This window comes from Coloeus monedula (genome assembly GCF_965178545.1).
Source record: "Coloeus monedula genome assembly, chromosome: 8".
Lineage (NCBI taxonomy): Eukaryota > Metazoa > Chordata > Aves > Passeriformes > Corvidae > Coloeus > Coloeus monedula.
The window spans coordinates 33,881,365-33,953,453 of NC_138788.1; positions in this window are offsets into that span (position 1 = coordinate 33,881,365).

Genomic DNA, 72,089 nt, shown 5'->3' on the forward strand with positions numbered 1-72,089 from the left:
GTGCAGTGCTGCTTTGAAGACCAGTGGTACAAACAGCAGGAGCTTTAGCAGGGTCTGGCAGTGGGGGGACAGCAAGCTTGGTTTAATTCCCTTGGCTGACACTTGGTTATATTTCAATACTTTAAGGGGTGCTGGCTGGGTGTTTCTCACCACTGTTACACATCTGCAGCCTCCAGCTTCAGGGCTGCAATTCCCTAGTTTGTATTTCTGCTTGTCAGGCATGAGCCCGTGTAAGTGTCCCAGAATTGTATGTTAGAGAGGGAGAGGCATAAATACAGAGATGGATATTTCCCAAATGCATTTGTCATAAAGTCAGATAAGTGGAGAGAAGCTTGATCCAGTTAATAATTAATAGCAGACTTTTAAAGTAGGAAAACTCATCTAGTTTGTTATAATTCCTTGTTATAAAATGTGATTATGTTCTGCAGGATTTATGAGGGAAATGCTCAAACTTCTGTTTATTTTTTAGTGCCAGATGAGTCAGTTTTGTTATCCTCAGCAATAATTTGTGATATAGTGAAAAATTTGGTATGATTAATTTATGTTATTAAACAAAAGAGTTTATGTCTTCATTGTAAATAGACACGGTTCATTTTGTGCCATTAAGCTGAATCAAGAAATATGTGGTTTAAGATGCAGTTTACAAGCTAGTGAATATCAAAAATAATAAGTAGCATGACAATCTTTTTGGAAAGGATGTAAGTCTTCATGCTTCCAGGACATAAGATAACCTCTAATTAATGGGGGCTAGTAAGAATTCTTTCCTGTCAGCAAGTTATTCCATAATTGCCTTCTGTAAGGCTTCCTGTCCTTTCCTCTGAAGCAGCTGGTGTGCTTCTGCAGGAACAGGATGATAAAATCAATAAATCCCTGACCCACTCCCATACCTCTGTGAATGTCTTTTTTTATGGGAACTTTTCATCCACTCAAGACCTGGGTTCAGTTTGCTTTGTGTGCAAGGCAAAAACTGCTGGATGCCAAGGCAGAAGAAATGTCTTGCTTCCTTTAGTGATGTCTTCACTTGTGACAGGAAAAACAAAGCCTAATCCTTCAACTCATGTGTTGGCATGTAGGAAGGAAGGTAAAGTAATTTTTTTCAATAACTTCACCTGGAGAAGCAGTTGGTTGTGTTGTTAATATGGACCCACAGTACAAGTATCCTTCCATAGAGGGAGAGAAAAGCTTAGTTCTTTGGAAGGTGTCTGGGTAAAAGAAATCTCACCCCAAACATTCTCTGAGCTTTGGAGCTGTGTTTAGGAAGCCTTTGCCCTCACCCTCAACTCTGTTGCTTACAATTTCCCCCTAATATTTCCACTTGTCTTCATCAAAACTACTTTTGGACTAAAATCTAAGTTTTGCTGTGTAATAGGTAGGTTTCCAAAATGACCTGATGGTTGCAGTCACTGGGTTCTAAAATAAATCAAGGAAATGTCTCCCTGGAAGTGCCTTTGCCCTTTTGTCTGTCATACAAAGCAGCTGAGGGATTGGCATAGTCTTAGACTGGCTTACCTTAACAATAAGCTAATTGAAAGTTGGTGCAATGAATCACATCTAGTTTGTCATTGGAAAGGAGGTTTCATGATTTTTAGCTAATAATGCAGTCTAAGATAATATATATCCACTTTTTAAAATGCAGGTAGTAGGCTGGGAAAGGGAATGTTTCTGATGAGTGATAAAACTGCAGATGCACACACCTGCTTTGGGAAGATGGTCTTCCTGCAGGTCAGGGTCTGAGCCAATTAAAGGAAGCCCTAACTGGGCATGAATGAGCCTTTTTTGGTCCTCTAGGCAATCCAACAACAGGACACTTTCCTGAGGTATATTTGCCATTCCCTCCCTCCCCTCCTTCTCCAATCAGTGTCAAAGCATGAATTATATTGTATTTTTGTTGTTGTTCTTGTTTGGACATGAACCAGGAAAATGAATCTATTCATGCTTCAGATCCCCATGACTTCTAGAGGTTGTACTGATCATCAGCTACTAGCTGTGAATAAAGTCTTCAAACTGTATTTAAACATCACAGCTCTAATTATGGTTTCCTTAAGTAAAATGCTCCTAAACTGTAATTACCCATAAGATTATACACTGGCAGTTACACAAGAAATTGTATTACAGGATTCTACCAGGGGGCTGAGCTCACCCTACTGCCTCAGTCAATCAAATCTGGTGAGAAGGACAAATGTAGCAGTCAGAGTTAGCAGTGGAAAACCATCCCTGTGTTCTGCCCAGCCCCAATACATGCAGAAAATTCATTTAATATTCAGCGTGCACTATTCAGTTTATAGAGCTGCTCCCAGTTCTCAGCTGATACAAACAAATGTTGATCAGTTCATGTTTTGGCTCACAGTGCAGAGATCTCACCCCTTTTTGTTTAATGTGAAGTGCACTGCTAGCTACCATTGAAAAGGGAAACAACTCGAATGCGTGTTTTGGGTTTTTTTTAAAAGGAAACAGGGAATTTTGGAGGTTAGTTCTGGTAAAACAGACACTATGAGTGTTCACTGCTCACCTCATCCATTTGTAGCATGAACACACAGATTAAACAGGACTGGAAATTTGGAACAAGTTCAGACTTTAGAACAGATGGAGGGTTGGGGCTAAAACAGACATTTTCCTGTCATCCTCTGTAAACCCACACTCCCTTCCACTGCACAATCAGGTAGTTTCTTTTAATGAAAAATACAGGAGCAGCATCAAACTTCTTATTCCTGCTTGTTTGAATTGAATTTTGTTATTTGCCCCTACAGTCTGTTGGTTTGGCTGCATGACATTGATTTCCAGCTAAAACAATTTACTCACCAATTACTTTCACGGACAACAATTTCAAGCAATTAAGAGGATTAAGAAAGCATTTTTGTCCTGTTAAAAAATACATCTACAAAGAGCTTTTAAAAAACGCAGCATGAGATTCTAAAATTCACTTTGCTTTTCCTTGGATATTAGCTGGGGAAATTATCAGAAAGTCCAGTAAATGTTTTATGCTCCCCCACCTACATATGCAAGACAGCTACCAGAATTGCAAATGCATTTAAATTGGAGACTACCTGCTTTATTCCAAAAAACTGCTTTGTGGGGGGTTTTTTCTGTTAAATAACCCACTTTTGCTCCACTGTGTGGATGCAAAACATACATATCTATTCCATGCAAATTCCTGCTGGATTCCATGTGCCTGGTGATGCTGCAGTAGCACTGCAGGGTTTGTCTGTAGCCCTGCCTGCACACAGCTCTGCAGAGCACATCCCCTCTTTCCTTTGGGCAGAGTTCAGAACTAAAATGGCACTTCCTGAGGGGTTAATTGGAATTAAAGAAGATTTTGCATATGCATAGAACAGGGGTGAAAAAGCTGTGGCTGTGTGGAAGGAGATGAAATTATGTGGGAATGAGGAGCACGAAGGCACCAGAGCTGTAAGGATCAGTAATTAGCAGACACTACACAATGCTTGTGCAAGGAGTGCCTCAATTAAAGTGCAAATCAGTAAGTTTGAGGAGAGGGCCTTAAAAATTACTAAAGCATTTAATGATTATGAGGAGGACTTTAATTTAGGAGACAATTACTGGTATTCCCACACTCCCACCTGAAGGCATTACCATTTTCTGTCTACCTGTGCCCATCTTGTCCTTTTTAATAAGACTAAGTCCTGGATTCCAAACATCACTGTTGGCTCTTGTTTTACAAAGCCCTTTTCCCTGTTTGTGGCTAAAAGAGTTCTTGTTACCTCCTGATTTTCATGGATCATTTAAGAGAAATTAAAAAGAGCAATGAAAAACTCAGGCCTAGGATCTCACAGACATTGCCATGACCTCTCTTGCATCTATTTAAAGCAAATATTTCGCTTCCTTGGGATTCTGAAAATGTGTACATTTGACTTCTAAACACACAATAGGTGAAATGTTGGAACCAGTTTTACACAGGTGTGACTTCTTTGGTTTTGATGGAGTTTCTACATATTCATTGGCAGAGGAAGTGAATAAATACTCCAGAGCTTTGAAGACAGAGCTACAACAGGAATTAACAGAGAGCAAGTCTTCTTTTTGACAGTGAAGCACAGGAATGAATTTAAAATGTGTTTTAATATGTGTACATACAGATCTGGGGGGGGAAAAAAATCACAGAAAGGAAGAGAGAATCTTTTGTTGTGAAGTCAAAATTCCCTTTACAACCATGGCAGATAACCCTGGACTGACAATAGCCATCACTTTTGTAAATACTGTAAAAACTTTGGAAAATCTTGTCACCTGAGTGCATAAAATCTCTCAGAGATCAGTGAGGTGCATTCATTCTCCTCCCTGTGTTTCACATGAATCCCTCTTTTCCAGAGATTTTCACAAACATTGAAAAGATTAATGTCCAAATATGAAAAAAAATGAGAACAAACTCATCGTTGAACAGGACTAAAGAAAAGGAAATAGCTGATTTAATTAGGTTTTAGGTGATGAATCATACCAACATAAATCTTAATGAAAGGACAAAAATAATTACCGGTAATTAATGCCAAAGTATCTAAAGCTAAGGAATTTAGTTGCCTTGAGCACAGTACATAACACACCCAGTTCTTCCTTCTGTAGATAACATAGAGCATCCACTAATTTAGGTCATGGAGTTTCTTTTACACTTGTAATTATTTTTAATGTTGACATTTCTTTGGCCATAAGGGAAACAGTGCTGATAGCATAACGAAGCCGACCTCTCTAAAACATAGAAGCTTTTCTGTTTTGCTATTACTGGGGCTAAAATGGCATGAGTCAAAAACAAATTACATCCATCATTCTGCCACTGGATAGATCAGTATAAAATCAGTGAAATGCTAACAGAGATAGATGCCATGTTTTTATTGTCTCTGTTTGAGGTTCAGTAGTGTTTCTCAGCCTTGGTTTTATTTTTAATGTGTCAAAAAAGCAGCTCTTCAGTGGCTATTTCTTGTATCAGTGTTGCTGTCAAATTGAAGCTCTGATGTCAAAGATTCAATTCTTTATGAAGATCTGTTCATGCCCATACCTTCCAGAGTAGTTTGAAAGGCATTTCTTTCTTTCTTTCCATTGATTCCACTGAACAAGCTAATACAAATATTGGACAGATAAATAGAATATTTTGCCATTGATAAGAGCAGCAGGAGCACCATCTGGATGGACTAGACCGAGAGCATGGATTTAAAAGATGCATTTTGGTAGTTCAGAAAGAAAAGCACTGTTTCTTGGGTCAGATCCCACTCCATGTATTTCCCTTTCTTTGGATTGTTGGAGATGGAAGCTAATGTCCATAGATAGGACATTATCATGTCCTACAACTTGGGAGCTTTCATAAACCTTACTTTACAGCAAAAAAATAGTGGGATTACGGGAATATGAATTATATCTTCAGTTTCCATATCGGATAACCTAAATTTATGCAGGTAGGAAGCAATTTTCAGAATTTTAAACCACAACTGGGAAAAGTGAGTGCAAAATTTGGGGCTGTTCGTTATGGGAATAAATTCATGACCAGAGCTGGTGCTTTCTTATAATTTTCTTCATCCCCTTCTGTGGTATTTCTCTTCTCATCTATGAAAGCAGAATCCTTGATCTAACTCCTCTTAATTCAGCTGCATTTATCCAGATATGTATCCTTAGCTATCTGTCTAGTGAAGTTATGTATTTTAGTGAAATCACATCTGATCTAGAGAAATTATACTAGGGAAACATCTCTGTCTTACCATGAAATTAAAGCAGCAGCAATGAGCCTGTCAGTCTGTGGGGATATTCAACCACAGAGGAGCAAAATGAGCCCAGTTAGTGATGAAGGGTAGATCCCACTTGGTTGTGAATTAACTCTAAAGGGAAGTTGAGTGGGAAAGGAACAAAAAAGCCCGTCAAAGCTTTTAAGGAGTGCTGATTGTGGAATTGCTTGCTTCTGTGCTCCACAAAACGCATGGACAAGCTTCTGCTCCCTGAAGCAGTGGGGCTGGGTGTCAGAAGAATGTGCCCTTGTCCGAATGACAGGTGGCACAGACAGCAAATTGCCTGAAACAACAGAACAGGGATATGGTTTTACAGTGAGAAACAAGCCCAGGTTTAGTTCGTGTGGCTGGCAGGTCCCGTGGCAATCAGGCAAGTCCCAGCCTGACTCCCAGCCAGGTGTGCTCCTCTGCTCCCCTTATCACACAGCCCCCTCCCAGTCCCCAGGGATGTGGAGCCAGGGCTCCACTGGATGGTGAGGGACTTTTGGCAGGACTTTCATGGGGCGGGAGCTCTGGAGGAGCCAGTGACCTCCAGAACTGCTTCTTGCCATGGGGTGCAGTTGTGAATGGGACACTGCAGCCCCAGGGCTCCTGCAGCACCTTCTGCAGCTCTTCTCCTCCTTGCATACAGGCTATGGCTCTTCAAAAAATCTCTTTTTCTCACTTCTGCTTGGGAGTGAGACCCAAAAGTCCTGGAAGAGCTCACTCCTGTTCCCCACTGACAGCAAGAGTAGTGGGTGCAGAGCTCTCAGCCCCCAGCCCCACTTGATGGGACCAATTCCCCCGGACTGCTGTAACTCTGAACTGTGACAACATCGGGGTTCCTGAGAGGAAAACAAAACAAAAATCTCTGGGCTGCCACCCAAGAGTGTGTGATTTTGATATTATTCCACAGGATGAGCAGGAGATAAAAGGCAAGTGATCCCTGTGCTTGGATAGCTCTGAGGAAATATTTTCCATGCTGAAAATCTCCAAGGGGACTCACGAACACGAGTGCCATTGGCAACCTACAGATCGAGCCCTGGCAGGGCACAACTGAAAGGCCACCTAAACCAGAATATTCATTGCACTGGGGCACAACAGGAAATGCCTCTGTGGCCAGGCATTCAGCAACCTCCCAGCTCTGCAATATGGCCAATACTCACCGTGCTTCTGGGAGACGAGGTGGAGGTTTGTTCCCAAATCCCAGCAAAGGGAAACCATCTGTGAACATCCTAATACGTCATTCTTTCAGACCAGAAGCTGCATAATTAAGCATATCCATTAAGGGGGCCACAAAATGTGAAGTAATGAACTCCATCTCTCTGAAGACCAGTACTGCACACAGTAAAATTAATGGGATTGTGAAAGCAGCCATTGCCTGAGAGGAGCAGCCATTTTATGGATCTGCGTTGGGCAATTAGGAAAGCAGTTCCAAATCTTTCCCTTCAACTTGTGGAAGTCAAGAGCGGGACTTCTATTTTGACCATCTAAAAGTCAATGCCTACTTTTAAAATTTAGTCTTCACGTTAGAAAATGGCAGTTAGATAAAGACATTCCTCTCGCTTTGTTATGAATATGATTTTTAAAGCCTTCCTGCATCAGAATTTAGGCACAAACTGAGCAAAATACAAAACCTCAGAACATGTAAATAAATCAATCATTCCTGTGTTATATATCTTCAGAATATGATCCAAAAATATCTCTGGGTGTAGTTTTCAAACTTGAGCATTGCATAAACTAAATACCCTGCAGCACAATTGGACTGACATGAATTACAAAGTAAAATAAATACACACTGGGATGTGTCTTTTGTTCCTGTAATTTTACTTTTCCTTTTGCCTTTCAAAAGCTGTATTAGAGCCCGATAAGTGAAAATTAGAAATGTCATTTAGAAGAGGGAAGTAATTTAATTTTTTACTGTAGATTTCTAACATACGTCTATGGAAATGCTCTTGCCTATCCCAGTGATTTCCCTCCTCTCAAATATTTAAGCAAGGATAGGGCATGCCTGAAAGATGCATGTAAGAGCTTTTTTAGTAAAAGAATTTAACCTCTGACTTTTACAAGCAGAGATTTGATTTCTAGATATGAGTTCTTTGCCTGCTTTTCAGTAAATTTTTCTTTATAGTTATTTGGAAAACTGTACCCAAGTCTTTATTGTGCACTACACTTGGAGTTCTTTTTTACTGACTTAGGCCGCTTCTTGCCAAAGTCAAAAGGTTGGAAGCAAGGCCACTGGCATGGGAAGGAGTGTGTAAAGAATAAAACTACTTTGGTTGGAAAAAAAAGAATTGAAATGAAATAAAAGAATTGAAACGAAATAAAAGAATTGAAGCTGGATGGAATGAACTTCTCCCTTTTAATGGTTGTGTTTACTTCACAGGCAGTAATGACAGACCCAAACTAAGCTCACTGCCATGGGAAGATGCAGGAATTTCTGTGCATCCAGCACTTTTGTTGGCTATCAGGTCTTGGGATTCAGCCACATATCCTGGATGTGGACAATTGGGAGATCTTTATCTCAGCACCCCTTATTTCTCAAACTTTTTCTCTGCCTTTAATTCCTCAGAGTTGTTTCCTTTCCCTTCAAGACCTTCCACCTCAGTTTCCCTCTTTTTATTCTCCCCTTTCCCTCATTTCTGAAGTGATGTTGTCTGTCTGAAGGTATGAATTTTTTGAGGACTGGACTTACTGTAGGTTTATTTTTGTATAACAGTACTTTTAAATGACTGCTTGAACTTATATACATGAAAATACAAGTTCATATCCCCTCAGCTCTGTCCAAGCAGGAAAACACAAAACAACTTTTCAGAGATTTTCTTTTACCAGCTCTCATTCTTTCCTCATGTAGGAGATGAGACGAGGGATCTGATAACTTCCTAGCCAAAAATCTCAGCTTGTGTTTGCTTAATTTTTCTTAGCGTAGCCTCAGGTTTGCAAAATGCACCAAACCACAAACCCACAGTTCAGTTTGCAAAGGCCAGAGAACAAGATTTAATATTGACACACAGAAACAAATATTTTATGCATTTCTATTGTATCATTACTTGGCTTAGGAAAAAACCCCACCATCAGTTTTCGAGGCAAAATTGAAACAAAGTTTACAAGTCTCACCTGTGTTCATATTGAAATCAACCAGACTAGGAGTTTCACATTGTTCTAAAACAAAACCAAAAGAACTTGTAGCTGACTCATTTTAAGACATTGAATTGACCCAAAGTCCTGCTGTTACAGAACTCACCCATAATATTCATCACCTTAGAATATGCTCAGGCTGGCAAACCTGAAAAGAGACAACAGAAGCAGAGCTACACAGTTTTTATTCTCCTGTTATTGCTATCTATGTCTTGGAAATTTTCCCTATTTATAAAAATAAGTTTATTTGTACATTCTTACAAAGAAATGTATCTGGGCCAATTCCTCAAGGCAAAGCTGCATGGATGAGTTATTTTTGGTGTACAGGTAGGTAAGAAAGTAGCTCCCTCAAGTACCCCTGCACTAAACTATCCATTCTAGCCACATTCTGACAGAACAAGTTTTAAGAGTATAAAATAAATATCTTTTTTGACACTGACCTCCTGTCTCCCTCAGAATGGCATTTCTTTGGGCCAGCAATTCAGGAGCAGTTTCTGTACCCCCTCCCTCATACACACATTTCTTGGGGGGAGCAGGAAAAGCAGAAACAGTTGCTGTGAAGGTTGAGAGAATATTGATGGCACTCATAAATTTAAAATTACATTATTCTCTTCACAGGCTGTGCAAGGTGCTGTTCAACCTGGTGAATACTTGAAGGCAAGGCCAAATCATCTTTCCATGCTGCATAAGGTAAGAAAAATAATAAGGCAATGAGGACAAAAAAACCCCCCCAAATCAGTGAGAAAAGACAAAATCCAGTGGGAGAAAATCTAATGAGTCTTGGGTCCAACAGAAGCCTTTTTCATGCTATTGTGGGGGAATTTATTCTTCAGCAATGTGGATCTGTCTGCACTGGCTTCTGCTGTGCTGTTTTGTGGGGTGATTGTGAGTGCTCATCCAGGAGTAAATCCTTGGCTAGAGAGGTTTAAAAAGCAATACAAAAGTTTATGCAATGATAAGTAAGACTGCAAGGTCTAAACTTAAAGGGTTTATAGACCCCAGAAATCAGAACTCTCCTCTATCTGTCATTTTGGAGTGGTAAAACTAAAAATAACACCTCACAAAGAGCTGCTCTGTTTTACTTCCCCCCCCCCCCCCCCCTTAGAATGAAAACATTCCATTTAAAATTAACTTGTTTTGACAGAGCAACACAAAGGTAAAACATGAAAACAAAATAGTCAGTGTTTGGCACTCGTGTTTCCAGCTGAAACTCCTATAAATATTGCCCGAGCTTATGTGCTCACTCTTCCTGGATTTGGGAAGCAGGCTTGGAGAGGTTTGCCTCCTCCATGTCAGCTCCCACAGCAGTGGTGGCTGCTGGAAAAACAAGCTGGATGTACTGTACACAGGCACCCAGCCAACTGCACCTGGAAAAGGAAAATAATGTTTTAAAGGGGAAATACATGCCATCCATGAGCACAGGACTCTGCAGGCACCACCACTAGAAATCAGATGGTAAAATGAGTGTAGAAGGGAGTGGGGAAAATAGAGTTAGCAGTAATATCATTATTTATGGGCAGTGAGGAGCTTCATCCCACAAGGTCCAGAGTGCCATAAAATATGATTAACATTAATAGAATTTAGGACAATTTGTGTCTTTCAAGACTAGAATTCATGCTCTTACAAGTGTAGCCTTAGGATTTTGATAGGAAAATGAAAGGCTGGAAGTAGAATGACTTATGTGAAGATTCCTTTGTTCGAGTCAGTGACATCTAATAGCCCAAGGAAGAATGAAAACTACATTTTAATGAGAAATCACTTATCATGTAAGACAGAGGGAAAGAGAAAATAAACCTTCTTTTTAAAAAAAAGAACCATGGAAATTAAAATATGTAAATTGAAAGTATGTGATTTCCTGGGAGAAAAACAACCTATTTTTGTTTTGTTGTTTGCTTGGATGTTACAATTTTTTAAATGAGGAGTATTTGTATCATTTTACCTTTTAAAACTGATTAGTTCTCCACGTCTCAAGCAAATGGTTGGAATCCTGCACAGTTAACAAAACTGAAATGGAAGGGTTCACTCTTACAGAGAGATGTGTGTAGGGTATTTTTTGCTCAAAGAGTGATAAAAAGCAAACTGAATATGCAAGGAATAAATGAAAGTGAAGAAAGGTCTTTTGTACTCTTGATTTATCTGTACATTAAATCTCTTTTTTCCAAGAAGCGGATGTAGCATCAGTTACAGCTCTATCTGAATATTCTCACATTTTTGTAGAGGAGCCAAAGAATATACAGTTTATAGAAAGCTCGAGAACTGCTTCAGGTGAGATGACAGATACAGCTACAACTTCCTACCCCAAGTTCCCCCTCTGCCTGACAGCCAAACCAAGCAATGCAAAATGGGAAACAAATCAAAACAAAACAAAGCAACAGATGGATTCACAGCTGCACTTTGTACTCAGGAAGGTAGAATGTCAAGAAATGCTGGTCAGTCCTTGCTGAAACTCCCACTGCATTAAACAGAAACTCAATTTCACTGCGTCAAGTGCAATTGAGGCTTTCATACTGAAACAACAGAAATGCTTAATATAATTTTAAAAAAAAACCACTAAAATAAAAAGATTTCTTTAGAATGGCTTCACACTAACAGAGGGCAGGTTTAAATCAGATGTTGGGAAGAAATTCTCCCCTGTGAGGGTGGGGAGGCCCTGGCACAGGGTGCCCAGAGAAGCTGTGGCTGCCCCTGGCAGTGTCCAAGGCCGGGTTGGACAGGGCTTGGAGCAGCCTGGGACAGTGGAAGGTGTCCCTGCCCATGGCAGGGGGTTGGAAGTAGGTGATCTTTAATCCCTTCCAACTCAGGCCATTCTATGACACTGGACCATGAAACATGTTTTTAGGGAACTGGGTTAAATTTTCTTAAACAAATACTTATCCAGAGATGGAATCCAAAGCTCCTCTCTCCCTGCTGAGTAGTTCTTTGCCTATAGCAATTTTTTTTTTTCAGGCATGAATCTGGAATCTACGAACATCAGAGTTTATGTTGTATTCATGACAGGGTTACTCAATTCAGGACACTTCAATACATAAAAAGAAATACTACCTCCTAATTTTAGCATGGAATTCTGGTGAAGGTTTGAACCCCACCTGAAAACTCCCAAAATTTCTTGCAAGAAGCCAAGACATGGAGCTACAGAACAGCTCTACAGTGAACAGTGAATTCAATGGGAATTTTAATTTCTCTCATTTCCAAATAAACCTGCTTTTTCTGGCACAACAGCTGCACAGAAGTGAAAGTGTGTGGTTAAACCAGAGCACACGAGCAGCCCAGCTCAGTTTTTACCTGCCTCCAATGAGGAGTGAGCTCCAGAAACTGGAACTTTCAAATTTAATAATATGAATTCTTTCTCACGGGAAAAATACGGCTTTGTGTCTAAACGTGATGGTGTAAGGGATTGGCAATAATGATTTGTTTCATAGAATGACAAAGAGACTCAGAAACATGGAATTTCAGCTTGTTCCCAGGTATTTAATGCATCCAGGAGGCACCATTTCTCTTGTCACACGAAGCCTCTTTCACATGTAACAAATTTTCCTCCAGATAACTTTAATTAGGTTGTAGTTGGGATTTGGCCACTGGGGCACTGGGCAAGGCTCAAAATTCAGCAGCAAGATATGGAATTCCCTTGTTTTCTTGACTTAGCTTCCTCCTGCACGGGTGTCAGTCTCATGTAAGTAAACAGCAGATGGCACTTCCAGGGTGTTTCAGGTCTGTCTTCTTTGATTTTGGATCAGGTTTTTCTGATATAAAATTTGTTAGGTGCACAGTAGCAAGGAGTGCACAGAAAAGTCACTTTTCACCTGAAGTTTGCAAACTCTGTTGGGTGAATATTTCAGTAGTGGGAGCAGCCTGCCAATGTGATGACCCAGTTGTTGAAAATGCTTCAAATGCTTCCATCCAGCCAAGGTGCCTGCCCAGGAGATGTATTTAATCCCAGCTTAAGTGAGCTGTGGAGGGGTAAGTGGAAGGTCTGCTTCACAGAATGGGTTAAACAAGGCAATCCAGGCACCAAGAGCATCTCCTCTGCAGCTGGGGCATAAAACACCTCTTGTCTCTGTCACTCCATGTGCTGCTGGATTAATTTTTCCCTGGCTGGTGTAAAAGGCCACCCACCCTGTGGCACATGGCCACTATTTTTGTGGAAACTGTGATAATATTGATGTATGGTGGCTCTGTCACTGGCTGAGCAGCAGGAGTGAACTGTCTGGTGCTCCTAAAGCTGCATCCAAAGCCTGCTGGACATGGTGGGAATAGCTTGGTTGAGTTCACCAGGTCTTGGAACAAGCTGTTGAGAAAAGTATGGGATGGCAGTGAGGAATAAACCTGCAGAATCCTTGACCTGCCGCACACATAGGTTGAAGGGTTTTGCTAAACCAAATAACCATTTTAATTTAATATCCACTAGAAAAATAGGAAAAATTAAATGGTTGCCGTATGGGGAAAGTATGTCAAGCTTCAAAGAAGTAGGAATCATTAAATACAACTATGAAGAGGGGTTTTTAGGTTTGAATGGTATGCCAGTTTCAATATAATAAAACATACATATATAATCCTATTAAAGCCTCATTTGAAAAAAAATAAAAGCATTCCTTTGAAAAATGCAAAATCTTAGGTCACATTTTTTTGCCTGTATATTTATTTTCATTTTAAGCTAGGCTGCTGTAGTGAGAAAACTTGGTAAGGTTTTCAGTGCCCATCTGCTATTTCAATTTTTTCTACAGGTAACATCAACATGAACCAGGCTTTGAAGATAATGAAATGAAAACTGAAAACCAGGTAAATATACTCACAAATAGTGGGTCACCCCATAGCCAAAAGGAATATTAAAACCAAAGCTACACCAAGGACTCACCTATCTTTTCCATGACTGCACTGTGTAGAAATAAAGACAATAAAAAGAGAAAACCAGAGCCTCTCACTGCCTTTCCAGTTCTGCTTGTCTCACAGAGAAAACTGAGAATCCAGATCAAGGAGCTCCATGAATAATTCTGGTATAAATACTGTAAAGGGCTTGCCAAAATACAGTCACACACACTAAATACCCACATTCCAACACTTACAGTCCCCTCCCTAAAATCTCCCTGTAATAAAGAGTAGTCAGGCACATGAATGCTCATGGAAAACCTAACCTAAAGGGTGAGGAAAATGGCTGAGAGAAGGGTCACAGCTGATGGCAGAGAGCAGTTGTAGCCCTGTGCAACACTTGGAGGGGTTTCTTACAAGGTCCCTTTGAGGGCAGGGCCTTTTTAGAATTGTTTGGGGTTTTTTCCCCCCAACAGTAAATATCACAAACAAAGCACTTACTGTTCTTGATTATTCCTGTTGTTTTTTCTCATGGGGTGATGCAGGGAGACCTCAAACAGAACCCATTACCCTAATACAGCTGTCCAACATACAAACACATCAGTTCTGTCCCAAGTGTGTTACAGGCTAATTCCTCATTTTCATTGGAAGATCCACCTTTACATTAACCTTCAGGACTGAAGAGCATGGCAAGTTCCCAAACTGCTGGAAATGCTACTGAACTGCAGAGCCTTCCTCCTCCTTCTGGGTCTTTATCCTGTAATAAATGAGAGAAATAAGATAAAGCTGTGTCTCCTTTTTATTTTTATCAGCTCTGTCAGTAATTCCATCACTAAGGCCACATTTCTGACACTGCTTTTCCTCGAGTTTGGGTCTGTGATGATTTAAGAGGTTTGCAGAGCAGCACATCCTCTCTGCTGAGGGCAGAGGACTTAGTCCTGCCTGTCCTGGCTGGGGAAAACCTGTCCCTTGCAGTTGTACCCACAGGTTCTAGAAGCTTCTCTTTGAGCACATTTGGTGCTCTTCAGATTCAAGTGACTGCAGAAGTGCAAAATGTTGTCATTTATTATTGCTGTTAAATAACAATGTTGACAGGTAGAAAATCCTCCAGGAAGGAGCATCTGTGCATCTCTCCCTCAGCAGGCACCAAACAAAGAGCTGCACTGTTTGTCCTAGCAGCACAAAAAGTCAAGTTCCTAAAAGTTCAGTCAAAATTTTGGCTTTAAAAAAGGAATCTTTCAAAAGTGTCTTTCGAATATTCATTGGGGTGGTTTACTTCCCACAGGATGTGCAGTTTATTTATAAGAGTAAGTGCTTGTGTATGTGCTGTTGTTTTGGGGGTGGCTTTTGCTTGTTTTTTTTTGACGGGGGAGAATAAACTCTAGCTGAAAATCTCTTCTTTTGTGAAAACAGATCAATTAATTATTCAAAAAAAAAAGGTGTAATTCCAAAGTACTCAGTATATTTCCACCAGTAAAGTTTACTTTATTGTTCTATAGGATATGGGCAATGGCTTTCAACTGAAAGAGGGCAGGTGTAGATTAGACATTAGGGAGAAATTGTTCCCTGGGAGGGTGGGCAGGCCCTGGCACAGGGTGCCCAGAGAAGCTGTGGCTGCCCCTGGATCCCTGGAAGTGTCCAAGGCCAGGTTGGACAGGGCTTGGATCAGCCTGGGACAGTGGAAGGTGTCCCTGCCCATGGCAGGGGGTGAGACTGGGTGATCTTCAAGGTCCCTTCCATTCATTCTGTGATTCTGTGGATACCAGATACACACATTTACATGATAAACTACACCAATATCAGTAGCAGAAATTCAAACTAATGTGGAAGAGGGCATAAGCTTGTAAGACTGAATTACACATGGTCTTTTGCTAGTGCTGCTTACAATTAAATACCAACAGCCAAACATTACATCAATGAGTGAGACTTAAATGTAGAAAACGGGAGCCTGAGAGGATTTGGAGTTTCTCTCATTACTGACAGCAAAGTAGAGGGCATTTTACACTTGCTTCCACACGAGCAGCCTGGATGGCTATAAAGATTACAAACCAGCCCACATGCATTATCTTTTTTCTTTTAAACTTGCATTCTTTCATAATCTTACATCAGTATCACTGGTAAAACTTTTTGCTGACACCTGCTTTCATGCACAACAATTTTCTTTGATCCATTTGGAGCTGAGTGTTTTGCACAGGGAAAAATGTTTTTGGCTGTGTTCGGTATTCTGCATGTCATTTTAAACAGAGAGGGAAAAGACTGAATATCCATGGGTGATGGAGGTAACTAAAAGATAATCAGGAGCTATCAGATAAACTGAAATATTAGCTGGGTGTTGCAACCAAGCTCCCACGTGATTCATAGCATTTGGTTTTCTTGTTCAAAAAGTCCTTACAAATTCTCCATAGACGGTGTGCAGGTTCATGGTTTACAGAGTGGTGAAAAAAGCTACCTTTTTAATACTGTCCTTTGTGATTAATAGCATTAAACTGAATTCATCCAGGAATACTTAACCTCCAATAACCATAATTGAAAAATCCCTGGAAAAAATGTCACCATTGTCCTGAATACAGAAATGTCAGCCAGCAGCCACAACTGCCTTGAACAACAGCTTCCCACAAGGGTTAAAGAAGCTATAAAAAGCACTGCTTAGACCTCATGACACCCTATTAATTAGCTCCTTATGTGGATGGTATTATGACATTTGTAAGGTCATACAATAAGTAAGAATAAAAACTCAAGAGCTGCAATTTGCCAGCTCACTCTGATTTACCCACTAGCAAAGCAGAATATCAGTGGAGCCTGTTTTTTGGAAAAGTGCCTGCTCCAGTTCCCGTTTTGCTTCACTTTTCAGGACAAGCAAAGAACACCATGAGTTTCTAGATAAAGTATGTAAACTACCAATCGAACTACATAAAACAATCTCTTAGGGAATTAGCAGATTAGAGGGGAAAAACCAGCAAAAATTACCATTAGCAGCCAAAAATGAATGGCAATTAGTGGTAAAGGCTAAATAAAGCTAAGGAGAAGGAAATGTGCTGACACTCTGGACTACTGCTGACATTTCCCACACACTCCACTCCTGGTGGGAAACTCCTGCATTTGCTTATAAATGCACTCTCTATAACCTAAATAACACAGACACTAAACACTGAAATCCATTGTTTCTATGAGGATCACAGCATCTAAGGAAAGGCCCCAGATATGGCTCATTTTTAAATTCCTTTTACAAAGGCTGTGAATTATTACACTGAAATTTTTTTTTTGGGGGGGGGGTGGGTTGGGGGGAAGCTTTGAAAATTTTTTTCTAAAGTGAATGGGCAATTTCAGAGCTGGTCTCTAAACAAGAAGTCCTGATAACATCCCAAGTTTCACATGCTGTTAGGATGATAATCTCCACAGCTGGAAAGATGAGCTGCAGCTCCAACAAGTGACAAGACCTGTAACCCTCCTGCAGCTGTGCTGCACCAAGGAAACCAGAAACTGTAGGAAGATACCGATTTTATCTTACTTTTTAATGGAAAACAGGCACAGAAATAAACTGGAAGCCAAGATGGCCAACTTCAGCCCGGGAATTAGAGGCTGGGTTAGGACTGATTCTCTCTCTTAATGGAGGAAAGAAAAGTATTTTCATTCTCAACAGCAGCTCCAGTAAATGGTAAGGCACACTGGAAACTGGGATTGAAGCTGTTCAAGAATGAGGTTTGAGGATCAGAATGTAAGGTTCCATGAAAATATCTCAGTACTCAGCAGCTAATGAAAAAAGGAAACTGAATGTTGGGATGTTAGGAAAGAAATAGAGAACAAAACAAAGGAAGAATATCTTTATGTCAAGTTATTCATCTGTGGTATGTGTGAATCTTGAATGTTATCTCTAGTTTTAGCGTCTCTGTGTCAGAAAAGAAAGAAGAAAAAGGGAAGGGAAGGGGAAGGGAGGGGGAGGAGAGGAGAGGAGAGGAGAGGAGAGGAGAGGAGAGGAGAGGAGAGGAGAGGAGAGGAGAGGAGAGGAGAGGAGAGGAGAGGAGAGGAGAGGAGAGGAGAGGAGAGGAGAGGAGAGGAGAGGAGAGGAGAGGAGAGGAGAGGAGAGGAGAGGAGAGGAGAGGAGAGGAGAGGAGAGGAGAGGAGAGGAGAGGAGGTCTGTATACATGTAGGAAGGATAATCAAGATAATGCTGGATTCTGCATGGGCAGATCAGGATGGCTCAGCATGGAAAAGAGGTGGATGAAGGGCAATATGAGAGAGTACACCTGAGTTTCCTGGATACTCAGTCTCTGTTCATGAAAGTAGGCAAGCAGGCATTAGAAGGAGAAGCTTCTCCATGCAGCGCAGGTCTGCTGTGGAAGCCTTTACACCAGTGTCAAAAGTCTTTACGTGTTAGAAAAGTGGCTGTTTTAATTCAGAGAAGAAAAATTGGAGAGGAGTGCTTAGGAAGCCCAGAGGAACTAGATCTGATTTCTGTGAGGCCCCTGGGCACTAAATTGTTGGAAGTTAGGAAAGGACTTCTAAGAAGCACTACCACAATCTTTCTCTGCTCATTAAGTCTTTTCTTTCAGCCACAGTTGGAGACAAAGTAGTGGGTTAACTGGATCTCCCACCTGCTACAGGTGTACCTGTGTTATGTTAGATTCCCTTCAGCCCTGTAACAACCTCCATTGCCTGCATGAAGAGGTAACACAAAAATAATTTGACATAGCAGATAGTTTTAAACTGAAGTTCAGCATCTGTAAACATGGGGCAACACAAAAGGGTACCCCGGGATTGACTGTCTGGTGTTCTTCGTGCAGCAATGATCACAGAATTATCTGCAAAAATGTGTTGTGAGAGAAACCTCCAGACACAGGAACAGAGTTTGGAAAATGAGACACATAGGTCTTCAATTTCAGTCCCCTAATATCCTAAAGACTGTGTCATATAATCCCTTTTATAAACTGTTCAGGCTTCATTATGATTAAATTTATAGGCCTTCATTTTTCCTGGAAAGCTGTTCCAGAGCTTCACCACTCTGCTGATTAGAAACCTTTTAATTTCCAAGTGAAATTTAATAGGACAAGTTTATACTGTTCTGGAGAAGTGTTACAGTTGCTCTCCACACATACATCACAGAGCAAATACCAACAAGGGAAAAGAGCAATTCAAGTTAAAAACAATAAGAGTACCAAAGTGTTGTTGGCCGAGAAGTTTCCTCCAATTTTAGATGCAGATCCCACTGCAACCTTTAATTCTTTGGTAAAAAGCTACTACTAAGGGAACTCAATCTGTTCTGATCAGCTCTGGTTTATATCTACAAATGCATATTAACCTCTTTCCCACTAATGAATCACTGGGGCTGTCATAACTCTAAAGAACACGTTTCTTTCTGAGGGTGTTGATAATCTAAAAGCGCTCACTTGTTTTTCCTGCCTCGAATTATGTCGTAAGTGTAAGCACATCTCCAGAGAGTCTATCTGTGGGGGCTGAACCAGAGAGAGACCCCTGGCCCTGGAAAGGAGGAGTGTTTCTGTTCACAGCCCGTGGAGCAGCTGTGTCAGCTCACAGGGAAAGCACACTCACACGCTCCTGGGACGTGACCCTCGGAGAGGTTTGGTGGTGAGGGTTGTCCCAAGACAGGCTGGAACAGCTTCCCAGCAAAGTGGTGGAGTCACCATCCCTGGAGGGATTTAAGACACAAAGTTGTGGCTCTTAGAGACCTGGTTTAGTGCTTGGCAGTGCTGGGTTTAAGGTTGGGCGTGATGGTCTTAAAGGTCTTTTCCAACCAAACTGATTCTGTGGTTCTGAGGTTTGCCTGCCCAGCCACAGACCTGCAACTTCTATTTTGTCTCTGATTCAGGTCAGCCACATTTTGTGTGACAAGGACTGTTCCTTCCACACCAGTAGGGTGTTGGCCAAAACCTTTGATCACTACAAAAACATAAATGTAAGTGGTGCTAGCAGCTTGTTTGCTTGGATTTGAAGCCCATGCCTTTGTTGTAGGCACTTCTGGTGTTCCTCCAAACACAGTCAGGAGAGGTGGGTAACTCAGTGCTCCCCCCAGACAGGCTATGGTCAACCACTCTTCTGAAATAACCAGGAGTAAATGGCTTTTAATTGTAGTTCATGAAATTTAAAAAACATTTACCAGGCTTTTTCCCATGTGCTATTTCAAAAAACCCCCTATACTATACAACATTTTCAGAACACTGGAGCAAAAGAAAAAAGGCATCTTTTTCTCACCATGAGGTTCAAAAATTTGCTGTTTTCAATGTTATTTCTACTTATAACTGGAGGCAGATAATTTTGGAGGCAATTAACATCTAATTACCACTTTCTCACAGAATTACTGGCCAGGAGAACAGTGACTTGGAGAATCCAAGAAAACACAGTTGTTTTTTGAGTTCCATCTCACAGAAGTTGCATTTGTTCCCTCACTCAATTCAAATCTCACTTTCTACCATTTGTATTTCATTTTGTCCCACAGCTCTATCAGCCCTCCAGACCTGTTCCACTCTGGTTTATCTCTTGCCAGTGGTGTCCAGACTCAGTCCTACAGGACATTTGGTCAGGCAATGAGATACTCCCCTAAGAACAGGTTTTTGGATGGTGATGTATTGAATTTTGTTGCCTAAGTCATCCCTCTCCTGGTTGGGTACATGGGAAGAGCGTGGCCAGGGCTGATGATAAATCTCTCCCTCCTCAGCTGTCTTGAAAACAGTTCTGCCACCACTGAAGATGTGGTGTCACTTCTGTGGTGTCACAGGGAAGGTGGCCAGGTGTCCTGCACTTTTCATCAGTCTGACAGATCAAAATTCCCTCTTCCATCGGGAAATCGTTCCTTTTCTTGTTGTGTAAAAGCAGCACATCTCTTTTCAGCCTCACCCAAAAGAGGAGGCAGCAAGCATCCCTGTTTCCTATTTTGATTCAAAAAGAAATGGTACCCACAGCAATGGCAGTTGCAGGTGCCTCTCCAGCTCCTTCTAGCAGAGATTTTCCAGGCTCAAACCTTGATCCTAAGGGAAGTAAATTATGGCAGTGTCTTTCATTAGCTAAGATGAGGGAATAAGAATAGGCAAGTGCTACCAATTATATTTCAACACAAAGCAGTACCCACTTAAGTATAAGCTAAAGGCCACAACTCTGTTGTTAACAGGGGTGTTCTCACAAAAAAAAGCTTTGAACACACTGGGAGCATTAAGGAGAAGATGTCTCGCATGTGCAATTACTCAACACATCTTTAAAACTGCGAACACTTGTTCACATGTGGTGAAAATTAGAGCTGTGAGCACTTGGGGGAAAAAAAATCCCACCTGGCAGGCACACTCTTTTTCACTTTAGAGTTTTATAGGAGCTCTCAGAGCTTGTTGGTCCAGTGAGAGCTGAACCAAAGTCAGTGGAGGAAACTGTGAGGGAAGAAAAAGAAAATGCAGAGAAATGTGCTATTTTTGTCCTAAGCTCAACAAGTTTTTGACTGTTCCAGTCTGGTCCACCCTCAAAGAGAAAAAAAAAAATTAAAATATGCATCTCTAGGTCTAAATATAAATATTGACAGTGCCTTGGCTTCTTTCTCCACTGGATTGGAGTGCTGAGGAGTTTGCAAGAGTTTCCACCCTATCCCACAGGTGGGTTTGCTCAGCAGTGTTCAGCAGGTCTGAGCTGCTCTAGGAAAATTGGTGCAGGATCCAATAATTCCCTGAGGATTCCTTTCTTCTGTGTCACATAACATTGGTCATGGACTCCAATAATCACAAAGAGCTGACACCCTCCTTGGACAGGCACCACTGTCGGTGGGTACCAAGCAGTACCTGTAACTCACAGTTCAGAATATTATTTCCAGGGGATAAAAAATGTAACTCATTAACCAGGAAGCTTAATCAGGACCAGAGCTTTGTAATAGATCCTCCAGACTATCTAAACATACCAAGAACTGGGTTTATGTCATATCTTTTCTGAATTTCATTGCTGTGCTCCTCACTATACATCTTCTGCCATCATCTCAGGGAATACCTTTGAACTGGTTTGGTGTTGCATGTTAATATCCAATATTCTGATGTTCTTAATAATATCTTGTCTCTCCATGTCTTGATCTAAGTGCTGAGAGTAAGACAAGGACACCAAACCACATGAATATTTATTTGGCTGTTGCAATTTCCCATTTTCCAAGTCAGGTCTAGAAACTTGGTGTTAGATGTCCTAGCAGGCACCTAGGAGAAGAACACACTAAGGACAGAAAACCATCTTTATTCCATCTAAGGGAGAGATCTTTATTTCTATGACTCTTTGAACTGGAAAAAAATTTGGGACTGAAGGCAGAGTTATTTACGTAGCCATGAAAATTAAGAACTCCAATTTTCCCGAAGCAAAGTAAGAAGTAAAAATGTCCATGATGAAATCACAGATTTAATCCCTTTTTCCAGTTCAGTATCCATCACCTCAGACAAAGGCCTCCTTTCTAGTGTGAGCAGTCAGGTAGAGACACCAAGCTCTGGGTTATGGCAGATCCTCCCAGGTTAGAGATGCACAAACTACAGGGCGAACTTTCACCCTGCATCTCCTCCATGTAAATATTCTGACAAATTCATCAGTGCATCCAGTTCAACTGGATTTACTAACACATACAAAACGACACTTTAAGAAGCCTCTTAAGCTTTTTGAAAACTTTGCAAGGAAGTAAAAAGCTGTATGGAGATTAGCTGAGATGGAGACAGGCATTTTGAGCCAAAATGCACGGAAAGTGCTGACAGTTTAAAGAAAGAAGGAAGTTGGAGAACAGATGAGATTTGACTAATACTTTTCTGGTCCTTCCAGAGGCTTGTTACAATTACCCCTTAATTTTCCCTCAGGGACTCATTACAGCCCAGATAGTGATATCTGTCTACCACTGGTCTTCCTTTCTCTCTTCTAATGACAAAATGCTGATAGCCAGACATCATTCCAGACACATTTAGCTGTAATATAATAACTTTGGAATAGCATCTGTGGCAGAGAGAGGCAATTTGATGGGCTATGCTGCCCAGAGAAACTAAAAGTACTATCCCTGTTTGACATTTCCAGTCTGGAGTGGCCTGGGCAATAACCACAGTGATAGGAGAGCTCTAACAGCTACCACCAAAGTACAGAACTTTTATGTTGGGACTAATTAGGTGATAAAAAAGTTGAGTTCTGTACTGTTACTTCTCCACAGTCTGCCACTATTCAATTCATGGTAGAGCACATTCAGCTGCATGAAAGGCAGATAGGGAGGTGTTTTTGCAAGGCATGACACAAATGCTTGTCCCACATGAAAGGGCCCTTGTAGTAGTAAAACAAGGCTCTACCAAGTTCTTGGAAAATAGCAAGCCCCACTACAAGCTCCCTTATCTGAGTTGTCAGCACAGAAAGAAGAGCTTTGAGCACTGATTCTTTACTGTGGAAATTTCAAAAGTGATGACATACAGAGAGAATCGTGTTTCTTCCCCTGAGACTTGTTTGTAATGCCAATTTACCAGATGATGTGGCAATTACACCGAGTTTGGTCACATATAAACGTGTTCTTGGATGTGGGTATATTGCTAACATCTGTTGTTAGTATTAAGAAAAATTTGCATTGCTGAAAACTAAATCCGAGTTAAAATTGAACACTTGCAGTCATAAAAAGTTAAATAAGAAAATCAGGGCAACTCAGAAACTCTGCAAACAGACAAGGGCCCTCTGTGTTGGTTCATTCATTAATTTTACTGGTTTTAAATGTAAATAGATCACAAGACTTGATATTATGCTAGGCAAGAGGAAATCCCATGCCTAACCAGCAGTAAATTCTTTTTCCATGTGACATTTGAAGATTGTGGCTCAGAACCTAATATCAGACATGCTGAAAGATTTTGGAAATATATCACTGCAAAACAAATTGCACGAAAAAAAATAAAATAAAATTGTTCCTCTCTCTTTTTTAGAACTCTAGAAATGGATCTTTTGAAGTGAAAAATATGGGAATTTCTGCATCAGCAGTGGTCATGTTTCATTGCCTTTATTTCTCTTCTGTTTTTTTCCGATGTCCCACTCTTTTTCTGCATCACTCTAAGCAAACAGCATCTCTTCACTGGAGGCTTTTGTAATGGATCTAGATAAATTCTGGAATAATGAACTGCTCCTCACACCCCCTACAACAAGCAGGATGGGCTGAGGCTGGGCTAAGATTTGCCACATGATTTTATCCCTGATTTCATCCCTGCCTTGGTTATGGATATCAAGAATCATAGGATGGTTTGGGTTGGATGGGACCTTAGAGATTATCTCATCTCACCCCCTGCCATGGGCAGGGACACCTTCCACTATCCCAGGGTGCTCCAAGCCCCATCCAGCCTGGCCTTGGGCACTGCCAGGGATCCAGGGGCAGCCCCAGCTGCTCTGGGCACCCTGTGCCAGGGCCTCCCCACCTTTCTGATGTCTAATCCAAACTACTTTCGGTTTAAAGCTGTTCCTCTTGTTCTGTCACTCCAGGCTCTGGTAAATTCTCTTCATTTTCCTTGTTAGGTCCCTCCAGGTCCTGGAAGGATTCAATTAGGTCACCCTGAAGCCTTTTCTTTTCCAAGCTGAACAGTCCCAATACTCTCAGCCTTTCCTCACAGTAGACCTGCTCCATCCCTCTGACCATCCTGGTGCCTCCTCTGGCCTCTCTCCAGCAGCTCTGTGTCCTTCCTTTGCTGGGCCCAGGGCTGGGGCAGCTCTGCAGGTAAGGTCTCACCTGAGCAGGACACAGGGGCAGAATCCCCCCGTTCCTGCTACCCATGCTGGGGACTCAGCCCAGGACAGGGGGATTTCTGGGCTGTGAGAGCTCAGTGTCAGCTCATGTCCAGCCTCTCATCCACCAGCACCCCCAAGTCTTTCTCCCCAGGGCTGCTCTCCATCTGTTCAATCCCCAGCTTGGCTTTGCTCCAAACCAGGTGCAGCACCAGCTCTTGGTCTTGTTAAACCTCATGAGATTCCAAGGTTCCACTTCTCGAGTTTGGCCAGGTCCCTCTGGATGCTATCCCATCCCTCAGATGTCTCAACAGCACCACTTGGCTTGGAGTCATTGCAGATTCACTGAGGGTGCCCTCAGTCCCTTTGTCTGCACCATTAATGAAGATATTAAATATCACTGTACCTCTTGGCACACTATAAATTTTCTGCTTCTGAACACTACATGATTCCTGGCATTCATAATCCTAAATTAGAGGATTATCCATAATTTACTGCCAAAGAACAGAGTGTTTAGATACCTTTTTTTGGTTCAGGACAATTATACTGGAAAGTGATAGTTGTTTTCCTAACACTGATGGCAGCCTACCCAGTGGGCCTGGGAGTTCACATCACTGCTGCCATTGCACAAATATTTTTGTGCAAACCTATGGAACACCTTTGAGAAAATAATAAATAATTTAAAAATAAATGCTTCAGAAAGACATTTTGCAATTTTATTTTCACAAATTTTTTTTAGACTTCTTCTGTCCAATATTTAGTCAAACTCCACTGAAATAGGTCAGTGCTTGAGTTCAGAATTGCTGCCAGCATCCTGAGTGCTGGTGCTTTGCAATCAGGCTGTTCATCCTGGCAAAATGACTCCCTTAACCACATCCCTGCAAAGGGGCAGCTCCCAGTTTGAAATGCATTCTGCTCCACAGCTGTGAGGCAATCCCACAGGTTATTGGGGTAGAACACAGGGAATTCTGGAGCAGGGAGCAGGGAGAGACACACCAAGGGCAGGAAAGGTCCCACTGTGCAAATTTTGCTCATGAAGTGAAAGAGAAATGAATCATTCTCAAACAGTAGACATCTAAAGGCTGGATGGAACAATTTCTAAATATTAGTCAAACCAAAAACAACACACTGCTGAAATAATGAGGGTATATAAGAGACCAACAAAAGCCAGGAAATTCAAAGTTGAAGCTAAAATTCCACTCTTAATTTAGGACTGTTTTCTTTTTTAAAGAATAGTGTTCAACTTGGTTGGGGCCACGTAAGGTTGCTTCCTTAGGTTTTTACAAAACACACACAAGAAAAACTTTTTGCTCTGTTTTTTGGGTTTGTTTTTTTGTTGTTTGGTTTGGGGTTTCGGGTGGGTGGTTTTTTGTTTGTTTGGTTGGTTTTTGTTTGTTTGTTTGTTTTGGGTTGGGTTTTTCTGCTGTTGTTTTTTGTTTTTAATTCCTCTGCAAATGCAAAAAGAATAAACTATTAGGGCTTTGAATTTTAGATGTGTTACTTGCCTAGCTCTAATTTTCAGTCACAGACCTCATCAGCATTACACCTGGCTGCAAACCACAGATAAAAGCACCCTGTCCCTGAAGTTTATAATCAGAGGGAGAAAAGGCAGCAGATGAGAGCAGAACGGGGAGAGCCAGAGCTGACGGCGTCGCTGCACTGATGATGCACTGGGAGCACAGTTCCCTGCACAGGGGATTGAAATGCCAGCAGAGATCCCCTAGAGCAGCAGGAAGAAATGCAGGTGATAGCAGCAGGCATGTAATCTTTCTTTGAAGGAAGAGAAGGTCTTTCTTGTTAGCACAGACTCAGGGTTTAGTGGAAATAGGTACTAGTAACACCCTGCAAACTCCAGAGGGTTCTTCACCAGAGCAGGGAAAAAAACCTGTTCAACTCTTCTCCACTTCTCTTCTTCCTCCTGAGCTGGAGTAAAGGAATTTTGTTTGTATTTTCCTTACAGTCTCCAGGCTGATTTGTGTTTGCACAAGGCCAGACACGGGCGTGTTTACTCACGCTGAGTTGTGCATTAGCTGGCAAACAGTCCCACTGGATTCAGCAGGGCTGCTCCTGAACATCAGGAATTACACCAGCAAACTCCAGCAGGACGTCTCAGAGAGCTAACTAAGAAAAGGGCTTTCTGTTTCCTTTTTCTAGCCCTTTTTTTCTTTTCCTTTTTCTACCTCTTTTTCCTCTTTTTCTTCTTCCTCTTCCATTTTTTTTTCTGTTGGGGAGTTGCTCCCTATACTTCCATTCCAGCTCGAGATACTCAAAGATTTGACAATTCTACCACTTTCAGAAGCTGGATTCTTTTAAAAATGAGGATGCTTTTCACCTCAGCACCAGGATTAAATCCCTGAGTGCCAGAGATTGGTGGGGAACCCTTGACCACAGCAGCAGGCACAGAGCATCCCCTCACCAGCCCCCGAGCCCCACGGAGAGCATCTCATCTCTGTGCTTGGAAGGGCTACAGATCCCTGCCGGAGGGGATCCCCCTCCTGGGCACAGCCACGGCTTTGAGCCTGTTCTCTCCCTGCCCCTCAGACCTGTGTTCTGCTCCTGCCAGGCTGCTGCTGCTGCTGGAGGCTGTTGGCTTTCCCCGAGCACAGAGGGCGGTGCTGGAGAGCTGTCGGCCGCCTGCCTGGGAAAAGGTTTGGGAAAAGGTGAGCACTTCGTCATCCAGAGCTGTGTTTTTGCAGTGAGACAGCTGGAAAGCCATAATGAAAGCCACTGACACAGTAAGGCACATATGTCAGATATGGACATCTCTAATTCTACTTTCCTTTTTTTTCGTTTCCCAAGCAGAAGCATAAATTTGGTTGAGAAAACAAATCTTGCGTCACTGCTCCAGGACTGACTTTGTTACTGAATTGACATTGAAAAACATCAATTCTTTGACATTTTAGAGGATGAATGGGGAGTTTGTAATTAGGTTTCATTTCTAATCATAGAAAGCTTTCAGAAAAAAAGAATATACCATGTGTCCTGGGGCTACCTGCATATTCTGCCACTGAATAACCTCTAATTTAGCTATTGAAATGCAAGGAGAGAGCGCTTGCATATAACAACAGAAAATGTCTGTCTTAGTCTATTGTTCATTTGGCTCTGCTCCACAGAACAAGAAGTACTTTTCATTCAGGTGTGTTTATGATGAGTAAACTTGACCAGATGTTAAGTCTCCTTTGTATTTTAAAGTGTTTTATGGCGCACATTAGTCAGCTGGAAAAGGGCCGATCATTTACATTCCCCTGGACTTCTTTTCAGGTTCAAGCTTCCCCAGAGGAGCGTGGGACTATATGAAAATACATAGAAGGAAGAAATGAACTATTGCAAGTGTAACAATGTATAGCACAGAACTGAATAAATTCCTTTGATTTACAGGATGGTTTCTGTAAATATTGAATGCTATGAGACTACAGGTCCACTCCCCCACCCACAAGGGAGACCAGAACAATAATTGAAAGCATATTCTTTTCCTTGTAGGAACAGTCCTGATGATGCACACAGGTGAGAAAAGAGCTGTTGGCTTTTCACACACACTAACACACCAATGTTCCCATACTCAAAGGCTCACCCCTCTAGATGTCATTATTAAAGGATATTAAAACACGTATCTCGAAGGGGTTCAGTTCTTTTCCCCTACAGAATAAATGGCTGATGTTACAAAAGCACTTCTGGGACTTCTGTGCAATACAAAAAAATTGAGCTACAATTTTTAAAGGAATTTTGACATCCAGGTGCACTAAAAATGATTGGCAGCCCTGAAATTTCATTTTTGCTGCTGAGCTTGAAGATTTCCCTTCAGTGCTCAGCACAGCTGAGCTCAGAATGTACCCAAGCACAGGGAGGGGAAGTGCAAAGCCTTCACCTCAAACCAGTTTAACCTGGTGGGGGGTGGATGCCCCAATGCTGCACCTCAGACCATGAGCTCCATGCAGTTTCAGACATTTCTACAGTGCAAAGCACGTTTCCATCATGCAGAGGTCAGGAGCAAGGTGTTTTGCCATACTGCTGTGAAAACTATGCTAGAAATATAACATTTCAATTATTTTTCTCATTGAAGCTGCTGGGACCTGTGGTCAGTTCAGATCCCTTTGTACCTCAGTGCCTGAGAATCACACAATTTATGGGATTAATATTTAATTATTGCTTCTGGAATTTCTGCAGTACTGTGGCTGGAGAGGAACTTTCTACCCTCCAAATAATTTGCATTTTAGACATTTCATTTTACAAACAGAAACCAAGCATAAAAAGGCTCTGTTTGAAGTTAAAAGAAACAGCAATCTTAATTTTGCTTTATGTATGCAAACTAATGACAAAGTAGTCTTTAAAAGAACCTCCCTGGTAAGAGAAAAATCCTTCCTCTATGTCATTTAGAGTTCTGTGTTTACCCAGACTCTTTTGTAGAAATACAAATCAGTGTTCCTCTCACCTCAGCTGGGACCAGGAGCACCTCAAGAAAAGCAGATATTCACAATAATTTGCTGAAGAGAACTTTACCTCCATTCTGACCGCTTTGATCAATCAATAAAGGAAAATGTAACACAAATTAAGGCATAATGGTTTACAAATTAATTCACCCAGATTAAATAGCTGTGGAAAGAGAAATCAAATGAATGGAATGCTAATCTCTATCTTAGGCAATAATAGCAGGTGTTCAAGCTATTAGGGGAAAATCTTATTTAACTCAGGTAAATTGCAGAAACTCAGTTATTTACAAGTGTCTCTGGGTATCTACATGGGCAGCATGACTTTGTTCAGGTAAGACATGGATGCTCTGGTATGTATGATATGCTAAGTCCAACACCAAATACACTATTATTATTGTTGTTATTTACTATTATTATTATTATTATTGTTATTTAGCACCTAAAACACTAAACATCATAGGACAGATTTATCTCCAAGGCTACCATTTTCAGACTCACTCAAGTATTTTAGCTTTTTCTATTCCCAACATTATTTTATCCCTGGTAATGCAATAAAAATAGATAAACTTGTAGGGAAGAAGCCATCAGATTGCCGCAAATTGTATTCACCATGACAGATGACCTTTGAGTGTATTTTATCCAGTTAATAAATAAAAACAAGTCTGTTTCCACAATCCAACCACTACAAGAAAAATTTCCAACCTGGCAGTAGTACAGGTGATGTTATGGAGAAAGATGAAAGAAGACTGTTTTAATTGGATTTATTGCTATTGTTACCACTTCTGCAGAAATATTTTGACAATTTGACTCTCAAATTAGGGCTTTATTGGTTTTTGGGGGGTTTTTGTCTGCTGTTCAATAAAAGGTATGCAAATCAAAGGGTCTTAAAAGCTTGGTAGAATCGAGGTAATTACTAGACAAAAAGAAACATTGGCATCTTGAGATGCTCACATGGACATCAAGAACTTTTGAACCTGAGGAGAGTGAGAACAAAGAGTTTAGAAATGAGGAACTAAACCCATCAAAGACAGAATAAAATGCAGCTGTCTCAGAAGCTCATAATTCTCTGTGAGTATTGAGATGGTTTCAAGATTTTTGGCTGTTTTCTTATGCAGAAGAATCCTTTCAGGAAGGATCTTGCGAGCAGTAACAAGTGTCCTTCACCCTTTCGGGTGCTTTAAGGCTGGCTCTGTAGGTAGGAGTCTCAAATCCATCAGAAAAGCAGTGGCAAAGATCAAGGACTGAATAAAAGCAGTTTCTCACCTAATTCAGGCATCCCGAGAAGCCTTTACCAGAGACCAGAGGTTTATCTTCATAAAATCACCTGCATTAACACTGCAGACATTTGTGAGCTGCTGTCCCTGCTGTTATCCACCACATCCATGGTGTCCCTACCATGTTCACAAATATAGTAGGACATTAGGTAAGGAAAATAGCCCTGTTTTCCAGACTACCACCTTTGAATCCCAAACTCAGGCCTCCTAACTTTGGTAAACATGTCACAACATTCTTCTTCTTTGTTTTTTTCTCTTCATCCCAAGAGGGAGTAAATCTCTTCAAAGAAAATAAAAAATACTAATAAACCTCCTGTTCTTATGGCCCTTAATTTTCTACAGTTTGCATGAGGTTTTGAGATTTATGGTTGCTATTAAATGTAACAAAGGCAGGCTTGCAAAAGGTCCACCAATCTGCACAATGGAGCTGTAACACTGAGAACACATTATTATTATTTGCCTTTTAATATTATAATTTTATTAACTTAGAGAACATGCTTTGAAATCATGCCAGGAATCCACATTAAATCCCTAAAACGAAAAAAATGAGTGAGACAGAGACGTAGCTCTTAAGCAGTTCTGTTGTAGCCTCAAGATGAAAGCACTGAAACCTTGGACCCTTTTGAGACTTCTTGCCTCCAGCCTGTGTGTGAGGGATTATGGGGAAAAGAGCTCTGCATATTCCCACTGGTCTAGAAGTTGTTGGAAAGGGAGGATAACTTGTGATGTGGTTCAGCACAAATGCTGGCAAGATGACTGCAGGTCATTTTTAGGTCGTGGACTGGCTGAGGTAGTTTCATGCTCATTAGAGGGATAGCTCAGAGATACAGATAATAATAGAACAGAGTGTAGCTTATCCATGGAAGTTATTAGGGATATGATTTTTAGGTTATTCCCCCTGCCCAACAAGGCATTTCTTTCTGGGTTTGGGTTAGGAATTTATTAGCGACATTTGCAAAAAAACAATGCCAAGGGAAGCTACCAGATCCAGCAGCTTCAGATGTTAGTAAGATTGATATGTCCTGTTAGAAATATAAAACCCAGATATGAGTGACTGAATTTCCACACGGGGTAAAATAAAAGTACCACAGTGTAGGTGTGAAGGATTCAGAAGGTGCACTAAAGCACTCTGTATCACAACACACTTTCCAGACATTTTTTATTTGTCAGGAAGGTGGGGAACATCTGCTGGATTAAAGCTATGCTGCTCAAAGGGAGCTAAATTGTGCAAGTTTCACAGATCTTCCTCTTGCCGTGGCTGCTTTAACAGAGCTTCATGCTCAGCCCTGCATTATGATGAGTTACAGGTACTGCTGTCAGTGTTGGACAGCACAGACCTTGTTTGTGCTGAGTCCTGAGCGTGCACTGCCTCCTTTTCTGCAGGGAAACTTGTTCTGCAGTGGGTCAGACTGGGAACTTGGCCAGATCATACTGTGGGGCACTGTAATTTCCTTTCCATGGAACCCAACCTATTGTAAAAAATAGGTTGATTTCCCTCTGGGAGCTGAAGAAGTCAGGACACACTAGGATAGTGTGGGTCTACTGATCTCAGCAGCCAGAAGAATCCTCCTCCTTAAGAAGAGCTCAATTTGGAGGCAAACTAAATTAGGTAATAAATTCCAGAATCAATCAAATTAGCAAATAAGAGGCCAAACTAATTTCTTAGCCTGGAATGTGCACACCAACATGTAGATACTGGCATTTCCACAATGTTCAGTACTCCAGCTCCACAAAACCTGAAACCATCCAGGTTTGCACTGCTCCTTTCAATTATTTTGCTTCATATTCATTTGCAGTGTAGCACAGACACTGTGACATCTGTCACGAAAGCAGAATAGCCAAATACATCGTTTACTCCTATTAGATATTTCCAACATGTACAGGGCTGATACTGTGTGAACCAGAGTGACAATTTGTGATGCAAACTGAAGTGAACCTTAACATATGTGGAAAACCCCAAATCCTTAACAGTGCTGCATTTATGGATGGATCAAAACAGAAAAGGAAAGAAAAATTATTCTGCCTGCTTCTCCTGAAACGTGGCTGACACAGAATTATTGACTCTCGGGTGGCTGTGCTGGGACATCACTTGTCTCACAGGAGGCACGAGGAAAAGCACAGCCATGAATAATGAATATGTGTGTTCTCCCAGCAGTGTGTTCTGGGAAATGTTTACAGAAAGGGAAAATATGTATTAATTATTTACAGATTACAAATAGATGAATTGATAAAACCACAAATTATTTCCTTCACAGACTGGCGTAGGGATTTTCCCCTGTTTTGCACACACACGGTGGGTTGGTGTCTGAGCAGACAGTACCAGTGTGATTCCTGTTACATGTATTTTCCAAACACTCAGCAGTAGTAAGTCCTAAACTTTTGGTTATAATTTCCAGGAAAATGAGGTCCGAAATATTTGATCATACTTTCTAAGAAAGCCAGGGACAAAATGGGAGGTTGTCAGTAGCTACATTGGCCTCAGTGTTTTATTCCAACAGTTTGGAACTCTTCCTTTGAAACCCTACAAAAATGAAAAGCCCAGATGACATTTTTATGGAAGTTACTTTTGGGGTTGGTCAACAATATTATTTCTAAAGTAACATTATGGAAAGACAAACTTTTAATAATTGTCTATAAAAGTGAATTCTGTAAATCTACTACAAGTCAGAGGAAAACTTGTGAATGGCCAGATCTGGCACTGTGGGGTTAATGGTTGATCTTGACGATCTTAGAGGTCTTTTCCAACCTTAACGATCCTATAATTTTGACACCAATTTTAACCACTGTCAGTGTGCTATTCATTTGGGGTATAAATAAAACCCACATCTTAAAGAGCCTATTTGTACTCTATCCTTTTACAGCAGACTTTTAATTTGTGTGTGATCATTAATTTTTAAGTGTTCGCTAATGAAATACATCCTTGTCCAAAGTTAATAAATGGATTAATAGCTGGGATAATGAGAATTCTGGCAAGACGAGAAAATACCAGGAGGGGGAAAGAAGAAGGGGGAACCTGACAAGTTAATGATCCATTAAAGTAAATCCTGGGTCAGTTTGGATCCTGCATGGTTCATTACTGTACAATAAATTAAATTAATAGCCCTGAAAACCTAGGCTGAGGCAAGAGTGTTTTTGGTTAGACTCTGGGTAGACATTTAAGCTGTTTCTTAAAGGTTTTCAGTTGTCTCTTGTTGAAAGAAAACTTGCTAGTATTAAAAGAATTTAAGTACACAAATGAAAGTCAAACACCATCTTTTAAAGCAGTGGCTGGCTGGGTGTGTCACACAAGCGGTCACCTTTACATGTTCAAGCACCACCCAAAATGAAGTTAAGAAATGGGAATTAAAAGTCCATTATGCCACTGATTATGTTTAAAACAATAGCACAATAAGGCTTGATACACAAAATAGAATTATTTATTGGGAAAACAAGTGGTGGTGTTTGGGACAGAGAGAAGAAGTGGGTCCTCACTGATGTCCTCTGTGGTGAAGGGCACAACTGAGGCGCACACTAAATGCTAAATCGAGTCCAGGCATGTCTAACCTGACAGGAACGGAGATATAATTGCATTGAGATCTCTTATCCTTGCATGCATCTTCAAATTCTCCTCTTTTCTCCAAAGCTCCAAGTTCTGGAAATGTTTTCTGGGTTCAGGACTTAGAATCACAGAATCACAGAATGAAATACGTTGGAAAAGACCTTTGAGATCATCAAGACTCTGATAGGTCCTGAGCTGCCATCAGCAAACATCCACTGCAGGTGTACTGCTGACACAGAAAAGTTTAACCAACAACTAGTAAATCAACACAAACCCCCAATTTTTTTATTTACATCTCTAGATTTTTTCTCATGGATATTTAGTTAACATTATTAAAACCATACTTGGTAAATTCCTTTCCTTCCCATGACCACAGTAAATTATTTATGTATTTCCAAATCAGGACACTTTCCCTACGTAGCAGAGTCAAGCCTTACCCAGAAAAAGTCTGTAAAAAGTCTCTGAAAAGAGATAACCAACATGACCTTGACTATGTGGAGCATACAGAAGTTTAACACAATGATTCTGTAACCCAGAAATGGAGCAGGAGTGGAAGCCAGCAAAGGGCACAGTAATGAGAACCTATTTTTAAACACCCACTTTTCATTTAAGAGATGCAGCTTGGCATGAATTGTGGAACTACCTAAAAAGGCTCAGTTTGGAAGAGGAACCAGATGTATTCCAGATATATTATCACAAAGTGGGCTCGGAATAGCAGGAAAGGATGGGATAAGGTTTTAAGGACTATGTTCCTGGGGAGTCTGAGGTTGCTACAGCAAAGGACCCTGCGCTGGAGATTGGTACAAAAAAAAGCCTGCAGGAGGGTAGGATTGCAAGTAAGCTCAGTAAGACAACAGAGAAAACAGCCTTGGTCAAAGAGAGTGGAAAAAATCGTGGTCAGATCTTACACCCACATAATTGCCCAGGAAATGATCAAGGAATTAGTGAAGCTGAGGGATGGAACTGGCCTGCAGTCCATTCAGCTCCCGTGTCCTCAGGGTGATTTTTCCCTCCTGACCCACGTTTGTGTGACTGTGGGGGCTGCCAAGAGTGTCTGAAAGGCTCATTCAGCTCTCAGCAAGGAAGGTTTGGCTCAGGGCCACGTGGCTGGGTTTTCAGGAAAGCAAAGCACAAGCTCCCCTGGAAGGCTGCAGAAGACCCAAGACAAGCTGAAATGCAGATCCAAGCCCCAAAATGCATGGCCTGAATGCAGAAGGAGAACCCTGCTCCCAGATAATTTTTTAAGCACCTAACTGGGGGGAATATGAATTAAATTCTTATTTTTACAGCTTTTGGGAAAAATAAATATATTTATTCCATATAGGGTCAATTATGAGTCACATCTACAGGTTGACTGAGGATCAGAATGAAAATTCCCTCTCTACTCCACAAATTTTATGTCATTCCTGCACAATGCATTGGGTGGGAGGTGGGAGAGATCTGAGTAGGAAAAGTCTAATTCTGCCTCAGAGTGTACCAGGAGACACATCCAAGCTGCTGTGGGGTTCTGCAGTTACAGGATCCAAATGAAGATGAAATGGGATGAGGCTTTCTGCATGAGAATGTTCTTGGGATTTTGCTCAGCCCTAGACCTTGACACCACAATCTCAAGTGATTCAACTGAAATACAATTCCAAGGAAAACAGCATGCGTAATTTTTCAGTCTTCAGATAAAATAGCTCAGATTGATACATTCTGATCCAAAAAAAATCCCCAATTCAAGTTTAAAATTATGTGAAATATCAGTGTTTAATAATTATCATAGGTAATCAGCATGCTTAACAGCAGTAGGAATGATAATATGTTTTATATTTTGATGAATGAACAAAACTATTACTAGTGACCCATAACACTAAAAATTTTGTGTTGTCTCATGCTGTTTTTCCTTGTAAATAAATGACAAAAAATATTTTTAGCCTAATTATGAAAATAAAATATTGTTTTTATACATCTAGAGATATTTTGAAATATGTATTTAACAGTTATATATATGTATATGTCTGGTTTTTGAATTGGCGTAGAACAGAACAGCTTTGACCCATTTTTAGGTTTTTTGGTTTTTTCCTTTTCAATAATTTGTATTTAGTACAGTTGTGCTAAAAGAAACCCCAAAAGTACAATGATTGCTTTAATATACTATTCCCAAAGCTGGAATTTGGGAATAAAATGAGCCAATGGCCAAACAACTTTTTCCTATTTTTTATTCTTCTACATAAGGTGCATTAACTTAAGTGGTCATAGTTAAATATATCCTACTGCTGCTCCATCAGGCTGAATCAGTCTCTTGGTTGTTAACAATGGGCATTTTCTAGGTTTTTTCCCTAGAATTGTGGGATTTGCTTTCAAAAATCAAGGTGGAGGAAACACTAATTGCCACAGGAATTCTACCAAACTCCGGGTCAGTAATAACTCTGTATTCAAACATTGCCTATTGAAAATAAATCAATCATTAATTAGGAAGGTACATTTGAAGATAAATATAAATACCTGAAAATAATGATAGTTTTAATACCACTTTCGCTTCTTCCAATTAATAGAAATTACATGATTAGTGTATAATTTTTCTAGCTTTTACACTGTCCTGCTCTTAAGAAAATCCAATCTTTTCTGCAAAAGATGCTACAGCAATAGGAGCACTAACAGAATTTATATTAATATTTCTGCATCTGTGAGAATTCACATGGGGGTTTCACACACATGAAGGAAGTTGATAAAGTAGAATTTATGAAAAAAATGAACTTTTTTTTTAACAAAGTGTGTGCTGAAAGTACACAATAGTTGCATTGATATGATCCTGTGTGTGCATAAAGTGTTTGCACTGCTGAAGTGTTGGAAATGTCTCTGGAGTGTAAGATCATTATGCAGTCAAGCTGTGCTGCCAAAATTCTGTTTCACAATGGCTTACCAAATTCTGGGGGCCTAAGAGACAAAATCCAAAGTAAATTCAGATTTTCCCTGAACTGAAACTTGCTTTAAACAAAGTGGGGCTACAAGTATTGGCAGGCATCACCAAGCTATGCAAAGCCTGAACTAATGAGGAGATTGTAGAACGATAAAACACTTGATCGTATCTGCTGAATCTTATCCCAGAGGCTCTTTCCAGGACAAAGTCTGCAACTTCTCCTCAGGTTTTTGGTACAATTGTCCTTAATGTGCAGTGCAATCTATTCCCAGTATGTTAAAAAAAATTTGGTTGACTCTTTGGTTGTTTGTCAAAAGAACATCTCATTCCTTTCCTTCTGCAACAGATTGTGTTTAAGCAGGGGGAAGTTGTGCAGGGCTACAGAAATTTTCCATTACTTCTGGTGTTGGAAGTTTAGTACCCTGCTGGACCCACCAGGGCTCTCACTGACCCCTGGGCACCCTCACCCATCCCACAGCATCCAAATCCTCCAGGAAGGTGGGCAAGGACACAGAAAGGCCTTCCCCCATAAAGCACTCAGCTGTTGTATCCTGGGAGCAGGAAACTCACATTGGCCCCTAAGATCCACTCTTTATATCCCCTGAGTTTAATGAAATAAGAAAGCTCATTGTATAAAATAGTGTTAAACACCATTTCTTTCCAACTACAGTTAGGTGAAAGATGAAAAGAAGGACTGCCAGCTCTTAGATAATTGCCCATGTTATGAGCCTTCTGCCCCTCTTTAAACAGGAATTTAGCCATTATCAAAGGTCAGCTTTCAAGCTTTCCACGGAGAAGTTTATAAAATGCTAATAAAGCCAAATTCTAGCTTGTGCTAAGTCTGTGTTAGGCAAATTTTATAAGAAACATTTTGAGCAGTCCTGTACTGCTGGGTCCCAGCTGATTTTCTTCTGGGACTAATGCAAAAAAAAAAAAAATACTGCCTCTTAAAAATCCTTTTAGGACAGGTCGTTCTTGCTGGTATTTAGGCCTTTTATTGAGAGAAGATTAATATAAATAATTTATTAAAAGTGGGTTATGACTTTTTTTGTCGTATCACTGTTCTTTTATTAGAAAAACCCCACAGTAATCTATAGGGAGGTGTGTAAGTTCATTGCTGTTTGACACGGAGAGGAATCCCTCCAAACAAAAGATTATGACACTACCAGAAACATCACCAGAGTGGAACCAAAAGACACAGAATGGCTATTCATTTTAATGATATTTGGGTGTCTAAACTCCCAGGCTGGCTTTAAAAACCTGAGACCAGAAAGCTGCAGAGAGATCAGACAAGTAAAAGGTTTGTAACAAGGAGAGGTTGAGCAGTCTGCTCTGATCTGAGCTTCTCTGAAGTCTGTTGTTCAAATTCAGTTCCAATGTTTTGTTTTGGTCCATTTATAGGGTTGGTTTTTTTTGCATTGAGTTACCCTTACAGTCAATATATTGCAATTTGCACATGTTTTGCAGCTCTCTGGTACATACAAGTCCTGTGTATGTTGTTGTGTTGCTGTGGGTGTTGCTATGATGCAACATTAATTTTTAAATTATTTTTTCTTGAAACATCCACTCAGTGAAATATAACACGAACTGAAATTGTTCTGGAATATGGCAATACAGGCAGTATCCAGAGGGATAAATAATAGCTGTTTCCTAGGAACTGGATAACCCTGTCTCTGCTGGACCAGCAGTGTAAACATCCTAAACTGGGAATTAATGAGAGGGTATGGATCCAGAGCAGGACATGTGACAACAATCAGGAGGAACAGGGCTCACAGGAGCACTGGAAATGAAGTAAGAAAAGGGCAGTGGGCACAACAAAGTGCTGGAATAACACCCAGCTGCAGTGCCAAAGCCCTGGAAGCAAAGCAGAGACAGCCAGGGTCTTGTGGGGAGGAGAAATAGGAAAATCCATGGAATAGCCTGTGGATAAGCAGTGTGATGAGAAAGCATTTTAAACATACTTTCCATGCAAGGAGTACTTATTGAAAATATTCTGCATACTTGCAGAGGTGGAGTGAACAGGTCTGGGAAATTTCCAGCACCTCTAACCATGGAGTGCCCATAAGCACAGAGGTCTTTGGAGACCCTGGATGTGGCTGCTGTTCTGCTGACTGTGCCCTTCCTGAGAACCTCGTTTTAAAAGCCCAGTCTGTAATTATCCCCCCATCCTCTTTCCTCCAAGTAGTGTAAATTCTGGCTGTATGGTTGAGAAGTAATATTATTTCACATTTTTATATAGCATTTTACATGCTCCAGGCATTGAGAAGACATTGATTCAGCTTGAAAGGGCTGCAGTGAAGTGGGTGGGTAACTATAATTATTATCCCTTTGCAAAATGCTGGAAAACTGAAGAGAATTGTCCCCAGAGAGTATCCAAGCCAGAATGAGGACTCAGGGCTGCAAGTAACATCCTGTGTTCATCCAGGAAAACCAGCCCTTGGACTGGGCAGGAGACAGGGAATGAGAAGGGCTTTAAGCAATTTAAGGATAATTCTTCAAAGTTCTGATTTCTTTTTTCCTCTCATTATGACTCACACAAAGTAAATTACATGGTAAATTCTGCTACTATGCAGCTATGGGACTGTTTAGGGTGTCTGTTTAAAGAAAATAAAACATAAATGTGTGTGGAACCTGGAAAACCCTGTAAGCTACTGAGTTCACAAAACTACTCCTTTATGTGAGTGGGGTCTGCCCACAACTTGATGAATGTATTGCCAGATTGAAAAGGAAAAAAAAATCTTTAGTGTGGCAAAAGCTGTGAAGGTTCATATGATTTGAATTAAATTCAGATAATAACAATTCTTGGCTCAGTGGTGTTTGGAAAGAAAGTTTGAAATTCTCCTCAGAGGCATTTCTTAATTTAAATAAGAGCTATGACTGAGTCCTTTCAGAGGAAGAAAAAGAGTTTAAATCCTTTGCTAGAGCCTCTTGCCCCTTTCAAGATCTATTTCCTTTTAAAATTATGTTTAGAGATAATAGGAGAGGTGAGAGCCAGCAAGATATACATCTGCACAGAAATGCTCACCTCTCTGTGTATCACACTCTATAAATACACACATTATAAATAAAGATTTATTTCTCAGTGTGTCTGTGGATGAGGCATTTCATGTTCACAGAGTCACAGAATACTCTGAGCTGGAAGGGACCCACCAGGATCCTCTCTGGAGTGAAAGGTCCAAACATTGTCTGTAGTTCCTGAGTCCAGAGAAAGTCACTTTACTATTGAAATTGGGCATTTGCTCTTGCCCAGGTAATAAAACCCTTTAGAAATCCATAGCAAACACTAAAATCTGATTTGAAACAGTATCACTTCTTAGTCAATCCACGTGAACACATTTCATTGCAGTGGTAGCAACCCAAATATTTTTCCATAATTAAGGCCTGGCAGCCGAGAAAAGCACAGTGGGAAGGAAGAGCCAAAACCAATGTGATGTTATAAACACACTCCCACCATTCCAGCATAACTTAGAACAGTCCCCAGAAATTGTAATTTATGTTGGCAATGACAGCTTCAGTAAGAGCAGAGATCAGAGATGTGCCGTGAGCTTTATCAGCCCCTCCCACCACTGATAGCCCCTCTTTTCTTCAAGTTCCAAGTTGGTCTATCCAAGGATTTCCAGGTAAGGAAAACCTTCAGCCCTCCTGTTTGACAGCCTTAAAGCTGTTTTGTGGTAGAGGCAAGCTATTAAAATGCACCACTGGCACCAAACTGCTCTCAGATCACAATGCCCATTGTAGTTACAAAGGGTTTAGTAACAGTGAGGAAAACAAATAACTTACAATGGAGGGCATTGTTTGCCCTCAATCACATGGTTTTCCTGGTTTACATACATGGTTTCCCTTACTACACTGCACCCAGCACTGCCAAAAATAATTTACAGGGAAGTAAATTCAAACAAGCCATGAATAAGAAAATAATTCCTTTCAAAACAAAGGCAATTGTGTTACAATTTATAAATGTCTGTGTGTATGGGGGGTGTGGGGGGGTGGGAGAGGGATATTTCTTATGCTTCCACTGCTGTTTTGAATTGCTCAGATAAAAACACAGATCCACCCCCTCAAATTCATGCACATTTTTACTCAATCACCCTTCCTCAACCCCAAATGGTGCAGATATGTTCCAGCAGCTGTCCTTGCCTTCTCTGCAGTGCGAGTGAAATGGATGAGGATGTGTATGAGTGCTCTATCATCAACTCATTAAAGATCACCTTCCAGGTTACTGAAATGTGCTCAAAAACCTTGTTCTGCCCTGAATACCTGGGTGCAGCACCACTCAGTAGTGTGTTTCCTTTCCAGAAGATGTTTTCTGATGTGTTACCAAACATTTTGTGACATTCCTGATCAGATTACCTGCTAGAAAGAAACCAGTTCCATATTGGCCTCGTCAGAAGGCAGAATCTGTTCTCTTTATCCAGTGACTTTGGGTTTGCTTCTCATATTCTTTCCTAAAATACCATTTTATTGGTGATCCATCTTGCACTGTTCAGCCTAAGCTTGGGGGAAGGAAAGGAGAAATAAAGGACACGTGCCAACATGATGGAGGTAATCAGGGACACGTGCAAGCAAAATGTGTTTGAGTGATGCTGAAACCAAACTCACTGTGGATATGGGACTAGTTCTTCCTCCAGATGCACTCAGACTTTAGTCAGAATGACCAGAAACCAACACAAGGGAAGTGGCAACAGGGCACACTGATGGTTTCCCAAAATACCTGAAGGTGCCTTATTTCTCCTAAAAATAAAACCTTTGTCCCAGGTATTACACAGTGCGGTCTGATTCAATTATGAGCTCCTTTACAGGGCAGATTCTTTGTGCTTTATCTACTGCTCTGCAGAGCCTATGACAAAAGTGGTGGGTAAGCAACCCTGCTACCACTCTGATAAGCTTGCTCACATCCCTGATATTGTCTTTTTTTCTGCTGATTTTCTTCTGACTCTAATTAAATGCCCTCTTCGTGTAAACAAGCTTATATTTATAAGATGTATTAGAGCAAGGAGATTAACTTCAGTTCCACTAAGGTTTAAACATGTGTGATGTTCAACAGGAATAGATTCAAGCACCTGCCTCAGCCTGTTCTGCTGAAGTGCAGCTTCCAACAGTGAAAGGACACAAAGAAGAAAAGGCACTTTTTGCCTCAGTGGTCATTCTTTTTTTATCCTCTAGAAAATTTTTTCTTGGGAAATATCTCAGACACACATAATCAGAACCTGACAGAGTCTGTTGTATTGTTCCAGAAGAACTGAAAAGACACTGCAGATAATGGCATTCAAGATGAGGAGGAGGTAGCTTAAAGAGTGCTTATACAAAAAACAAGAAAACAAAAAATGACAAACAAACAACAACCAAAAAACAACAAACCAACACAAACACTAAAATTAATTTTTAAAAAATGAGTACACTAGCCTGCAATTTATCATAATTTGTGAATGGGATTCCACATTTCCCATCTCCTTTGCTAAGAAAGCTGTGCAAAATGTCTCAAGTCTGCAGTGAGAAACCCTCACAGTATTTCCAGTGGGAAGAAAACTGCCTGGTTTTGTAAACCAGGACAGCATGACAAGAAATCAGACCAGAGCAAAAGACAAAAATGGATATAAAGTGTATTTTTTCAGAATCAGAATCATAGAATATTCTGTGTGGACAGATGATGCTTCCAGTCGAAAGAATTTTTCCTGCTTGTATTATCCTACCATGATCCTTGATTCCAACAATAACACCCATAATTTTGCACTGAAAAGTTAATTTTACAGAGTTAAAATGGCAAATATATCACCTGTTATTATATTCTTTCTTTTGTATATTTTTACATTTCCTATAAATGAACAGAATGTTTCTCTGTGTATGAAATATATCACAAGGCTGTGTTTAAAGATTTTTCCAGCTATTTGTGAAATTCATCACTTATAATATTACAATAGGCTGATACTGATAAACATTATTACTTGTTTACTTTTGTCTCCAATGAGGATTTGCCATTTTGGAACATCCTATTTTTAGTGAAACAGCTATTGAAAACTTACATAACTCGTCCAATAAGCTCTTGTTTGTCCAACATATGTGACTTATTACAGAGTATTTCCGTAACTTTATATTACTACCTAAGAGCTGAAATGACAAAAGAAAATGTTCATGTGGATATCTGAAAAGATATAAAACATGCTGAGAAACAGGCCATTTTTCTATGGGGAGGTTCTCCTCAAACACAACATCTTTTAAGAAAACCTAAAAAAATTCAATTCAAAATATTTTCATTTATACAAAACCCTATTTACTATTTTGATAAGTGTGTTATGAATACTACAGGTTACATCAGAAGAGATTTGATAGTTATTTCCTATTCAAAATCCCTATATTTTCCCCGGAATGAGATTTTTTTTCCACCTTCCTATTTATAATTACATATACAGAAAGTTCCCTTGTTTCAATAACAGAAGCAATTTCCAGTAGTACTGATGGTGTGTATGTGTGCATAATGAGGGGAAAAGCAAATTATGGCAGACTTTAAAGGTTTTATTGTCTTTGATATGCACATGCTGCTCCTATTGAGGTGGCTACTGGAGGCTTTGCAGGAATATCTGCACCAGAACAGACCCTGCAGCTGTGAACCTGTAGATTGGTCTCATTTATCATTTGGAGAAAGGAAAAAGAGACCTATTTGAATATCTCATGGCAAAAACATGACTAAAGTTTTTACAGTATAAGTCTAAGCAATCATTAGCTATTCCCACCTACCACTGCTCTCGTTGAGAACATTTTAATTTCTTCAGGAGCTCTTTCCAGCTCAAGGGTAGGCACTAGAAGATGAGTCTGATCTGGTTTGGAGAGTGGATCACCAACACCACCCTGGGGCTCCAAAGACAGAACTGCCTCCCCAAGAGATTGCTGCTGCCCCTGAGGCTATTTCAGGGAATTTTGGTGACAGTATCAATCACAAGCAGAGAAAAATAGAAATCAGTGATTCCCCTTGTAAATTCAAAAGCAGTACATGTTTGGTTTGGCTTTTTTTATCTGGGCCCTGGCTCCTGGTGACACAGAGGGGTGAAGGGCATGGAGTGTAGCAAGACTGTTATTGTGAAGAAGTGCAGCAGATGTAATCTCTACTCTGTCATCCCTCTTAAAATGAGTTCTTTTAAGAGTTTTAGTGAGGTAGGTACTACCAGTGCAGCCTTAGGACATAAAAACAACGTAACTAACTAGAGAAGAAATGTCCTAGATGACTGATTTGATAGTCCTAAGATGTACTTTAATAAATCTAACTTTATGAAGCAAATAGCTCTGTGTGCTGGGGAAGCTGGCAGAGTTGGGCAGTGGGATGGCAGGCAGATCCCAGCTGAAAGGATCTGCCTGGTGGGGAATGACCAACTCACTCAGCAGGAAGAGCCTCCCAGACTCATTAGCTTTTTCACCTCCGTCAAGTGAAGGGGGTCAGAGGGGTCAGAGGAATGCCAGCCCATGTATCCAAGCCACCACCTCCAGTGTTTGCAAGAGACCCTCAGAGCTGCTCTCTGTGCTCTACCAGTGACACTACCACCCCCACTGATGAAGCCTTTCCCTGTTTGTTGGCAAAATGGGCAGGGAACTCTCCAAACAACGCAAAACCGTAGACTTGGGCTCTGCCTCTGATGCAGCATTTTAAGAGTACATTCTTTGCTACAAAAGAATTTATTTTATAAACCTCTCCACCCACACCCAAAGCAAATGCAGAACCCGCATGAGAATTCATATCTTGTGTTTGCAATCAGACACTATTTTCTTCTGCACAAACCACAAGCAAGTGTTAACTGGAGAGCCTTAATGAAGCACAATTATCTGGTGCAGGGGCAGGGCAGCAGCCCCAGCACGGGTCTAACGGTTCCAGTGCTTATTTGGGGTTTTTCCATTTGCTTTCATCCTCTTCTCTTGCATTTCTCCCAGCACCAAAAAGATGCTATCCTGCCTCCTGAGAGAGTGAGTGTGTGAAATCTCTGCCCTGTGCAAAGTCCTTGCTGTTGACAACTCTTCCCCTTTGCACAATTTCTGCTGGAAGCAGCCTCTGGCTGGGGCTTGTGCATAGCTGTAGAACCGGGCAGTCAGAGAGAAAATTGCTTTTCTTGACTGCCTGTAAGTGGTGGTACCACCCTTCAGCCTCTAAGTGAAGTCACAAGAAAGAGTTTTTTTGTTGATGTGTCTGTTTCAGAATGCCAATCTCATTAAAAAACCCCACCATTTTAAGTGACTTAAAAATTCTTTTAAAGGCAGACATAAAAACTTGTTTCAAAACTAGAGCCTTAATAATATTTTTATAAATAAACACATATTTAGAGGTGATAGAGTGAAAAATAAGGGATAACATTCTTTTTGCAGCACTAAGAATAGGTAGATTTGGGAAAATTATGTTCTGCATTGCGTTTAGCTTAACTTTAAATATTAATCAAGGCAAAGTTATGGATAGCTGCCTTGTTTTCTCTAACCCAGATATATCTCACTTCAAGCTCTGAAGAATGTTAAAAACAGATTGAGTAGAAAATTACTAAAATGGCTAATTAAGTTTTATCGAAGAGCACATCTGCAAGTATACATGCACTGGCAGCTCTTCCATCAGGAGCTGGTCTTATTACAAAAAGTAGAAACCAGTCCTTGTAGGGAAAATCAGGCAGTTACTTCAAGAAGGAAATATTTATACATTATTAAAGGACTGATTTTTCAAAAACCTGACGTTAATTTAATGAAGATGGAAATCATGCCCATATTCACCCATCTGTTTGATGAAGGCTTTGCTGAATATTTCAGGATGGAGAAACTGGCTTCTTTCAACACCATTAGAGAGATTTAGTCAAAAGCAGGTGCTACAGAAAATTATTTTAGTGGATTACTATCCCCCATTTTCCACTTAGATTAAAATAATTTAGCATGAAAAAAATGCATCTTGAGGTTCACCTCGTGAAATGGCTGTGCCACAAAAAGAGTTCATTTGTACCAACAACCCCTGGGGTCAGTGGATCCTGCAGATATATTATGGTCTGGGATGGGTTGTGTCATAGGGGTAATAAAAAATTCGAGTTCTCTGTTGTTGTCATTATTATTGCTATTATTATCTGCAGTTTTCCACGGGATTCCATGGGATGGGATGAGCCCCAGCCTGTGCAGCTGTAACCAGTGCTGTTCACACTGTGTATCCTCATCACGTGTGTGTGTTCCCTGCAGCCAGCCCAAGGTCCTCTCCTCACCCTTCCCATGGGATCCTCACCCTTCCCACCAGGGTGCGACCTGTGTGGATCAGCTCACACTCTTTCCTACAGCCCATCCCTCCAGACCATCCAGCCAGGATTTGCAAAGCCTTTCAAGGCGTGCTTGAAAGGGGAATTATCTTCTTTTAGCTAGCTGGAAAATACCAGGCACTGGAATGCCTCCAAGAGTTCTTTTTTACGAAGTAAAATATTTGGAAAGTACATTTGCAATCAATTTAAAGGAAAGGCACATTTTATATTAAAACCCTCATACTCTGGTTAAAACACCACTCTGACTATTATTTTCTAAAATGGAGTGTTACAAGATCCAAGCACAATATACTGTGGCTCTCAGAGCAGAGTTAATAAACAGGATAAAGTTTCACCAACGCAAGCTGAGATTCTGCTTCTCTTTGATTATTTCCCTTTTTATCTTGACCCGTGCTGCTATGAAGTGAAAAGGGTACGAATCACAGTAAATTCTGAAGATAAAAGTTGGGGTCATAGTTGTGAAAAACAGAATCTGAGACTGATTTTTCCCAAAGCAGGTCTAGAATCCTAAAGAAAAAGGGAGATGGTTCCCAAAGCTGCTTATCAGAGAAGTATTGGAGAACCACTGGGTTTGTAGCCTTTTAGAAATTTCTGACATTTTAGGGGGTTAATGCCCACCAAAACATCACCAATCATTTTGAAAGACACATCCCACAAAAAAAATAGTGGAAAAATCCTCCCCTAAATCACATAATTACTTTTGAAATGTGCCACTCTTTAGACTTCTTGGCCTAGATGAATTCAGAGGCAGGTTTCAGTGAATGAGCACTGACTAATGGCAATGCCTGACTCATGTATCTCTTGCAATGATGTTTCTTGTGCAGTTTCAAACAAAGCCATAACTTTCCCCCTAATGACATAAGGCAGAAACTGTTACTGCCACAGTTATAAATCCACAAAAGTCTTTAAATATTTTTAAAAGCGAGTAAAATAAATCTGATTGTTTATTTTAACCTTTCTTGTTTTACATGTGCTGCATTGGTTCTATCTGAAATCTAAGAGAAGAAAATAAACCATGCCAGGCTACGGCTGTGCTAAGCCTGGTGTTTTATGGCTTTCTAAAGTAAAGTGTGCTGCTTTAAAGGTGCTAAGTGAAGGGAAGATGTAGCATTGTTATTGCAGTGGGCATTCTGATTCTTTGAAATGGCAGAGAGTGGATGTAAAAAATAAGAGCTCCTTACATTACATCTCACTGACATCTTGCACTTCAGAGGATGAGCTCACCCAGCACTAGTACATGTTGATCCAGCGGGTGCTTACACAGCCCTCATTAACTGCAGCACTGTGTTTGCAAAGAGCAGAGTAAAAAATAACGTACCCAGCTGAAAATGCAGCAGTCATTTAGGCCAAGGCACTTGAGATTCTGATGAGAACGCAGGGACTGACACCCAAACTCTTGCAAAATGTGTTTGCAGGGTCTTTTAATGAGCACAAGCAGCTGTAGTGGACTTGAAGTTTTATATCTGAGCACAGCCAGCACCATCCTGTTATTAGTTGAGTCATGACTCAAAAAACTTGCCTGTTCGTGGGTATCCACTGGAAGAGAACCCTGGGTTTGGAGTCAGGGCTGTGCAGCCAGACCCTGAGCTTTCCCTGTGGGCTGAGAACATTCCAGTCTGTTTGCTCCCCACACTTCTGCAGCTCCTGAGGTGCTTGCAAGACTGCCAGCAAGACAATGTTCCAGTGTCTGAGGCCGGAGCCCAGACATATTTTACATAATTTGGGCTCAAGTCTTCCAGATTTAGTGGTGACTGAGGCATGTCTAGGTGAGCGGCACACCCAGCATCCAGGGGAACCTCCTTTCTGGGCTCTTCCAAACCTGTGGCTGAGACAGACACTTCCTGTTAGAGCCCAGTGTTCCTCAAGACAAGACCATTTACAAAAAGCCCTCTGTTGTTTGCCACCACCTGCACCAAAGCTTTGCAGTCAATGCACTCTTAAAAAGAGCCTTCCAAACTGAAATACTAAAAGGTATGAGAAGCACAGTTTGTATTGGCAGCACTGGGTTGGTACCTTGCAGTACCACAAGGCCTGCAGGGGCCTGGTCCAGCATGTTTGATCCCTCACGTTAATTCTTGCTTTGCTCTTTTATTGGCTCTGCCAGAGCATTCGCACTGAAATCCATGCAGAGGGGTGTGAAACCATAGGTGACATGATAGAGGAAAGACAAACACTTTGGGTCCTCTTGTTCCTCTCTCAGTGCCTCCAATAACTTTCTTCCTCGGAAAGATACACCTGTTCTTGGCAGAGTCAGCAGCAGAGTGGGCACAGGCCTTTCCTGGAGCAAGTGCAATCACTCCTGGGAATACTTAGAAAAAGTGGCAGCTACTTGTCCTACCTTTACCAGTATATCTTGCTCAATTCCTTCTGAAAATATCAGTACGAGTCCTTTTATCATGAGAATCACCGCTAAGGGGTGTGGTACCATTTAGAGAGAAGGAGTAGGAGTAACTTGGGTAGAGATGTGGAGAAAAAATGAGGTTACCTGTGCCTTAAAGCTAAAGAATCAAGCCTGACCATGCATTAGCTACGGAGAGAAATGGAGATTTGGGGAACAAGAAAGGTTGGCAGAAAGGCCTCACATGTGGAGGACACACAAAGAGGACGAAAGTCCATTATTTTGAGGTATGTGGAGCCGAGAGCCCTGGGACATCTCCAAAGAGCAGAGTGCATGCTGTCCAGAGGCTGAATCTCTTCTTTCCATGTCACAATTCTCTGACCGAGAGCTTTCCCTTGGGAGACTGGGGGCAAGATGAATTCATTTAGCTGGTGGTTTCAGGTTACACCACCAGCTTAGACTCCTGCAATCAAAAGGCCCCAAAAGTTTAATTTGTACAGTAGGGCTGGGAGCTAAATCTGCCTGAGGCAAAGACCCAGCTGGAAATGCCTCTAGAATTCCCAGAGCAGCCACTGCTTCCAGCAGCATCATGATGGTGCTGGGCCCTGGCCTGGGCAGCACTTATTCCAACAGGCACTGAAACCCATCCCAGAGCAGCCAGACCTCCAGGAACAGGCAGGCAGACCCCAGTCACCCACAGAAACCCCAAATACCAGCAGTTCACAGCTCCACAAGCCCAAGGCAAGCAGAAGTCAGCTTTTGGTGTGTGTAATGTGATCCAGACCCCACCTTGTCTAGGACAAGGAGCAAGCAGAGGCAGAGCCCCAAAGAACCAAGACAACTTCAAGCCTGGAGAGATGAAAGTGCCTGCCAGGAACCCAGCAAATCTTGTGCTCCCAAAACATCCACCACGCTCCCCAGCCCTAGATTCCCATAATGGGAATAAATGCAGCAATGCATATTCAAACAGCCTAAAGATAAGATGGAGATAAAATTTACATGAACTCTGCACCGTTGGTGTTACCAGGTAGAGGTTTGAGAAGACATGTGATAAAACCTGAAGTTGTGGAGAACCTGGGAGTAAACTCAAAAAACTTCAGCACTGGCAGATGCAGTAGATGGTATCAGGAATTTTATAGAACTATTTAAGATCACCTTGATTATTAAAATCAAGGGAGCTGCACTAATGATCAGCCAGGATAGTTTTGCTCCTAAAACAAGCTGTCTTCCAGGCATCGGGAATTGGAGAAATGAAAATCTGAGCTCATCTGGTCTTAAACACTTTGTCTTTTTTGGCATCTCACTCACCACATTTCTTGCACTTGATGTGAAACTCCAGAAGCCACTGTAGATAGATGAGATCTGCTATTGAAAATAGCATATATGCCTCTTGTAAGTGTGTGTATATTCCCACATATCTGCCTCTGGAGCTCTTCATCAATGAAGAAATTGTTAAGGATACCTTCTTTCCCCCTGTCTGTCTGGCTTTAGCAATGTTTTTCTTGGATAATGTGCAGGAAAGTACATTTTGCCTTGAAAATGGCAAAGCTTCCAATCCTGCAGAATACTACTGAGCACTGAGGATACAGAGAACTTGTTAGGGATTAAATCAAGAGCAAAAAGCCACTGCATAAAGCTGGATACAAACCCCAGCCTGTGTGCAGGGACTCTGCCAGCCCAGGCTGACACTCAGCAGCAAGCACTGGGCCCAGGCTAAGTCTGAGCTGGTTCAGGGTTCACTGCAAATGTCTCACACAGACACACAAACAGCCCAATAGAGGCAGGACCTTGGATTCAGTTTTAAAAGTCTGCAGATCTCCAAGAAAAGCAGTATTTTCTCTTTGCCAGCTCCGTGTCAAAGAAGGAGCTGACAATTATCAAGGTTTGAAATTATTTTATTTCCCTTAAACATAGAATTAGTGCATAGATGGATATTCAAACACCCAAAGAGCACAGCAGTTAAAAACAACAGCTATGAAACAGTCATGGAATTTACATCATCAGCTAATAATGCCAGGTTTGTAACATGTTGCCTCTATAAAACCAGAATATTCAGTAGTGTCTTGAAGTTTTAAGCTTTGAATACATTTCATCTTCCTTTTACATATGCCCCAGCCAGCAGAAACGTATGACTGTTTACTTTTTAATGGTTTTTTGGCTTCTTTTTTTTTTTTCCCCCAAACTGTCAAAACAATTACCTCACTGGAAGCCACGTCTTGGCGTAGAGACAGTGGAATGAAGAGTGATTCTCTTTCGTGGACAAGAACGTGAGCCGCTCAAGCTGGCTACCCTTGGAGAACAGCTTGCTGCAGGATAATGTGGGAGATAGCTGATAGCACTGACTCCTTTTCATGTTACAAAACAGGTCGATGCTTGTGAAGGGATCAACCTGTTATTTTGAATTAGACACAACAGAACGAAGACAGTGACTTCTGGGAATAACAGCAAAGCAGGAAAACACATTTCTGCAAGGTTTTGCTTTCCTCCCACTGCTATCCTTGAAACAGAGAAAAGAGAGTTATAACACCCATGACAAAACAGATGAATTTAAAGAGGCACGTGTCACCTCAGAGTGCATGAGTCCAAGTTAATTTCAGTGTGAGAAAGGCAACAGAGTGGTTTGATGATGAGTGTCCTTGAGCATGTTCCCCCTTTTATGCCATTTCTGTGGGATCTTTTCCCCCCAACCTTGTGGAAGTGTTGTGAATTACCCCTTTGCTGAATTTCAAATGGTTGCAACTTCCGTCTTGCTCTCTTCACAGGAGGAAGCGAAGCTTTGCCATACCTGACTGCTCCCAAACTCTCAGGCTGGTAAAATGTCAAAGTTGCACAAGGATAACACACAGGGCCTGATCCCTCAGGTAGGGGCACAGCAACAGTCCCAGGTCCATCCATGGAGTGTGTGATCCAAGCATGAGCACTGGCACGTGCCCAGTGCAGCCTCCCAGCTCACTGCAGCCCTGCCCAAATTAGGATGCAGGCAGATGTGTGTCTCAGCTGGGAGACGGCAAACACTGCTGCCACATCTTGGTGTAATTGATAGATCTCTGACAGCCCAGGGCCCTGACAGCTGCTTAAGGCTTCTCCTAAATTCTGCTCTGCTCTGTAGTGGAGCAGGCAGGTGTAAAGTCACACACAGTTTAAAGTTAACCTGTTTCCCACTGAGCTGGGATGGAGAGGTGCCCATAAAATCAGCACAAGTCTCTGCCTGACCATCTCCAATAGCACAGCTGCAAACAGGGCAAGCACTTGCCACCCCTCTTTCCCCTTGTCAGGATTAAGCTGCTCCATGTGCCCTCCTGCTGGGAAGGTGTAGCAGGAGCAGAGGCAGGTGCTGGTCTCAGCAATACCTTTACCAGTCATTAACACACACCAGGGTAGCTAAAGGGACATGAGCTTACCACACAGGACCCACAGCTCTCCCTAAACACTTTGTCTTAGCTTGGATTACGCTTAGCTGTCACTAAATACCTGCGTGGAGCTACATCAAATGGAAAACGTCTCTTAAAAGCCTTTTTTAAGTGGGCTTCAGTATTTGGCTTGAGGGAAGTGGCTCTTGAGGGTGTTTACACAAGGCCAGATCCTGTCACAGAGCCGTTCGCCTCTTGGTGCAAAAGTCACTGAGGTTATGCCTTAAGGAAGTGCAATGGCAGAGAGGAAAGCTTGAGCACTGTGACTCATCAACATCAAAGTGGCTCTTTAAAGAAGACCTTGCAGCCCAAACTTAATGGACTGGAAATTATTTTGAAACAACATTAGATGAAGCAGAGTGATTTTAGATGTATTTACATGATGGTATGGTGGGTAACTCGAGTGTGCCCACAAAGGTCAGCAAAAACATTTCCACTGACCTGCAAGAGGCAGAGGCAGATGGCAAAGAGACCAAGAGCCACAACGAGATGCAAACCAGAAACAAAATTTCATGCACGCTTTTTTGAACTTCCCAGCCACAGTTGTTCATAATCCATTTCCAGCATGAATGTTTAATCTTCAGAAATGTCAGGCCCTGAGGAGGTGAGCTGAGCCCTCACAGGATCTGCTGAGGTGCTCCTGGCACCCTAAGCCGAAAATGTTGGTCTTAATTGTTTAAATACATGCAGGAATAGCCTTCATCAGAGTGAATCTGTTCATCTGTGCACAAATACAGGGGATTTGGACAAACTATGGAAAGAGATCATGCGACGGGAAGGTGAGCCGTCATTTTCTCCAGTGGTTAAATGGCCTCAATTCTGCCCATCCTTAGTAAATTAAAATTTTCTTTTTTTTTTTTTCAATAGAGAGTTTCCAGAAAAAGTGATATTAATGTTTTTCATTTAATATTCTATTTACAGAATGAAATTATGTGGATTTTGCCTTAGAAATTTTCATCACTTGTACCGTTTACCAATAGATTTTACTATTGAAGTGCCTTCAGAAATGAGAAGATGACAGGTAGGTTTACCCATCCCTGTTAATATTTGCCTTGGATGTCTCATATCCTAAACTCGAGAATTCTGGGATGTTGGAGGTTAATACCTATCAAAGTGAACACCATCAAAAGCATCTATAAATCCAAGAGCTGAGTTCAACTCATTAAAAAGTAAATTATTACTATACTTTCTGAGATACTCAGAAAAAAAACCAGCTTAAGAAGCTGAGTGTCCCAGTAAGCACTGCATCCCCTCGTGAGCAGGGGCTCCTCTGGGAAGGTTTTCAAAGTTCTTTCCAAGTGTGGAAAACTTGGGCAGACTCAGGTTTGAGGCTCCTTATGAATTTTTGTGTCCCGCTTTCCCTCCCACTATCAACTCCCAGGATTTTGATCACCCCCTTGCCCACAGGACACAAAAAATCTTGTGGCTCAGCACAGGTCACTGTGTTCAAACACCAGGGCTCAGCAAAAGGCAGAAAGAATTTTGCCAGCCTTGGCTGAGTTCTAAAATTCTGAGGTTTTTAAAGTCTTCCTGCGTTTGGATGTGTGCAGTAGCTAGTGAACAAAGACCTGTTCTTATGGTAGATGTTAAGACACTCTTAAAATATAAATATAGACAGAGAAGAGAGACATCTGAATAAGTCTCTTCCAGATATTAAATATTACATTTCTAACTTTTCCTTTCGAAGTCATCCAAAGACCAACAGTAAAACCATTCAGAATTACTGAAGATAAAATAGAAAACCTCTCTGCAAGCCAAAAATACTATAAATGTATAAAAATTAACCTTTACCTGCAAAAACCCCCTACATTTCCATAGTTCTCACAGTATTTTCTTTTAGTTTAAATGCAAAGCATGTGTTTGAAAATAGGGTATTTCAGTTTTGTGTATTGCTGTAAGGTAAATCAGCCTGAAGAGCTGACACTGAAACAGCTTCCACTCCTGCCAGGAGACACAGTGACCATAATGTCCTGTGACTGGAACAAATGCAAGACACAATAGATAAGTCTTAACCTAAAGTACAGAACTTGTCCAATTAGGAACATCCCTTCAATCAGGCACTGGCAATTACTCTGAATGTTATAGAGCCTCAGTGTCTCTGGCCAGAAGTGTAAATACTGTCCTCTAATTGGAAAGAAAAAAATGAAATAGAATTGTTAAAGCTGTCTTAATTAACTGCAGCATCTGGCAAGGATGTTATTTACATAGGCTGAATTTCACAGCAAAATCTTACTGTCAATAATTCCTTGTGCCTTCAGCTACAAAATTCTCCTTCCCTATCAGGCCACATATCATCAGTTTTCTCCCTCCTGTCTCTGTATACTGTACACTGTTATCTTTGGCTCTGTAATTAGAGGATTGTATCATTTTGCTTTGACTTTTTTTTTCTTTTTATATAGGCACTAATTGGATTCAGAACCCAGCAAAAACCGTGAAGAACCTAGAGTAATTTGACTAAAAAAAAATCACTCTATAATTTTCAACACTTTCTTATATCTTTATTATCTAAATTTCCTTCGTGTTTTAAATAGCAAATTACTATAGATTGGGGCAATTTCTGTTTTATACTAAACTTAGCCTGCCAGCAAAGCTAAACCTGCCCAAGAGATTTCCTAAAGATGGGCTAAAGTCCTCTCAATAAAAACACAGGCTCTCAGACCCTCAGGTCATCATCTGGATGGTCAGGATAGCTGGTCAATTTTCAGATGGGAAATCATGAAGTGAAGGAAATTGGGTTCATGATTCAGTAGGAGGCACTCTGAAGCAGCATTGATGTGGTGCCCTGGAAATGTATTGCTGTTGGAAAGCCTGACTGTTGGCTGGGGTGGAAAACCTCATGACCACTTCTGGTGATTAATGGAAATGGAATGGAAAAATTAAAGATCTTATTCTGCTTTTGACAAGAGCAGGGCTGTTAAGCTGAGTCTTGTGGCCAAATTCCAGGTAGCTGCATTCAGCCTACCTAAATACTCCTAAAAGTTATATTTGAATATACTCTATTATTCTTAACTTCCTACCCTCCTCTGGCATTTCTTCATGCAGCTGAACAACAGCTCCATTGTGGCTCTGAGCAGCACTGTGACTACATGGGGTGAAGAGTTTTTTGGTGTGTTTCAAGTGCTCTGAGATTCTCAAGGGTTAAGGGCTGAATACACACAGGGTATTTTATTCTTAGTTTTAACTGACATGGCGAAGCTTGCCCACACTTAGCTAAAATTAAATGCACAGTACTTTTTGCACATAGTTTTCTACCCTTTCCTGATTGCAGCAGGGAAAAAAATATCCTCCACCTAGCCTACTTTTATGAATTTCACCTTTAAAAAAAGAATAGAAGTGGTTTTTTGTAAAAACTAGTCCTGTGAATTAAAATGTTGAAAATGTAGCTGTAATATCCTTTCTGAACTCTACATATCTGTTTTTAGGTTTTATATCTCTAAGATGAAGAATGGCATTCTTGGACATATGTTTTCAGTCTCTCATTCACTAAAGGTAGTGCTTCCTTTGTGTAAATTCCACAAAACACAAGGAGAGTACCTTGAACAATCTCCCAAAGAGATGAGCTGACAGCTAAAGATGCCCAGGAGTTGTTATAAACTGTTGGTCTTGAAATTAAATTTGAGCCAAAGAAATATGTATTTTGACCCAGTTCTAAGTTTTGCCATAGCTCACCTATTCCATGTTACAATCCAGTGTGAGGGAAACATGATGTACACATAGTTCCTGTTTCTCAGGCTGTTTCCAGAGCTCACAGCAGTTTTGGAACCAGAGTTATGTTTCTGAGATAACTTCATTTCAAAACATGCAGAAACTAAGCAGTGTTTGGAGAGGTTTAAAAATAGGACTAAATGTATTTATTAATAGCTGGGAGCTCACAATTGGTCGGTCTGACTCTCCTTTAGTCCCACAAATTCTTGTCCTACCTCACCTTTTGGGAATCTACCTCTACCTGCACATCCCACATATTTACATCCTCCACCTCTGCCTGAGCTTCTGACACCTTTTGGGTCTCACACACCCTCTCAGTGCCCACTTCCACCTGGCTCTCCCACATCTTTTAGCCTCCACCCCTGTCCCAGCCTCCCACACCACTTGGGCTCCCCACCTCTCCGGGGGCCTCCCTGCTAATTCCTTTCATCAGAGACCCTGGAATGCCTTTGTAACTCTGCAGCTCAGATGGTTCCTATCAGCTTCTGAGAGCCTCCTGAAATGTGTAATGACACCATACTGCAGAAAATTCGCGGATCTGGCCCAAGGCTAGGCCATGCTAATTCTCCTTTTGTGTTTTTAAAAAACAATCAGATTTTGACACAGCTACTGCCGCTTCTTTTTATTGGCTCTGGCAAAATCTTCTACCGAACCCGAACATTTGGAAAGGACCACACGGGCATCGTTTCTCTAGAGGAGGTGGGAGAACAAAGAGAATCAAATAAGGGTGATTAGAGGATAAAAAGAATGTTTGGAATGAGTCCACTGCTGGCTTGTGTGATGCTTGTCCCTATCTCCTGCTTTGTGAGGTGCTGTTTGTAAAGCCCCTTATCTCTCCCCGGGGCCTTTTGCCGGGTGACACAATGACAGCGCTGGGACCAGGCATCGCTTTCACTGCTCATTTATTCACAGAGCTCCTGAGAACGGCCCAGCTGCTCCCAAACAAGAGCAGGTGAGCCACTATCAAGAAGCCAGGGATGCCAGAACAAGTTTTATCTGACAGTCGTCCTCTTTTTTTGAACAAACACTCACCAACAGAACAGGGAGATGCAGGGTGTGGACTAAGAAAACCAATGTCAAAACCTCTTGGGTTTTTTGCAACCTGCCCTTCAAGGCTCTGCACTCAGTGACACCAGACACACTCTCTTGTTGCTGTAAGTAAGGTGGCTGTGTTGTGAAATTTAACTTGTACTTCACCGCTCTGTTAACATTTCATTACATTTCTAATAGGTACATGACACCAAAATTGTATTTACTATCCTGACCATGTCTCTTTTCATGCCCGAAATATTAAGACATGCCAAGCATTTTAAAATACTCCACTTTAATGGAGTCTAATTGTTTTGGCAGAAAGTATTTTTTCATGCTGAGTGCTTTACATGTCATAGTAACCCAGGGCACTTTAAACAGTGGATGTCCAAACCTGTAACTATTATTTTTTCTAGTCAAATACTGGAATTTTTACTTGGATGCTGCTTTTGATCTTGCTAGCTCCTTATGCTAACTGCAATATTGCCAATCAAAGCAGCTGTAGGGACAACAAGTATTTCCTACAACTCTCAGTCCAGTGCACAGTATATCAATCCTGGGTTCCAGCTGCACAGAAATGCTTTCATTTGCTTTAATTGTTTCATTGTGTTCACATTTAACGTGTATTTTCTTCCCCCTTTTTTTTTTTTTTTTTTTTTTTTTTTAATCCCCACAGCAGCTCATGATCCCTGTTTTTCATGAAAATTTTATCAACTCCCCCTGGAAAATGGATGGATAAAATCACTAAAATTTGGTAAGATAATTAATGAATTTTTCTTGTTCTTTCATGCTTTCTACATCAAGGAGGTTTAGAACTGCCCTTAAAATAATGTAAACCACAAAATCAGGCAGGTTCAAAAGGAAGGTACCCCCAAGATTTCTGTGCTATGACATTTTTAGTCAAATTCTTCACATTTTAATTAAACTTGCTTGATCTGATAGAAAGAAATGAAAAGGGCTCTTTTTGTCACAGGAAATTTTTAAAAGCTAACAAAGGGATTTTCAGTGGCAGGCAGCCAGCAAGGAAACCTGATCTCAGCCAGTTTTATTAAAGTAGCTTTACACTTTTGACATTTGCCTTTTCCCAATAAAATTCCTTGAGCACTTGCAAGGATAGGGAAGTCAATATCCACAAGCACAAGGGCAGATGGGCACAAGCCTGGCTCGTTAGTCAAATATCCATGATTCAAAATAGAGAAAACCTGCATTAGCTGCACCAGGCAAGTCATAAATTACAGCACACTTGAAGTTCACAAAGACTGGGCCTGGGGTCCAAACTCTGTGCCACAGCCTGACAAATCAGGGCTCCCTTTACAATATGGAAACCTGACCTGCTACATAATATTATGATCGCTCTAATGGCTCAGCCTGGTCAGAGATTACCTCCTAGAGCTTTATAAATTATTTAGATGTACTGAAAGTGACAGGCTGTACATAAAAACGGTTCCACAAAAGCTCTTCTGTGGGGCAGAAACGGGGAGAACCGTGGATGCAGTGACTGCAATCCAAACCTTCTCCAGCCTTTTCTGAGTTTCCTGGAAATCCCTTTGCGTGTTGCTGCACGCTGTGCTGCTCCATTTCTGAACACATATGTCATGCAGTGGAACTAATTCTGGAATCCTGTACGGCTTGTGCCTAATTCTGCCCAGCTTAGCAGCAGAGCACTTTGTTTGCAGCGCATAAAAGAGACAATCAACGGGCCCTGACCAGTCAAAGAGTTTCAGATGGTCAGAATACGATCCCATGAAACAATTGGAGCCGTGTTGGCAAAAATCTGCACAGTTGAACAGGCAATTAAAAAGCAGCCTTCGATTTAAGGCTGACTCCTGCTGTTTCAGAAAACAAACAAGTGTTAAAATGTAAAATAATGTCAGTTACTGTTTAGAACCTTTTAGGAACCTCACTGGCCTTTTTCTTACCTTTGGCCTCTGTGTTGCCCTTCAAAGCAACTGTTGCTCACAGTATTATTCTTCAATAATTAAAGCTGGGTTTGCTCATAAGGTTTTTATAATAAAGGGATTATAACTGAGACTCTTTGATACTATTACGTATATCATGATTAAACACTGCTATCATAATAAATATAGTAATAACATTGCCAGTAGCACTTGGGACCACAGCAGTAAATTCCGTTGCAACTTTCTGGAAATGAAATGTGAAGCCATGAAAATAGAGTATAAATAGACTTAAAGGGAGTTAATTGTTTTTCTTATGAATTTTTCTAATGGCTGCCTGAAGCCCTGACATTACAAAGGAGCTGAGATTGAAAGGATTTTTGTGCCACAGCAAGAAGTAAGGAGAAAATCTAGGTAAGGGACAGCAGTACTATGCTTGTGGCTGTCAACTGGAAGGATAGTTTCTTGAATAAATTATGCCTCTCATTATTTGTGGATGTCCACTGAAATTTTCTGCTTTTACATATGGCTTCAAACAGCCAAATGCTCTCTTTTTCCAGTTAACTGCAGCCCTGCTTTCCCTCCATCAGTTTTCACTTAACTCTCCCTGTTAGGATCATCATAATTCAAAAAAAGGTCAGTCCTGGTAGCCCTCATGCATTTTACATCCAGCCCAAGTTCAAAGTACTCCTCTATCTCCTGTCTGATGGGACTTATCTCACAAAAAGCTCTGCTTCCCCATCACTGCCCTCCCTCTGAGCAATTCAGTTTAACTGCAAATTGCTACTTCTTGAACCTCGTAATTGGCTCTTTTTCTACCCTTCTAATGTTATTTTCCCAGCTTCATTCATCCTTTGGCAGCAGCATCCAATCTTCTTGGGAAACAGGGCTGCACAACACATCAAGGGGTTTGAAATAATTTCTGTGTTTTGCACCCAAAAGGGAACACACCACGAACAACTTGCATCAGAAACACAGAGGGAGTGGATGTTTTAGCTGGCCATCCTGTGAGACTGAAGACCAGTAAAATTTGACCAAAACTTGGAAAAAAATCTCTTGTTCAACGATTTGGTAGTGGTTTTTCGTGTGCAGGGGTCAAGAAAAATTCATCTTGAGGCTGGAGGGCAGAGAAGAAGGAAGAGAAGAGAGAAATAATGCTAATTTATCTAGCATTTTCATTACTTTTTTTCTTTATTTCCCTTTTACCTTCTTTATCTATAAGGAATTTAAGTCTCACCTTAAAAACAACTATTAGTAAATTGGGTGAATATCTGATGTACATTTTTGTTTTGAAAAGAAGGCAGTTGCCATGACAAAAGATCTTCCTTGAAAATATTGAGAAAATCTGAAAGCCGATTTTAATGTGTTTGCAGGATTAACAGAATGATGCACATGGATTTCTTGCCAGGAATATTAGAATACAGGGTGGGCTTTTTTAAAGTTGGAGAGGTGTGAAACTGAGGGTAATGACAAAATATGATGAATTTTTCCTATATTGGCCTCTTATTGCCACACTGAGGATTGTGTATTTGTGATTGAGGGAGGAACTGAATGTAGTGTTAATATGATTAGTCGAATAATATGTCCTGTTATTGGATTTTTAGCATCTATTACTTCTTTGTGTGTGTTGTGTGTGAGTTATGTAATCCCTACTCTAATGAATGTTGAGCCAATAAATGTGCAATAAGTTCCTCAATACTGTTCCTTTTTTTCCATGACTGAATTCGTAACTTTCCACAATAAAAGAGTGAAAAGTTGAGGAATTTGTATTTACACAAAGCTCAAAAATGCAGAGTTGGGGGAAAAAACGCATGGTTTGTTCTTTTCTAAATGCTGCTAGATACACATAGTAAAAATAAAAGAAAAAATAAAAAGAAATAACTTTTGCAGCAGAATGTAGGAGTCAGGAAAGAAATGATGCAAAATTACATCACCAATTTCCTTCCAATCCCCAACAACATTCCTAGTTCAACTCTTTCTGAAGGTTGCTAGGTTTATTTGCACAAATGAGGGATCAGACGCTGCTGGGCTGGCTGGGTTTGAGCAGAGGAGGTTTCCTGCTTGTTGGAGATCTTCGGGTGGTTCTTGAATTAAGGCACAGAGCTCTGTCAGCGTTAAAATTAGAACTCTGACAGCCTCAGAGACAGCCATACATCACCAGGGCAGTGCAGCTCTGCAGCAGACAGCCTTTGAACTCCGAAGGGGAAAAAAAACTACATGGAATGAGAGCAGATGGAAATTTGTCAAAAGCTCATAAATCATCACTCCTAATTTCTGAAGCTTTGGTATAGAAGAAACTTATATGAACCCAGATTTGCCTCTATCCCAACTCCAGACTGGATCCCCCTTGCCTCTGCTGTCCCTGCCCATATGCCAGTTCATAGAATTGATCTCACATGGAATTGGTATCTGACAGAAGGAGAAAGAAAAGTGTCCCAGGCACAAAACAACCATCTATACCATTAATCAAGGGCATTCAAGGTCCTACTTTAGTCATTAGAGAAGCCTATTTTTAAAATATGTGAAAGCATTCAGTTTGCACTCTTACAAATATTGAGCAGCAAAAGGTCAGGTCACTACATAAAGAGCACCAAAAAACTGTAGACAAATGTCCTTGAAACTTCACAGGCAGCCAGAGACACCCCAAAGGTATCTTTTGATTCTGCCCTTGCATCCCATGGCTGCTTCCATGAGGTAAAATAAAAAAAAAAAAAAATTGAGGCTGAAAGCAATAAATTAATAGCTCTGAATGAATAGTTCTGTAAAGGAAAGAGCTGTCTAGAGGGCAGCCTTGGGTACAGTACTAGGCACACGGAATTCCTGCACACCTCTCTCTTTTGGGGAAGTTACCTGTGGAGGTTCCTGTTAGTCAACAAGTAGAGGAATGTGAATTTTCCTGACCGGTTTTCCCTGGGAAATTCTGAACGTTCTGAGGCACCAGGGTTTTTGTAAGATCTTTTGGTCTGACAGCCAGAAGAATGAGCAAAGAGTAAGCCCATAACGTGACTGCCAGCACTCATTTACATCCACCTTTCCTTCTTCCTTCTCTCCCTGCGTGCTCACTGCAGGAAGGAAATGTCCTGTCCCCAGCTTTAAACACACTCTGGGTCACACTGGTGCTATTCTCCTTGTACCCTGTATTTGTAAAGTTCCACTTCCATTCCTGGATCACATCTATAAATTCTTCTCACCTCTCTGCCTTAATATTTCAATTATTCACTGTCATTCTGAGGCACTTACTGTGTTTCTCCTACACCACGTAGGATAACAAGTCCAAGATATGGTTCATTACCATTGTTAGCAACAAGCGAGCTCTCAAAGTGTTAACTGCTGCTGGCTTCCTCTCCTGATGGTTCGCAGACTAGCAGGTCATTAACTGCTGCAAGTGACCGGATTTTTAGGGATTAGCTTTTAATGTTTTCAACTCACACAGTCCACACAGGACTCATGAGTATTTTGCTTTTGTCCCGTGTATCACTTTTGGGCTTCTGTCACAAGTGCTGTTTTTGTGTATATCATGGTGAGGGCTTTTCATTTTGTTCCGTTTTGGTGAAGACTTATTTGGTGAGAGGGACGGGTGGGTGGGTAGCACAGACCAGAGGGAAGAAGTTCTATGTGGATGTTCAGCTCACTCTTCTCACCCTTGTGTTTCCCTGTGGACACTTCTAAGCTGGATGCCAAACTTCTGGAGATGGATTTGTTCACTAGCTGTAGTGGAAATTAGCTTTATTTGCCTGTTTTTAGAGACAGAGATATAATCAGGAGTTTGGAAAGGTATAATCAGGGCCTCGTTTCAACCACTGTTAAAAGTGGGAGTCACCTTTCTTACCCCTGTTTGGAGCAGAAGCTCTGGTGATGAGCTGGCTTCTGTCCAGGGAGGAGACACATCCCCACTGCCTGCAAGATTTTCCCCAGCTAAGAGAGAGCTGGTGAAAAAGGCCCCTCGTCCTGACCAGCTGGAGAGAAGGAGAACAAAAGGGAGACTGAGGATTCCTGAACTTTCTCCTCCCCTTTCTTGGATATCTGCAAGGAGCAGCCTCAACTCTGCTGCTCTCTCCAACACCCTTCCTTCTTTAAAAATGCAGAGTGCAGAGAGGTATTCTCTGCTGCTGATGCCATTATGATGATCCATTATCAACCACTGCCCACCAGAACCCTTGTGATACTCTCACCTTTCTGTGATCAAGAGATTGCCTCGAGAATAACTCAAGCAACTTTCATTTATAACCTTCTTTATAAAAGTAAGCTTTGACACTGGTCACTGGCAGGAAACTCAGCAATGTGAAACACATGCAATAAGTTCAGAAAATGAGGCAAAGTAAGAGAGCTCAACATACAGATTTTTCTAAAAATCGCAGAGGTTTTAAATCACTCATGATTTTTTCCCACCTAATTGAAGATTTTTGAATATTGAGGGTGACAAGACTGAGATGCAATTGGGATTTTATGGCACTAGTGGATTGTCACATCATGCATAATGTATTATAATTGCATTTGATGACCTCTCCATGAAATTTGCTTTCTGCTTATCACTTGCAGCAGTAGTGTTTAGCAGTCTGGAACAGAGAGATATCAGTGATACAGTCCCTCAGTGGTATGGGATGTGTTCTGACATTAAGCATTTATTATTAATGAGATAATATGAGCTTAACACATTTACAAAGGTTTTAGTTAAATGTGAGCTAAAATGAGTAACATTAAGCAGAAAGAAGAGGAAATTCTTTAAGAGAAGTTGTGCCGTCTGAACCTTTCAGAACAGCACCAAAAATCTGTGATTGAGTTTTACTTTTAAGCATCAACTTCATCTAGCTGGAGAGCTGGGCTTTGGACAACTTCAAAATGGGACTCACAAAATCTAAATTCACACAGAATCTACACAGAACTCAAAAAACACATAAATCCAAATCTAAAACCTTTAATCAATTGATCTGGGGAGAATATGGCCTCCAGAAATGCCTTTTTTTTTACAATGCAGCATTTGCTATGTACCATGATGTGTTTCTGGGCATGCTCTGCACTGTGTTTTGCATTAAATTGAGACTGAACAGAATACAGAAACATTTCTTGGTCTATACAAGCTCAAAACTGGGCACAGTTTCCCTTAGAACTCTAGTGAAATTCAGGAGTTTTCCAATAAATTCGTGATGATATTAATATTCATGAGGCCCCATGGGACATTCACATGCCTTTCTGCTCAGTGGCATGCGGGATAACTTGCAGAGTGATCCCAGAGGAAGCTGCATAAAACTGGGACACCAACAGAGGCACAGAATACCAGATGCAAAACCAGACAGAGAGCTGAAAGCACACACAGCCACACCAGCTTTCCAAGAGAGCCAGGTCACTTTGGACAATTCCAGAAGCATGGTTTGTGTCTGTAAAGTTTGTTGCCCTCCCAATGTGGATGGAGTAACCTGCAGCCAGGGCCTGCCCAAAATTCTCAATGAGGACTCAGGGATGGATCACACTCCTGGCTTATAATGAACACCCTGCTCCCAACCTTGCAGAGCATCCCCTGCCACAGTCTGCCACAGCACCTGCACTAGAGAAACCCTGCCCAGGCCAGGGGAGAGGCAGCCCTAGGTCATGGAAACTCCCTACAAGCCTCTCACCTGATCTAAAAGAGTCTTTTTAATAAGGGACAGGCAAAAGGGGTTGTGTGGTGTAATTATCCCCACACGAAAGTAATAACAGAGGGAATAGAGCAGACAGAAAGATATGAGCTGGTTGTCTGTGGCCACACAATAAATCAATAGAAAACACTCAACCAGGAATCCGGAGCTGACTCAATCACTCACTGAGCCACAATTCATTGCTTCAACTACCAGATAGGCTTCCACCCAGAACAGCATTTGTTTGTGTACAATATGCCAAAAATGCATTCTTGATCCACAAAAAAAAAAAGGAATATGATACAAAGCAGGTTGCCTAGTAAAATGAGATTTAACCCAATGCCCTTCATCTGTGCTGTAAGGACTCTCTTGAGAGCCACAAATTGGAGCAGTGAGATTTTGTGAAGGAGAACAGCATCACAAGTATAACTCTGATGCTTCATAAAAATAATAGAAAAGCCCCTTGGGGCTGAAAACTTTTGCCTGAATCCAACCGAACCCTTTCAAATCAGGAGCTGTAGTAGCTGTGTGGCCGAGCTACCGCACACTGCCCTGTCAGCATCCTGGTGGGGCTTGAGAGGACAGGAAAACATGCACTTCTCAAATATTTGAACAGGGGAGGAAGAAAACTTGAAGGTTCAATTCACATTTGTACCCTCTTAAATTATTTCCTCAGACTTAGCTCTGCTGGAGTGGCCGTGTATCGCTCCTGTAGAATTCAGATTAGGAGAATAGCTGGCTCAAGCATCTGCTCTTCTGTTAAGCTCTGTGTGTTGCAGCATGAATTCATCTCCCAGCCTTCCCTGCACTGTTTGCCTCCTTCATCCACCTGTTTGGCTTTACCTGACACCTGGATTATGAGCTTTCAGAGAACTGCAGAGCATTTCTATTTTAAATACCTCTTCTATGCCTTAGGATTTCACTACGATTTCTGTAAAATTATATTATCATGGTTATCAAATCTGTGCTTTCTCAGCCTCTAGGTGCACACCCATTTTGGCCCCATAGATGTGAAAATCTCTGTTGGCCAGATTCTGCTTTATTTTATACACCTATATAACATTGGAACATTTAAACTCCACTTTATGTTTTTTATTTTGTTATCCATGTTCCTGTATAAGAAAATAAATAATCACACTGCTGCCACTCTAATAAAATACCTGACTCTTTTTGATATGGAAGAAAAGAAAGACAACCCAGTATATTGCTGCCTCTAGCTGAATTCAGCAAAAATGTTCCTCTTCATCTAGAGACTTGGATAATAAAATAGGTTATTTATTGGCAGTGGGTGATGTGTGGATGATTACAGTCTGGTAGGTATTTAGGGGTAAAGTCCAAAATTGTAGAACAAAAGCTGTTTTCTATTCACATTTGGCTCAAAATGCCTCAGATGAAATGGACCACCCACAATCTGACACTTCAGGCTGCAGAGCACTGAATCTGCTGAGAGCCAGGAATGAAAAGTGATACAGTAAGATCATGCTAAACACAAAAGGAAAAAATGACCCAAGGAGTCTATTAAAAGAATAAGAACACTGAACTAACAAGCATGTGTGCACATTAGAACTGGACCTTTTGGCCGACCTGATCCATGATGAAAGGACAAAAAAAAAGGCTTTTGCCATTTCAGGGATAAAATCTACTCCAGGCAGGAGGAGCACCACCAAGAAGCTTGTTTTATGGTAGATCAAGGCTGCTGATAAAGCAAACACCCCTCCCACTGCCTTAATTATTAACCTAAGTGTTAAATTTAGATTCTACTGTACTGCACTTACAACAGAACCGTAATTCCCTCCAGGTCCAGATCACTAGTTAGCATGCATTGCTCTTTCCCTTCTCCAAGAGAAGACTGCTAAACAAAAACTGCATGGGAAGAATATGGAGGTAAAGGAATATACCTTTCATCATAACACAAAATTTGTGTTTTGGGAGATGATGAATGCAGTTGGAAAGTGCTACGAAAAAAAAACCCCAACAAACTAACAAGCAACACAGCTAAAATTCATCAGTTATAACCAGCCCAAAAAAACTGGAGTTTATTTCTCAGGGAGCAATTAATAGCATATCTGCTGCTCCCAACATTTAGTTTTTCCATGTTACTGTGTGTGCAGATGTGATTAGTTGTATTAGCCCGATCCTGCCTGCTGTTGAATGCCCTGATGAGTGCTTAGCTTTGGCAAGAACACCATGTGTGAGCCTGAAGCTGAGCCTGTGGTGAGTTGTACCGTTAGAATTCACGATCAGAACTTCTACACATGTAGCTCCAGTTTGCCTTTCCAATCTCCTCCAATGGTAATTGCCCAGATAGAGAAACAATCTGATTAATAACTCTCCTGCAAATTGCACTTCTCTTAGGCACAAGCAAAATGAGTTTCTTACACCCCAGCTGCAGTGAAATAGCTGCAGTTTCCTCCTGTTTCTCCAAGACACTTCCAGGAAGTTGCCAGGAAGCCACTAATGTGGCAACAGCTGCAGGGCATGGGCACAGCTCGGCACATGGGACCTGAGGAGAAGCTTCCTGGATGTTCCAGATTTACTGTGCAGGAGCCATGGAGCAGAGAGATGCCAAAGCACTTGGCACACATACATTTCCAGATGTCCAGCAGCCCTGCCAGAGCAGGAGGGCTTCTAGATGTCTGAGTAGCCTTGATGAATGCACAAAACCCACACTGAAAGAAAAATGTCTAAGCAAAAAGGACTTGCTTAGGTAGTTGTGGAGCTGTAGTTGCTCTGTCTGTTTAACAGACAAATCCTCTATAGTTTAAAGTATATTTCATCATACTAGAGTGGAGTCACTAACTGGCTTTTCATGGCCATTAAAATCATTTATTCATCCTAACAAGAGGAAAAAAAAGAGTAGGAAAAAGCATGTGTTTGAGCCTGCTGGCTGGATATACCAAAATCATTCACCATTTTCTCTCTATATATGTGTTAACACTGGGCTGTTTTCCTCCCAGAGACCCTTTTCCAATACTTTCAAAAGCTTTTGCTGCTCTTTATTAGAAGTATTGCATCACTATTTCACGCCTGAATTTTCCCCTAATATTCATCTTTGTAAACAGAAACACAGAATGAAACCATCAGTTGCAAGTAGCCATCACCTTCAGTTGCATGAAACCTGTCCTAAAATTTAGCGATCTGGACAATTCCCATCAGCTGTTGTTTTTATGGTTTTGAAGCAGTTGGATTCCTCTAAAAGACCTGTCTAGCCTTTGCTCTTGCCCATCGAAGCAATTCTTGCACAACAGAGTTAAAAGTTCCTCGGTGCCCCTGCTCTGCTGGGCACTCCACAAACCTTGTCAGCAGCTGAAGCATCCCACAAACCTTCGGCAAGCCCAGGCTTTGCACATCTTTAGCAACTACTTCCAGATATGAAGCAGAACAAATAAATTTTAACAGACAGGTCCCCTAAACAGCAGCCCCATTCCCTATGCATTTTTCTTACTCTGTCAGGAACTTAAGACACTCCCTTACTCACACACTGCTGATATGCAGAGAAAACCTGCTGAATTCGGAATGTATGTGAAAACCATTTCCTCGGGCAAGTGATTACGGTCTCTGTTGCTTCTCTTGAGTGGTAATGGAGCCCCTAATTGCTCTCCTGACTGATTATGCTGTTCCTGGTGTTTCATTTTCAAAGTACTTAAAGTTCAGGTAAATCACACTTACCACATGACCTCTCCTATTTTATGGCTCTTTTTGCCACGGAAAGGCAAAGCCATATATGTTTCCTTTGTGTTATTTGTTTTAACATTAGCTATTAGCAGATTTCCAAGGGGAAGTGCACCAGAAATTGTTGTTGCGAAGCTATTATATTATTGTGAAGTTAATCTTTTGTGCAAGGGCTTTGCTGGTCAGTGACATTCACAAGCATGTGTTTATAATTAAGCCCTGTGCTTAAAAGCTTTGTGAAAATGAAGTCCTAATGCTTGTCAGGCTCTGGACGTCCATTCAACTTGTTAAAATTACAGTATTCTGGTGAAATCTTGATTTCAATCTGGGTTTCTTTTTCCTGCTCTGGAAAATGTGTATCTGTTTACAGCATCTGTTGCTATAATCTCCTGGTAAGCAACCTGGGAAAGGACTCGTGCACACACAGAGCCCTCTCTCAAAAGCGCAGCTTTGCTTTCTCAGACAACAGATACAAACCCTAGCACATGTTCGCTCCTTCAGAAAAGATTTTGACAGATGCACAGAAAGGCACCTATTCTTCCTGCCCAGAAAAATTCTCAGTCGTTTCATGAGAAACACCAACATTTTAACAATTTTGCACAGCCTTGCAAAAGGAAAAGTTATCCTAGTGCATGAAAAGACAAGACCATCGGGTCAAACCTGGGATCATCCAGTTCCCTGCCACAATCAGGGACACTTTCCACCATCCCAGGTTGCTCCAAGCCCCATCCAACCTGGCCTTGGACGCTCCCAGGGATGAGGCAGCCACAGCTTCTTTGGGCAAGCTGTAGGTGATGCATCACGAGCCCATTTTACATCTGGGAAACATGAGACAGTGATTTTGACATGAAGTAAGATAATAATTTCCCTGTTCAATCTTAACTGTTGGTCTTAAAATTTCTATTTATTCATTTTTCAAAAAGTACAATTCTTTAGGTCTGAGGACCATCTGAAATCTCTGGTTTGTCCTTATCTAAAGCAATGAAAAATGACATTCATAATGCCTTGTTTAATTAAACCTGCTCATCTACTTTTTTGGGAGTCCCCAACTGGAAACAGCAAAGTGACAGCAGCACACATTTTAAATAATACATTAATCAAAATTTAAGATATACATTAAGTTTTTAATTCATTTTATTAGCTGTAGTTGATTATACCCATCTTCTGTGCCAGCAACATTTGAAAAAATATAGAACTGTATCTTACACTCTAAGGTAAACTCAAAAAAAGCCTGTGTCACATCAACATGGAGGCATGAGAAAATAAAGAATTGGTTCAGAATTATTGTGTTACATTCTTTAAAGCACATCCAAGCTGTGTCAGGCAAAACAGAAATATCACACCTTGGGCACTTACTGACCCATTCCCTTATTTTTTTCTAAGAAAACCGAATGAGTGTACACCCAGGGTAGGTTCTGTCACTGAAGCATCAGCAAGCTTTGATTCAACACAAGAGCTTTTACTACCATTTACACAGAAGCTGGGGATCAGCTGCTGGCTAATATGAAGAAATATGGAGCAATTATCTGAACCTTTTAAAATGGATCTGTAGTGGGGTTGCATTGATGCACAATACGGTAGTTGACATTTTCATGTACATTTGGTACACACGGCGTTCGTTTACTCAGAGACAATCCATTTCCTTATCATTACAACAAGCAATAAAAAGAGCAGCCAAAGTGAGAGGGAACTTGGTGCTGTCAAATGAACAGGCACCATGTGTGCATCATATGCACCAAATTTGGGTCTGAAACACAACTCTATTTTTTTGGTGAACCCGCATTCCAGCTGTATTTACATTTTTGCTGCTTTAGAATAAATAGAATACATTTCTATTCTTGACTACCTGGCATCACTGCACTGCTGAAATTAAAGGGTAAAGGCACAGTAGGAGCCCATTTTTCAATGGGGTCATCAAGTTCCTCCAATCTGCCCTGTGTGCAGCACTGCCCCATCTGCTCTTACACTGGCATTGGGGCTGTTCAGGTTGTGACCAAAGGCCTGGCCCTGTTCCTCTCCATTCCTGTGCAGCTCTGTATTTCCCAGTGGCTCTGCCACAAGAAGTTAACTTTGCATCCATATTTTATCTAGTAAGTCAAATGTTTTTAAAAGAACATCAAGGAAGGTTCTTGATATATAGGCAGTCTGCAGATGCACTGAAGTGTGAAGGCATTGCTTGGACCAGCTCCAAAAGTGAACTTCAGCCCAAAAGGGTTCAAACCCAGCACGGGACATTTTTTACCTGGTGCTGTTGTGAACATGTTATAGGAGAAAATACTTTCAGGAGAAAGAAACATTTCCAGCACAGAATGGCACCGCCAGCATGTCATGTCACGTTAGCTACAGCACAAATACCTCTTGGGACAGGCATCAGCTAAGTTTGTTTTTCCTCTGGCTCCATTCTGATGACACTCTCTGTAACCTGTGGGTATCACCCCTATCTCTTCCTGTTTAAACTTGACTACAATGTCACTCTGTCTATCTCTTAGTCAGAATAAAAGGTAAACAAGCAAATGTTTCCTGCTTATTATTTGGAAAGGAAGGAAAAAATATTCCTGCAGAGAGTCATAAAAATATCAATAAAATCCAGGGTGATGCTTCTGCAGCAACAAGTTTTCCATCCTGGTGAGCAGTCAGTCATACACTTGCACTTCTTTTAAAGCAAAGCTGCCTTGCTTTCAGCAGTTCAAAGTTAATATGTAAAGCTTTCCCCAGCTAGTGGGGAAGAGCACCCTCACAGAGCAATGTCTTCCCTGCCAAAACAACACAGTGAACAAAAGTAAGACTCAGAGGATGTGAAAAGCTGGGAATTAAAAAGCCTTGGGTGTCCAGGGGTAAACCACAGCATGGTTTAACAGCACAGAACATATCTGGAAATCACCACACGTGTCCAAGCACCTCTTCCTCCCCCAGTGATGCTCACCCTAACCTGCCTACTTAGTCCTGATATTTTCAACCCAAAGGACTATGACAGTTTATCACCATTTTAAGTGAATTTAAGTTGAAATGACAGCATGGGTTACCTGGGCAAGTAATTCAAATGACTGTGGTTTGGGTTTTTTTAGGAGAATCTGCAAGATTTTGAATTGACAGCATAGTAAGACCAGGCCAAAAAAAACTGAAGAGAAAGAAGTTTCAATTAAATCATTTTTAATAAGGTGCTGTGGTGGTTCAGCTGTATGGAAAGACCACACAGTTTAGCAAGGACCTATGGCACAGATGGATAGCAAAGTCAGAGGGCTCAATTACATAACCCAGCAGACACTCGTTGTCTAGAGATACTATTTTAATCTCAAAACTATGCTTTTATATATGTATGATGTAAGATCTTTGTTTTCATAATAAAGCATTTTCATTTGAGGTTATTTTCTGCCAAACTGAAATTAAAAAAGAAGTTGAAATATAAGAATGTAAAGGTGCTATTTTGTATTTGTCTCAAAGGGTGCTCAGTACTGTTGAAAATCTTTCCACCTCCTTAAGTGTTCATCTAATACATAATATCAGATCATCATTAAGAAATAAGAATAATACAGTCCCAGCTCCAACTAAGGCAAACCCAGACTTTTATTACCAATTAACTGCCTACTGAATTATATCACAATCAGAGTCATGCTTTTCCTCTTTAATTTCTGCCTTATTTAATGGCCTCTTTTTAGGATGCAAGAAACAAAAGTGTCATGCAGTCAAAGGCAGAACTTCTATTTAAATGTTTATACAAACCATGCACGCTCAAACAAACGTGTAGCACATCTATAATATGCCCATTGTTCCTGAACACAGGATTTGCCATTGCACTTTGACAGATCAGATTGTTCTCTTTTTTAATGCTCCACTTCATCTGTTCACACTTCCTATCCCTAAATAATTCCAGCGTCAGGTTTTGGGATGCTGTAATTTACAGGCCCTGTTGTAATTGTTCCACCGAGGCCACGCTGAAAAGAGAAAGAATTAGATGTAGAGGAAATCCCACTCCACTGCCAGGGGAGAGGCAGCCAGGATATGACAGTCCCCATCCCTCAGAGGTTGGGGACAGCATCCCAGAGCTGGTGGGGCCGAGCTCCTGAGGGGTTCTTGCTGAAAGGACTGGGATTGTGGCCAAGCCAGCCTTTGCCATCCAGCAGAGCTTGCTCCCATCTGAAGGGATTTCCTGTCCTATTAACTCACTGCACTCAGATTTGATTTTCTATTCCAGTAAGGGACATATGAGTAGAGCATCTTCTGTCCTTCAAATAAATTGGTTGGTGAATAGTAGCAGACAAAAAAATGCTCATTTATCTTTACCCTAAAAGAAATATGAGATTTTAATGAACGGTACTTGCTTTTCTCACATTTTCCTGATTTCTGGTTGGCAGATTCCATTATGAATTGAACACATTTGTAGGCTTTGCTTGTTTGCTTTTTAGCTCACATCTCAACTTAAAGACAAACAGCTTTTTTTTCCCCCCAAATTGCATTATTTCACTGAGGTTTTGACTAATTATTGTTTCTCTTTTTTACACATTTCTTTCAGAGGGAGAAAAATCATTTTTTTTCACAGCTCTCTTTGAAACTTTTAAATGCAGATGTGAGAAATCCAATGTGACAGCAGAACTGTATGTACCACTGCAACCTTAACTACAGTGGCTGAAGAAATTCTAGAGGACAACCCCCATTATTCCCACCCATTCGCTGGGTGTTTATTTTTTGAAACAGTGAATGTTTAAACTAGAT